This window comes from Schistocerca piceifrons, chromosome 10, assembly GCF_021461385.2.
Source record: "Schistocerca piceifrons isolate TAMUIC-IGC-003096 chromosome 10, iqSchPice1.1, whole genome shotgun sequence".
NCBI classification, from domain to species: domain Eukaryota; kingdom Metazoa; phylum Arthropoda; class Insecta; order Orthoptera; family Acrididae; genus Schistocerca; species Schistocerca piceifrons.
In genome coordinates, this window is record NC_060147.1 from 7176793 (window position 1) to 7248881 (window position 72089).

Below are 72089 nucleotides of genomic sequence, written 5' to 3' on the forward strand. Positions count from 1 at the left end.
CCTGTGGTGCAACAGATGTCCCTTTCTCCAAAAATGCACTCAATGGGATCGTAATGTTGCAACCAGACACAAGTTGACCTGCTGTGAGGAAAAAACGAGTTAGTACATTTCAAACATGAAAAAGGTCATTTAATGTCAACATGAAAAACCAAAATTCCAATAGTATAAAACAGAAAAAAATCCTTACCAATGAAAGAAGATGTATCGGGCTCCTCACACTCCTCCCACCCTGTGGTGCAACAGATGTCCCTTTATCCAAAAATGCACTCAATGGGATCGTAATGTTGCAACCAGACACAAGTTGACCTGCTGTGAGGAAAAAACGAGTTAGTACATTTCAAACATGACAAAGGTCATTTAATGTCAACATGAAAAACCAAAATTCCAATAGTATAAAACAGAAAAAAATCCTTACCAATGAAAGAAGATGTATCGGGCTCCTCACACTCCTCCCACCCGGTGGTGCAACAGATGTCCCTTTATCCAAAAATGCACTCAATGGGATCGTAATGTTGCAACCACACACAAGTTGACCTGCTGTGAGGAAAAAACGAGTTAGTACATTTCAAACATGACAAAGGTCATTTAATTTCAACATGAAAAACCAAAATTCCATAAGGATAAAACAGAAAAAAATGCTTACCAATGAAAGAAGATGTATCGGGCTCCTCACACTCCTCCCACCCGGTGGTGCAACAGATGTCCCTTTATCCAAAAATGCACTCAATGGGATCGTAATGTTGCAACCACACACAAGTTGACCTGCTGTGAGGAAAAAACGAGTTAGTACATTTCAAACATGACAAAGGTCATTTAATTTCAACATGAAAAACCAAAATTCCATAAGGATAAAACAGAAAAAAATGCTTACCAATGAAAGAAGATGTATCGGGCTCCTCACACTCCTCCCACCCGGTGGTGCAACAGATGTCCCTTTATCCAAAAATGCACTCAATGGGATCGTAATGTTGCAACCACACACAAGTTGACCTGCTGTGAGGAAAAAACGAGTTAGTACATTTCAAACATGACAAAGGTCATTTAATTTCAACATGAAAAACCAAAATTCCATAAGGATAAAACAGAAAAAAATGCTTACCAATGAAAGAAGATGTATCGGGCTCCTCACACTCCTCCCACCCGGTGGTGCAACAGATGTCCCTTTATCCAAAAATGCACTCAATGGGATCGTAATGTTGCAACCACACACAAGTTGACCTGCTGTGAGGAAAAAACGAGTTAGTACATTTCAAACATGACAAAGGTCATTTAATTTCAACATGAAAAACCAAAATTCCATAAGGATAAAACAGAAAAAAATGCTTACCAATGAAAGAAGATGTATCGGGCTCCTCACACTCCTCCCACCCGGTGGTGCAACAGATGTCCCTTTATCCAAAAATGCACTCAATGGGATCGTAATGTTGCAACCACACACAAGTTGACCTGCTGTGAGGAAAAAACGAGTTAGTACATTTCAAACATGACAAAGGTCATTTAATGTCAACATGAAAAACCAAAATTCCAATAGTATAAAACAGAAAAAAATCCTTACCAATGAAAGAAGATGTATCGGGCTCCTCACACTCCTCCCACCCGGTGGTGCAACAGATGTCCCTTTATCCAAAAATGCACTCAATGGGATCGTAATGTTGCAACCACACACAAGTTGACCTGCTGTGAGGAAAAAACGAGTTAGTACATTTCAAACATGAAAAAGGTCATTTAATGTCAACATGAAAAACCAAAATTCCAATAGTATAAAACAGAAAAAAATCCTTACCAATGAAAGAAGATGTATCGGGCTCCTCACACTCCTACCACCCTGTGGTGCAACAGATGTCCCTTTCTCCAAAAATGCACTCAATGGGATCGTAATGTTGCAACCAGACACAAGTTGACCTGCTGTGAGGAAAAAACGAGTTAGTACATTTCAAACATGAAAAAGGTCATTTAATGTCAACATGAAAAACCAAAATTCCAATAGTATAAAACAGAAAAAAATCCTTACCAATGAAAGAAGATGTATCGGGCTCCTCACACTCCTACCACCCTGTGGTGCAACAGATGTCCCTTTCTCCAAAAATGCACTCAATGGGATCGTAATGTTGCAACCAGACACAAGTTGACCTGCTGTGAGGAAAAAACGAGTTAGTACATTTCAAACATGAAAAAGGTCATTTAATGTCAACATGAAAAACCAAAATTCCAATAGTATAAAACAGAAAAAAATCCTTACCAATGAAAGAAGATGTATCGGGCTCCTCACACTCCTCCCACCCTGTGGTGCAACAGATGTCCCTTTATCCAAAAATGCACTCAATGGGATCGTAATGTTGCAACCAGACACAAGTTGACCTGCTGTGAGGAAAAAACGAGTTAGTACATTTCAAACATGACAAAGGTCATTTAATGTCAACATGAAAAACCAAAATTCCAATAGTATAAAACAGAAAAAAATCCTTACCAATGAAAGAAGATGTATCGGGCTCCTCACACTCCTCCCACCCGGTGGTGCAACAGATGTCCCTTTATCCAAAAATGCACTCAATGGGATCGTAATGTTGCAACCACACACAAGTTGACCTGCTGTGAGGAAAAAACGAGTTAGTACATTTCAAACATGACAAAGGTCATTTAATTTCAACATGAAAAACCAAAATTCCATAAGGATAAAACAGAAAAAAATGCTTACCAATGAAAGAAGATGTATCGGGCTCCTCACACTCCTCCCACCCGGTGGTGCAACAGATGTCCCTTTATCCAAAAATGCACTCAATGGGATCGTAATGTTGCAACCACACACAAGTTGACCTGCTGTGAGGAAAAAACGAGTTAGTACATTTCAAACATGACAAAGGTCATTTAATTTCAACATGAAAAACCAAAATTCCATAAGGATAAAACAGAAAAAAATGCTTACCAATGAAAGAAGATGTATCGGGCTCCTCACACTCCTCCCACCCGGTGGTGCAACAGATGTCCCTTTATCCAAAAATGCACTCAATGGGATCGTAATGTTGCAACCACACACAAGTTGACCTGCTGTGAGGAAAAAACGAGTTAGTACATTTCAAACATGACAAAGGTCATTTAATTTCAACATGAAAAACCAAAATTCCATAAGGATAAAACAGAAAAAAATGCTTACCAATGAAAGAAGATGTATCGGGCTCCTCACACTCCTCCCACCCGGTGGTGCAACAGATGTCCCTTTATCCAAAAATGCACTCAATGGGATCGTAATGTTGCAACCACACACAAGTTGACCTGCTGTGAGGAAAAAACGAGTTAGTACATTTCAAACATGACAAAGGTCATTTAATTTCAACATGAAAAACCAAATTTCCATAAGGATAAAACAGAAAAAAATGCTTACCAATGAAAGAAGATGTATCGGGCTCCTCACACTCCTCCCACCCGGTGGTGCAACAGATGTCCCTTTATCCAAAAATGCACTCAATGGGATCGTAATGTTGCAACCACACACAAGTTGACCTGCTGTGAGGAAAAAACGAGTTAGTACATTTCAAACATGACAAAGGTCATTTAATGTCAACATGAAAAACCAAAATTCCAATAGTATAAAACAGAAAAAAATCCTTACCAATGAAAGAAGATGTATCGGGCTCCTCACACTCCTCCCACCCGGTGGTGCAACAGATGTCCCTTTATCCAAAAATGCACTCAATGGGATCGTAATGTTGCAACCACACACAAGTTGACCTGCTGTGAGGAAAAAACGAGTTAGTACATTTCAAACATGACAAAGGTCATTTAATGTCAACATGAAAAACCAAAATTCCAATAGTATAAAACAGAAAAAAATCCTTACCAATGAAAGAAGATGTATCGGGCTCCTCACACTCCTCCCACCCGGTGGTGCAACAGATGTCCCTTTATCCAAAAATGCACTCAATGGGATCGTAATGTTGCAACCAGACACAAGTTGACCTGCTGTGAGGAAAAAACGAGTTAGTACATTTCAAACATGAAAAAGGTCATTTAATGTCAACATGAAAAACCAAAATTCCAATAGTATAAAACAGAAAAAAATCCTTACCAATGAAAGAAGATGTATCGGGCTCCTCACACTCCTACCACCCTGTGGTGCAACAGATGTCCCTTTCTCCAAAAATGCACTCAATGGGATCGTAATGTTGCAACCAGACACAAGTTGACCTGCTGTGAGGAAAAAACGAGTTAGTACATTTCAAACATGAAAAAGGTCATTTAATGTCAACATGAAAAACCAAAATTCCAATAGTATAAAACAGAAAAAAATCCTTACCAATGAAAGAAGATGTATCGGGCTCCTCACACTCCTACCACCCTGTGGTGCAACAGATGTCCCTTTCTCCAAAAATGCACTCAATGGGATCGTAATGTTGCAACCAGACACAAGTTGACCTGCTGTGAGGAAAAAACGAGTTAGTACATTTCAAACATGAAAAAGGTCATTTAATGTCAACATGAAAAACCAAAATTCCAATAGTATAAAACAGAAAAAAATCCTTACCAATGAAAGAAGATGTATCGGGCTCCTCACACTCCTACCACCCTGTGGTGCAACAGATGTCCCTTTCTCCAAAAATGCACTCAATGGGATCGTAATGTTGCAACCAGACACAAGTTGACCTGCTGTGAGGAAAAAACGAGTTAGTACATTTCAAACATGAAAAAGGTCATTTAATGTCAACATGAAAAACCAAAATTCCAATAGTATAAAACAGAAAAAAATCCTTACCAATGAAAGAAGATGTATCGGGCTCCTCACACTCCTACCACCCTGTGGTGCAACAGATGTCCCTTTCTCCAAAAATGCACTCAATGGGATCGTAATGTTGCAACCAGACACAAGTTGACCTGCTGTGAGGAAAAAACGAGTTAGTACATTTCAAACATGAAAAAGGTCATTTAATGTCAACATGAAAAACCAAAATTCCAATAGTATAAAACAGAAAAAAATCCTTACCAATGAAAGAAGATGTATCGGGCTCCTCACACTCCTACCACCCTGTGGTGCAACAGATGTCCCTTTCTCCAAAAATGCACTCAATGGGATCGTAATGTTGCAACCAGACACAAGTTGACCTGCTGTGAGGAAAAAACGAGTTAGTACATTTCAAACATGAAAAAGGTCATTTAATGTCAACATGAAAAACCAAAATTCCAATAGTATAAAAGGGAAAAAAATCCTTACCAATGAAAGAAGATGTATCGGGCTCCTCACACTCCTACCACCCTGTGGTGCAACAGATGTCCCTTTCTCCAAAAATGCACTCAATGGGATCGTAATGTTGCAACCAGACACAAGTTGACCTGCTGTGAGGAAAAAACGAGTTAGTACATTTCAAACATGAAAAAGGTCATTTAATGTCAACATGAAAAACCAAAATTCCAATAGTATAAAACAGAAAAAAATCCTTACCAATGAAAGAAGATGTATCGGGCTCCTCACACTCCTACCACCCTGTGGTGCAACAGATGTCCCTTTCTCCAAAAATGCACTCAATGGGATCGTAATGTTGCAACCAGACACAAGTTGACCTGCTGTGAGGAAAAAACGAGTTAGTACATTTCAAACATGAAAAAGGTCATTTAATGTCAACATGAAAAACCAAAATTCCAATAGTATAAAACAGAAAAAAATCCTTACCAATGAAAGAAGATGTATCGGGCTCCTCACACTCCTACCACCCTGTGGTGCAACAGATGTCCCTTTCTCCAAAAATGCACTCAATGGGATCGTAATGTTGCAACCAGACACAAGTTGACCTGCTGTGAGGAAAAAACGAGTTAGTACATTTCAAACATGAAAAAGGTCATTTAATGTCAACATGAAAAACCAAAATTCCAATAGTATAAAACAGAAAAAAATCCTTACCAATGAAAGAAGATGTATCGGGCTCCTCACACTCCTACCACCCTGTGGTGCAACAGATGTCCCTTTCTCCAAAAATGCACTCAATGGGATCGTAATGTTGCAACCAGACACAAGTTGACCTGCTGTGAGGAAAAAACGAGTTAGTACATTTCAAACATGAAAAAGGTCATTTAATGTCAACATGAAAAACCAAAATTCCAATAGTATAAAACAGAAAAAAATCCTTACCAATGAAAGAAGATGTATCGGGCTCCTCACACTCCTACCACCCTGTGGTGCAACAGATGTCCCTTTCTCCAAAAATGCACTCAATGGGATCGTAATGTTGCAACCAGACACAAGTTGACCTGCTGTGAGGAAAAAACGAGTTAGTACATTTCAAACATGAAAAAGGTCATTTAATGTCAACATGAAAAACCAAAATTCCAATAGTATAAAACAGAAAAAAATCCTTACCAATGAAAGAAGATGTATCGGGCTCCTCACACTCCTACCACCCTGTGGTGCAACAGATGTCCCTTTCTCCAAAAATGCACTCAATGGGATCGTAATGTTGCAACCAGACACAAGTTGACCTGCTGTGAGGAAAAAACGAGTTAGTACATTTCAAACATGAAAAAGGTCATTTAATGTCAACATGAAAAACCAAAATTCCAATAGTATAAAACAGAAAAAAATCCTTACCAATGAAAGAAGATGTATCGGGCTCCTCACACTCCTACCACCCTGTGGTGCAACAGATGTCCCTTTCTCCAAAAATGCACTCAATGGGATCGTAATGTTGCAACCAGACACAAGTTGACCTGCTGTGAGGAAAAAACGAGTTAGTACATTTCAAACATGAAAAAGGTCATTTAATGTCAACATGAAAAACCAAAATTCCAATAGTATAAAACAGAAAAAAATCCTTACCAATGAAAGAAGATGTATCGGGCTCCTCACACTCCTACCACCCTGTGGTGCAACAGATGTCCCTTTCTCCAAAAATGCACTCAATGGGATCGTAATGTTGCAACCAGACACAAGTTGACCTGCTGTGAGGAAAAAACGAGTTAGTACATTTCAAACATGAAAAAGGTCATTTAATGTCAACATGAAAAACCAAAATTCCAATAGTATAAAACAGAAAAAAATCCTTACCAATGAAAGAAGATGTATCGGGCTCCTCACACTCCTACCACCCTGTGGTGCAACAGATGTCCCTTTCTCCAAAAATGCACTCAATGGGATCGTAATGTTGCAACCAGACACAAGTTGACCTGCTGTGAGGAAAAAACGAGTTAGTACATTTCAAACATGAAAAAGGTCATTTAATGTCAACATGAAAAACCAAAATTCCAATAGTATAAAACAGAAAAAAATCCTTACCAATGAAAGAAGATGTATCGGGCTCCTCACACTCCTACCACCCTGTGGTGCAACAGATGTCCCTTTCTCCAAAAATGCACTCAATGGGATCGTAATGTTGCAACCAGACACAAGTTGACCTGCTGTGAGGAAAAAACGAGTTAGTACATTTCAAACATGAAAAAGGTCATTTAATGTCAACATGAAAAACCAAAATTCCAATAGTATAAAACAGAAAAAAATCCTTACCAATGAAAGAAGATGTATCGGGCTCCTCACACTCCTACCACCCTGTGGTGCAACAGATGTCCCTTTCTCCAAAAATGCACTCAATGGGATCGTAATGTTGCAACCAGACACAAGTTGACCTGCTGTGAGGAAAAAACGAGTTAGTACATTTCAAACATGAAAAAGGTCATTTAATGTCAACATGAAAAACCAAAATTCCAATAGTATAAAACAGAAAAAAATCCTTACCAATGAAAGAAGATGTATCGGGCTCCTCACACTCCTACCACCCTGTGGTGCAACAGATGTCCCTTTATCCAAAAATGCACTCAATGGGATCGTAATGTTGCAACCACACACAAGTTGACCTGCTGTGAGGAAAAAACGAGTTAGTACATTTCAAACATGACAAAGGTCATTTAATTTCAACATGAAAAACCAAAATTCCATAAGGATAAAACAGAAAAAAATGCTTACCAATGAAAGAAGATGTATCGGGCTCCTCACACTCCTCCCACCCGGTGGTGCAACAGATGTCCCTTTATCCAAAAATGCACTCAATGGGATCGTAATGTTGCAACCACACACAAGTTGACCTGCTGTGAGGAAAAAACGAGTTAGTACATTTCAAACATGACAAAGGTCATTTAATGTCAACATGAAAAACCAAAATTCCAATAGTATAAAACAGAAAAAAATCCTTACCAATGAAAGAAGATGTATCGGGCTCCTCACACTCCTACCACCCTGTGGTGCAACAGATGTCCCTTTCTCCAAAAATGCACTCAATGGGATCGTAATGTTGCAACCAGACACAAGTTGACCTGCTGTGAGGAAAAAACGAGTTAGTACATTTCAAACATGAAAAAGGTCATTTAATGTCAACATGAAAAACCAAAATTCCAATAGTATAAAACAGAAAAAAATCCTTACCAATGAAAGAAGATGTATCGGGCTCCTCACACTCCTACCACCCTGTGGTGCAACAGATGTCCCTTTCTCCAAAAATGCACTCAATGGGATCGTAATGTTGCAACCAGACACAAGTTGACCTGCTGTGAGGAAAAAACGAGTTAGTACATTTCAAACATGAAAAAGGTCATTTAATGTCAACATGAAAAACCAAAATTCCAATAGTATAAAACAGAAAAAAATCCTTACCAATGAAAGAAGATGTATCGGGCTCCTCACACTCCTACCACCCTGTGGTGCAACAGATGTCCCTTTCTCCAAAAATGCACTCAATGGGATCGTAATGTTGCAACCAGACACAAGTTGACCTGCTGTGAGGAAAAAACGAGTTAGTACATTTCAAACATGAAAAAGGTCATTTAATGTCAACATGAAAAACCAAAATTCCAATAGTATAAAACAGAAAAAAATCCTTACCAATGAAAGAAGATGTATCGGGCTCCTCACACTCCTACCACCCTGTGGTGCAACAGATGTCCCTTTCTCCAAAAATGCACTCAATGGGATCGTAATGTTGCAACCAGACACAAGTTGACCTGCTGTGAGGAAAAAACGAGTTAGTACATTTCAAACATGAAAAAGGTCATTTAATGTCAACATGAAAAACCAAAATTCCAATAGTATAAAAGAGAAAAAAATCCTTACCAATGAAAGAAGATGTATCGGGCTCCTCACACTCCTACCACCCTGTGGTGCAACAGATGTCCCTTTCTCCAAAAATGCACTCAATGGGATCGTAATGTTGCAACCAGACACAAGTTGACCTGCTGTGAGGAAAAAACGAGTTAGTACATTTCAAACATGAAAAAGGTCATTTAATGTCAACATGAAAAACCAAAATTCCAATAGTATAAAAGAGAAAAAAATCCTTACCAATGAAAGAAGATGTATCGGGCTCCTCACACTCCTACCACCCTGTGGTGCAACAGATGTCCCTTTCTCCAAAAATGCACTCAATGGGATCGTAATGTTGCAACCAGACACAAGTTGACCTGCTGTGAGGAAAAAACGAGTTAGTACATTTCAAACATGAAAAAGGTCATTTAATGTCAACATGAAAAACCAAAATTCCAATAGTATAAAACAGAAAAAAATCCTTACCAATGAAAGAAGATGTATCGGGCTCCTCACACTCCTACCACCCTGTGGTGCAACAGATGTCCCTTTATCCAAAAATGCACTCAATGGGATCGTAATGTTGCAACCACACACAAGTTGACCTGCTGTGAGGAAAAAACGAGTTAGTACATTTCAAACATGACAAAGGTCATTTAATTTCAACATGAAAAACCAAAATTCCATAAGGATAAAACAGAAAAAAATGCTTACCAATGAAAGAAGATGTATCGGGCTCCTCACACTCCTCCCACCCGGTGGTGCAACAGATGTCCCTTTATCCAAAAATGCACTCAATGGGATCGTAATGTTGCAACCACACACAAGTTGACCTGCTGTGAGGAAAAAACGAGTTAGTACATTTCAAACATGACAAAGGTCATTTAATGTCAACATGAAAAACCAAAATTCCAATAGTATAAAACAGAAAAAAATCCTTACCAATGAAAGAAGATGTATCGGGCTCCTCACACTCCTACCACCCTGTGGTGCAACAGATGTCCCTTTCTCCAAAAATGCACTCAATGGGATCGTAATGTTGCAACCAGACACAAGTTGACCTGCTGTGAGGAAAAAACGAGTTAGTACATTTCAAACATGAAAAAGGTCATTTAATGTCAACATGAAAAACCAAAATTCCAATAGTATAAAACAGAAAAAAATCCTTACCAATGAAAGAAGATGTATCGGGCTCCTCACACTCCTACCACCCTGTGGTGCAACAGATGTCCCTTTCTCCAAAAATGCACTCAATGGGATCGTAATGTTGCAACCAGACACAAGTTGACCTGCTGTGAGGAAAAAACGAGTTAGTACATTTCAAACATGAAAAAGGTCATTTAATGTCAACATGAAAAACCAAAATTCCAATAGTATAAAAGAGAAAAAAATCCTTACCAATGAAAGAAGATGTATCGGGCTCCTCACACTCCTACCACCCTGTGGTGCAACAGATGTCCCTTTCTCCAAAAATGCACTCAATGGGATCGTAATGTTGCAACCAGACACAAGTTGACCTGCTGTGAGGAAAAAACGAGTTAGTACATTTCAAACATGAAAAAGGTCATTTAATGTCAACATGAAAAACCAAAATTCCAATAGTATAAAACAGAAAAAAATCCTTACCAATGAAAGAAGATGTATCGGGCTCCTCACACTCCTACCACCCTGTGGTGCAACAGATGTCCCTTTCTCCAAAAATGCACTCAATGGGATCGTAATGTTGCAACCAGACACAAGTTGACCTGCTGTGAGGAAAAAACGAGTTAGTACATTTCAAACATGAAAAAGGTCATTTAATGTCAACATGAAAAACCAAAATTCCAATAGTATAAAACAGAAAAAAATCCTTACCAATGAAAGAAGATGTATCGGGCTCCTCACACTCCTACCACCCTGTGGTGCAACAGATGTCCCTTTCTCCAAAAATGCACTCAATGGGATCGTAATGTTGCAACCAGACACAAGTTGACCTGCTGTGAGGAAAAAACGAGTTAGTACATTTCAAACATGAAAAAGGTCATTTAATGTCAACATGAAAAACCAAAATTCCAATAGTATAAAACAGAAAAAAATCCTTACCAATGAAAGAAGATGTATCGGGCTCCTCACACTCCTACCACCCTGTGGTGCAACAGATGTCCCTTTCTCCAAAAATGCACTCAATGGGATCGTAATGTTGCAACCAGACACAAGTTGACCTGCTGTGAGGAAAAAACGAGTTAGTACATTTCAAACATGAAAAAGGTCATTTAATGTCAACATGAAAAACCAAAATTCCAATAGTATAAAACAGAAAAAAATCCTTACCAATGAAAGAAGATGTATCGGGCTCCTCACACTCCTACCACCCTGTGGTGCAACAGATGTCCCTTTCTCCAAAAATGCACTCAATGGGATCGTAATGTTGCAACCAGACACAAGTTGACCTGCTGTGAGGAAAAAACGAGTTAGTACATTTCAAACATGAAAAAGGTCATTTAATGTCAACATGAAAAACCAAAATTCCAATAGTATAAAACAGAAAAAAATCCTTACCAATGAAAGAAGATGTATCGGGCTCCTCACACTCCTACCACCCTGTGGTGCAACAGATGTCCCTTTCTCCAAAAATGCACTCAATGGGATCGTAATGTTGCAACCAGACACAAGTTGACCTGCTGTGAGGAAAAAACGAGTTAGTACATTTCAAACATGAAAAAGGTCATTTAATGTCAACATGAAAAACCAAAATTCCAATAGTATAAAAGAGAAAAAAATCCTTACCAATGAAAGAAGATGTATCGGGCTCCTCACACTCCTACCACCCTGTGGTGCAACAGATGTCCCTTTCTCCAAAAATGCACTCAATGGGATCGTAATGTTGCAACCAGACACAAGTTGACCTGCTGTGAGGAAAAAACGAGTTAGTACATTTCAAACATGAAAAAGGTCATTTAATGTCAACATGAAAAACCAAAATTCCAATAGTATAAAACAGAAAAAAATCCTTACCAATGAAAGAAGATGTATCGGGCTCCTCACACTCCTACCACCCTGTGGTGCAACAGATGTCCCTTTCTCCAAAAATGCACTCAATGGGATCGTAATGTTGCAACCAGACACAAGTTGACCTGCTGTGAGGAAAAAACGAGTTAGTACATTTCAAACATGAAAAAGGTCATTTAATGTCAACATGAAAAACCAAAATTCCAATAGTATAAAACAGAAAAAAATCCTTACCAATGAAAGAAGATGTATCGGGCTCCTCACACTCCTACCACCCTGTGGTGCAACAGATGTCCCTTTCTCCAAAAATGCACTCAATGGGATCGTAATGTTGCAACCAGACACAAGTTGACCTGCTGTGAGGAAAAAACGAGTTAGTACATTTCAAACATGAAAAAGGTCATTTAATGTCAACATGAAAAACCAAAATTCCAATAGTATAAAACAGAAAAAAATCCTTACCAATGAAAGAAGATGTATCGGGCTCCTCACACTCCTACCACCCTGTGGTGCAACAGATGTCCCTTTCTCCAAAAATGCACTCAATGGGATCGTAATGTTGCAACCAGACACAAGTTGACCTGCTGTGAGGAAAAAACGAGTTAGTACATTTCAAACATGAAAAAGGTCATTTAATGTCAACATGAAAAACCAAAATTCCAATAGTATAAAACAGAAAAAAATCCTTACCAATGAAAGAAGATGTATCGGGCTCCTCACACTCCTACCACCCTGTGGTGCAACAGATGTCCCTTTCTCCAAAAATGCACTCAATGGGATCGTAATGTTGCAACCAGACACAAGTTGACCTGCTGTGAGGAAAAAACGAGTTAGTACATTTCAAACATGAAAAAGGTCATTTAATGTCAACATGAAAAACCAAAATTCCAATAGTATAAAACAGAAAAAAATCCTTACCAATGAAAGAAGATGTATCGGGCTCCTCACACTCCTACCACCCTGTGGTGCAACAGATGTCCCTTTCTCCAAAAATGCACTCAATGGGATCGTAATGTTGCAACCAGACACAAGTTGACCTGCTGTGAGGAAAAAACGAGTTAGTACATTTCAAACATGAAAAAGGTCATTTAATGTCAACATGAAAAACCAAAATTCCAATAGTATAAAACAGAAAAAAATCCTTACCAATGAAAGAAGATGTATCGGGCTCCTCACACTCCTACCACCCTGTGGTGCAACAGATGTCCCTTTCTCCAAAAATGCACTCAATGGGATCGTAATGTTGCAACCAGACACAAGTTGACCTGCTGTGAGGAAAAAACGAGTTAGTACATTTCAAACATGACAAAGGTCATTTAATGTCAACATGAAAAACCAAAATTCCAATAGTATAAAACAGAAAAAAATCCTTACCAATGAAAGAAGATGTATCGGGCTCCTCACACTCCTCCCACCCGGTGGTGCAACAGATGTCCCTTTCTCCAAAAATGCACTCAATGGGATCGTAATGTTGCAACCACACACAAGTTGACCTGCTGTGAGGAAAAAACGAGTTAGTACATTTCAAACATGAAAAAGGTCATTTAATGTCAACATGAAAAACCAAAATTCCAATAGTATAAAACAGAAAAAAATCCTTACCAATGAAAGAAGATGTATCGGGCTCCTCACACTCCTACCACCCTGTGGTGCAACAGATGTCCCTTTCTCCAAAAATGCACTCAATGGGATCGTAATGTTGCAACCACACACAAGTTGACCTGCTGTGAGGAAAAAACGAGTTAGTACATTTCAAACATGAAAAAGGTCATTTAATGTCAACATGAAAAACCAAAATTCCAATAGTATAAAACAGAAAAAAATCCTTACCAATGAAAGAAGATGTATCGGGCTCCTCACACTCCTACCACCCTGTGGTGCAACAGATGTCCCTTTATCCAAAAATGCACTCAATGGGATCGTAATGTTGCAACCAGACACAAGTTGACCTGCTGTGAGGAAAAAACGAGTTAGTACATTTCAAACATGACAAAGGTCATTTAATGTCAACATGAAAAACCAAAATTCCAATAGTATAAAACAGAAAAAAATCCTTACCAATGAAAGAAGATGTATCGGGCTCCTCACACTCCTCCCACCCGGTGGTGCAACAGATGTCCCTTTATCCAAAAATGCACTCAATGGGATCGTAATGTTGCAACCACACACAAGTTGACCTGCTGTGAGGAAAAAACGAGTTAGTACATTTCAAACATGAAAAAGGTCATTTAATGTCAACATGAAAAACCAAAATTCCAATAGTATAAAACAGAAAAAAATCCTTACCAATGAAAGAAGATGTATCGGGCTCCTCACACTCCTACCACCCTGTGGTGCAACAGATGTCCCTTTATCCAAAAATGCACTCAATGGGATCGTAATGTTGCAACCAGACACAAGTTGACCTGCTGTGAGGAAAAAACGAGTTAGTACATTTCAAACATGACAAAGGTCATTTAATGTCAACATGAAAAACCAAAATTCCAATAGTATAAAACAGAAAAAAATCCTTACCAATGAAAGAAGATGTATCGGGCTCCTCACACTCCTCCCACCCGGTGGTGCAACAGATGTCCCTTTATCCAAAAATGCACTCAATGGGATCGTAATGTTGCAACCAGACACAAGTTGACCTGCTGTGAGGAAAAAACGAGTTAGTACATTTCAAACATGAAAAAGGTCATTTAATGTCAACATGAAAAACCAAAATTCCAATAGTATAAAACAGAAAAAAATCCTTACCAATGAAAGAAGATGTATCGGGCTCCTCACACTCCTACCACCCTGTGGTGCAACAGATGTCCCTTTATCCAAAAATGCACTCAATGGGATCGTAATGTTGCAACCACACACAAGTTGACCTGCTGTGAGGAAAAAACGAGTTAGTACATTTCAAACATGACAAAGGTCATTTAATTTCAACATGAGAAACCAAAATTCCATAAGGATAAAACAGAAAAAAATGCTTACCAATGAAAGAAGATGTATCGGGCTCCTCACACTCCTCCCACCCGGTGGTGCAACAGATGTCCCTTTATCCAAAAATGCACTCAATGGGATCGTAATGTTGCAACCACACACAAGTTGACCTGCTGTGAGGAAAAAACGAGTTAGTACATTTCAAACATGAAAAAGGTCATTTAATGTCAACATGAAAAACCAAAATTCCAATAGTATAAAACAGAAAAAAATCCTTACCAATGAAAGAAGATGTATCGGGCTCCTCACACTCCTACCACCCTGTGGTGCAACAGATGTCCCTTTATCCAAAAATGCACTCAATGGGATCGTAATGTTGCAACCAGACACAAGTTGACCTGCTGTGAGGAAAAAACGAGTTAGTACATTTCAAACATGACAAAGGTCATTTAATGTCAACATGAAAAACCAAAATTCCAATAGTATAAAACAGAAAAAAATCCTTACCAATGAAAGAAGATGTATCGGGCTCCTCACACTCCTACCACCCTGTGGTGCAACAGATGTCCCTTTCTCCAAAAATGCACTCAATGGGATCGTAATGTTGCAACCAGACACAAGTTGACCTGCTGTGAGGAAAAAACGAGTTAGTACATTTCAAACATGAAAAAGGTCATTTAATGTCAACATGAAAAACCAAAATTCCATAAGGATAAAACAGAAAAAAATGCTTACCAATGAAAGAAGATGTATCGGGCTCCTCACACTCCTCCCACCCGGTGGTGCAACAGATGTCCCTTTATCCAAAAATGCACTCAATGGGATCGTAATGTTGCAACCACACACAAGTTGACCTGCTGTGAGGAAAAAATGAGTTAGTACATTTCAAACATGAAAAAGGTCATTTAATGTCAACATGAAAAACCAAAATTCCAATAGTATAAAACAGAAAAAAATCCGTACCAATGAAAGAAGATGTATCGGGCTCCTCACACTCCTCCCACCCTGTGGTGCAACAGATGTCCCTTTCTCCAAAAATGCACTCAATGGGATCGTAATGTTGCAACCAGACACAAGTTGACCTGCTGTGAGGAAAAAACGAGTTAGTACATTTCAAACATGACAAAGGTCATTTAATGTCAACATGAAAAACCAAAATTCCAATAGTATAAAACAGAAAAAAATCCTTACCAATGAAAGAAGATGTATTGGGCTCCTCACACTCCTACCACCCTGTGGTGCAACAGATGTCCCTTTCTCCAAAAATGCACTCAATGGGATCGTAATGTTGCAACCAGACACAAGTTGACCTGCTGTGAGGAAAAAACGAGTTAGTACATTTCAAACATGAAAAAGGTCATTTAATGTCAACATGAAAAACCAAAATTCCATAAGGATAAAACAGAAAAAAATGCTTACCAATGAAAGAAGATGTATCGGGCTCCTCACACTCCTCCCACCCGGTGGTGCAACAGATGTCCCTTAATCCAAAAATGCACTCAATGGGATCGTAATGTTGCAATCACACACAAGTTGACCTGCTGTGAGGAAAAAATGAGTTAGTACATTTCAAACATGAAAAAGGTCATTTAATGTCAACATGAAAAACCAAAATTCCAATAGTATAAAACAGGAAAAAATCCGTACCAATGAAAGAAGATGTATCGGGCTCCTCACACTCCTCCCACCCTGTGGTGCAACAGATGTCCCTTTCTCCAAAAATGCACTCAATGGGATCGTAATGTTGCAACCACACACAAGTTGACCTGCTGTGAGGAAAAAACGAGTTAGTACATTTCAAACATGACAAAGGTCATTTAATTTCAACATGAAAAACCAAAATTCCATAAGGATAAAACAGAAAAAAATGCTTACCAATGAAAGAAGATGTATCGGGCTCCTCACACTCCTCCCACCCGTTGGTGCAACAGATGTCCCTTTATCCAAAAATGCACTCAATGGGATCGTAATGTTGCAACCACACACAAGTTGACCTGCTGTGAGGAAAAAATGAGTTAGTACATTTCAAACATGAAAAAGGTCATTTAATGTCAACATGAAAAACCAAAATTCCAATAGTATAAAACAGAAAAAAATCCTTACCAATGAAAGAAGATGTATCGGGCTCCTCACACTCCTACCACCCTGTGGTGCAACAGATGTCCCTTTCTCCAAAAATGCACTCAATGGGATCGTAATGTTGCAACCAGACACAAGTTGACCTGCTGTGAGGAAAAAACGAGTTAGTACATTTCAAACATGAAAAAGGTCATTTAATGTCAACATGAAAAACCAAAATTCCAATAGTATAAAACAGAAAAAAATCCTTACCAATGAAAGAAGATGTATCGGGCTCCTCACACTCCTACCACCCTGTGGTGCAACAGATGTCCCTTTCTCCAAAAATGAACTCAATGGGATCGTAATGTTGCAACCAGACACAAGTTGACCTGCTGTGAGGAAAAAACGAGTTAGTACATTTCAAACATGACAAAGGTCATTTAATGTCAACATGAAAAACCAAAATTCCAATAGTATAAAACAGAAAAAAATCCTTACCAATGAAAGAAGATGTATCGGGCTCCTCACACTCCTACCACCCTGTGGTGCAACAGATGTCCCTTTCTCCAAAAATGCACTCAATGGGATCGTAATGTTGCAACCAGACACAAGTTGACCTGCTGTGAGGAAAAAACGAGTTAGTACATTTCAAACATGACAAAGGTCATTTAATGTCAACATGAAAAACCAAAATTCCAATAGTATAAAACAGAAAAAAATCCTTACCAATGAAAGAAGATGTATCGGGCTCCTCACACTCCTACCACCCTGTGGTGCAACAGATGTCCCTTTCTCCAAAAATGCACTCAATGGGATCGTAATGTTGCAACCAGACACAAGTTGACCTGCTGTGAGGAAAAAACGAGTTAGTACATTTCAAACATGACAAAGGTCATTTAATGTCAACATGAAAAACCAAAATTCCAATAGTATAAAACAGAAAAAAATCCTTACCAATGAAAGAAGATGTATCGGGCTCCTCACACTCCTACCACCCTGTGGTGCAACAGATGTCCCTTTCTCCAAAAATGCACTCAATGGGATCGTAATGTTGCAACCAGACACAAGTTGACCTGCTGTGAGGAAAAAACGAGTTAGTACATTTCAAACATGACAAAGGTCATTTAATGTCAACATGAAAAACCAAAATTCCAATAGTATAAAAGAGAAAAAAATCCTTACCAATGAAAGAAGATGTATCGGGCTCCTCACACTCCTACCACCCTGTGGTGCAACAGATGTCCCTTTCTCCAAAAATGCACTCAATGGGATCGTAATGTTGCAACCAGACACAAGTTGACCTGCTGTGAGGAAAAAACGAGTTAGTACATTTCAAACATGACAAAGGTCATTTAATGTCAACATGAAAAACCAAAATTCCAATAGTATAAAACAGAAAAAAATCCTTACCAATGAAAGAAGATGTATCGGGCTCCTCACACTCCTACCACCCTGTGGTGCAACAGATGTCCCTTTCTCCAAAAATGCACTCAATGGGATCGTAATGTTGCAACCAGACACAAGTTGACCTGCTGTGAGGAAAAAACGAGTTAGTACATTTCAAACATGACAAAGGTCATTTAATGTCAACATGAAAAACCAAAATTCCAATAGTATAAAACAGAAAAAAATCCTTACCAATGAAAGAAGATGTATCGGGCTCCTCACACTCCTACCACCCTGTGGTGCAACAGATGTCCCTTTCTCCAAAAATGCACTCAATGGGATCGTAATGTTGCAACCAGACACAAGTTGACCTGCTGTGAGGAAAAAACGAGTTAGTACATTTCAAACATGACAAAGGTCATTTAATGTCAACATGAAAAACCAAAATTCCAATAGTATAAAACAGAAAAAAATCCTTACCAATGAAAGAAGATGTATCGGGCTCCTCACACTCCTACCACCCTGTGGTGCAACAGATGTCCCTTTCTCCAAAAATGCACTCAATGGGATCGTAATGTTGCAACCAGACACAAGTTGACCTGCTGTGAGGAAAAAACGAGTTAGTACATTTCAAACATGACAAAGGTCATTTAATGTCAACATGAAAAACCAAAATTCCAATAGTATAAAACAGAAAAAAATCCTTACCAATGAAAGAAGATGTATCGGGCTCCTCACACTCCTACCACCCTGTGGTGCAACAGATGTCCCTTTCTCCAAAAATGCACTCAATGGGATCGTAATGTTGCAACCAGACACAAGTTGACCTGCTGTGAGGAAAAAACGAGTTAGTACATTTCAAACATGACAAAGGTCATTTAATGTCAACATGAAAAACCAAAATTCCAATAGTATAAAACAGAAAAAAATCCTTACCAATGAAAGAAGATGTATCGGGCTCCTCACACTCCTACCACCCTGTGGTGCAACAGATGTCCCTTTCTCCAAAAATGCACTCAATGGGATCGTAATGTTGCAACCAGACACAAGTTGACCTGCTGTGAGGAAAAAACGAGTTAGTACATTTCAAACATGACAAAGGTCATTTAATGTCAACATGAAAAACCAAAATTCCAATAGTATAAAACAGAAAAAAATCCTTACCAATGAAAGAAGATGTATCGGGCTCCTCACACTCCTACCACCCTGTGGTGCAACAGATGTCCCTTTCTCCAAAAATGCACTCAATGGGATCGTAATGTTGCAACCAGACACAAGTTGACCTGCTGTGAGGAAAAAACGAGTTAGTACATTTCAAACATGACAAAGGTCATTTAATGTCAACATGAAAAACCAAAATTCCAATAGTATAAAACAGAAAAAATTCCTTACCAATGAAAGAAGATGTATCGGGCTCCTCACACTCCTACCACCCTGTGGTGCAACAGATGTCCCTTTCTCCAAAAATGCACTCAATGGGATCGTAATGTTGCAACCAGACACAAGTTGACCTGCTGTGAGGAAAAAACGAGTTAGTACATTTCAAACATGAAAAAGGTCATTTAATGTCAACATGAAAAACCAAAATTCCAATAGTATAAAACAGAAAAAAATCCTTACCAATGAAAGAAGATGTATCGGGCTCCTCACACTCCTACCACCCTGTGGTGCAACAGATGTCCCTTTCTCCAAAAATGAACTCAATGGGATCGTAATGTTGCAACCAGACACAAGTTGACCTGCTGTGAGGAAAAAACGAGTTAGTACATTTCAAACATGACAAAGGTCATTTAATGTCAACATGAAAAACCAAAATTCCAATAGTATAAAACAGAAAAAAATCCTTACCAATGAAAGAAGATGTATCGGGCTCCTCACACTCCTACCACCCTGTGGTGCAACAGATGTCCCTTTCTCCAAAAATGCACTCAATGGGATCGTAATGTTGCAACCAGACACAAGTTGACCTGCTGTGAGGAAAAAATGAGTTAGTACATTTCAAACATGACAAAGGTCATTTAATGTCAACATGAAAAACCAAAATTCCAATAGTATAAAACAGAAAAAAATCCTTACCAATGAAAGAAGATGTATCGGGCTCCTCACACTCCTACCACCCTGTGGTGCAACAGATGTCCCTTTCTCCAAAAATGCACTCAATGGGATCGTAATGTTGCAACCAGACACAAGTTGACCTGCTGTGAGGAAAAAACGAGTTAGTACATTTCAAACATGAAAAAGGTCATTTAATGTCAACATGAAAAACCAAAATTCCAATAGTATAAAACAGAAAAAAATCCTTACCAATGAAAGAAGATGTATCGGGCTCCTCACACTCCTACCACCCTGTGGTGCAACAGATGTCCCTTTCTCCAAAAATGCACTCAATGGGATCGTAATGTTGCAACCAGACACAAGTTGACCTGCTGTGAGGAAAAAACGAGTTAGTACATTTCAAACATGAAAAAGGTCATTTAATGTCAACATGAAAAACCAAAATTCCAATAGTATAAAACAGAAAAAAATCCTTACCAATGAAAGAAGATGTATCGGGCTCCTCACACTCCTACCACCCTGTGGTGCAACAGATGTCCCTTTCTCCAAAAATGCACTCAATGGGATCGTAATGTTGCAACCAGACACAAGTTGACCTGCTGTGAGGAAAAAACGAGTTAGTACATTTCAAACATGAAAAAGGTCATTTAATGTCAACATGAAAAACCAAAATTCCAATAGTATAAAACAGAAAAAAATCCTTACCAATGAAAGAAGATGTATCGGGCTCCTCACACTCCTACCACCCTGTGGTGCAACAGATGTCCCTTTCTCCAAAAATGCACTCAATGGGATCGTAATGTTGCAACCAGACACAAGTTGACCTGCTGTGAGGAAAAAACGAGTTAGTACATTTCAAACATGACAAAGGTCATTTAATGTCAACATGAAAAACCAAAATTCCAATAGTATAAAACAGAAAAAAATCCTTACCAATGAAAGAAGATGTATCGGGCTCCTCACACTCCTACCACCCTGTGGTGCAACAGATGTCCCTTTCTCCAAAAATGCACTCAATGGGATCGTAATGTTGCAACCAGACACAAGTTGACCTGCTGTGAGGAAAAAACGAGTTAGTACATTTCAAACATGACAAAGGTCATTTAATGTCAACATGAAAAACCAAAATTCCAATAGTATAAAACAGAAAAAAATCCTTACCAATGAAAGAAGATGTATCGGGCTCCTCACACTCCTACCACCCTGTGGTGCAACAGATGTCCCTTTCTCCAAAAATGCACTCAATGGGATCGTAATGTTGCAACCAGACACAAGTTGACCTGCTGTGAGGAAAAAATGAGTTAGTACATTTCAAACATGACAAAGGTCATTTAATGTCAACATGAAAAACCAAAATTCCAATAGTATAAAACAGAAAAAAATCCTTACCAATGAAAGAAGATGTATCGGGCTCCTCACACTCCCACCACCCTGTGGTGCAACAGATGTCCCTTTCTCCAAAAATGCACTCAATGGGATCGTAATGTTGCAACCACACACAAGTTGACCTGCTGTGAGGAAAAAATGAGTTAGTACATTTCAAACATGACAAAGGTCATTTAATGTCAACATGAAAAACCAAAATTCCAATAGTATAAAACAGAAAAAAATCCTTACCAATGAAAGAAGATGTATCGGGCTCCTCACACTCCTACCACCCTGTGGTGCAACAGATGTCCCTTTCTCCAAAAATGCACTCAATGGGATCGTAATGTTGCAACCAGACACAAGTTGACCTGCTGTGAGGAAAAAACGAGTTAGTACATTTCAAACATGACAAAGGTCATTTAATGTCAACATGAAAAACCAAAATTCCAATAGTATAAAACAGAAAAAAATCCTTACCAATGAAAGAAGATGTATCGGGCTCCTCACACTCCTACCACCCTGTGGTGCAACAGATGTCCCTTTCTCCAAAAATGCACTCAATGGGATCGTAATGTTGCAACCAGACACAAGTTGACCTGCTGTGAGGAAAAAACGAGTTAGTACATTTCAAACATGACAAAGGTCATTTAATGTCAACATGAAAAACCAAAATTCCAATAGTATAAAACAGAAAAAAATCCTTACCAATGAAAGAAGATGTATCGGGCTCCTCACACTCCTACCACCCTGTGGTGCAACAGATGTCCCTTTCTCCAAAAATGCACTCAATGGGATCGTAATGTTGCAACCAGACACAAGTTGACCTGCTGTGAGGAAAAAACGAGTTAGTACATTTCAAACATGAAAAAGGTCATTTAATGTCAACATGAAAAACCAAAATTCCAATAGTATAAAACAGAAAAAAATCCTTACCAATGAAAGAAGATGTATCGGGCTCCTCACACTCCTACCACCCTGTGGTGCAACAGATGTCCCTTTATCCAAAAATGCACTCAATGGGATCGTAATGTTGCAACCAGACACAAGTTGACCTGCTGTGAGGAAAAAATGAGTTAGTACATTTCAAACATGACAAAGGTCATTTAATGTCAAAATGAAAAACCAAAATTCCAATAGTATAAAACAGAAAAAAATCCTTACCAATGAAAGAAGATGTATCGGGCTCCTCACACTCCTACCACCCTGTGGTGCAACAGATGTCCCTTTATCCAAAAATGCACTCAATGGGATCGTAATGTTGCAACCAGACACAAGTTGACCTGCTGTGAGGAAAAAATGAGTTAGTACATTTCAAACATGACAAAGGTCATTTAATGTCAACATGAAAAACCAAAATTCCAATAGTATAAAACAGAAAAAAATCCTTACCAATGAAAGAAGATGTATCGGGCTCCTCACACTCCTACCACCCTGTGGTGCAACAGATGTCCCTTTCTCCAAAAATGCACTCAATGGGATCGTAATGTTGCAACCAGACACAAGTTGACCTGCTGTGAGGAAAAAACGAGTTAGTACATTTCAAACATGACAAAGGTCATTTAATGTCAACATGAAAAACCAAAATTCCAATAGTATAAAACAGAAAAAAATCCTTACCAATGAAAGAAGATGTATCGGGCTCCTCACACTCCTACCACCCTGTGGTGCAACAGATGTCCCTTTCTCCAAAAATGCACTCAATGGGATCGTAATGTTGCAACCAGACACAAGTTGACCTGCTGTGAGGAAAAAACGAGTTAGTACATTTCAAACATGACAAAGGTCATTTAATGTCAACATGAAAAACCAAAATTCCAATAGTATAAAACAGAAAAAAATCCTTACCAATGAAAGAAGATGTATCGGGCTCCTCACACTCCTACCACCCTGTGGTGCAACAGATGTCCCTTTCTCCAAAAATGCACTCAATGGGATCGTAATGTTGCAACCAGACACAAGTTGACCTGCTGTGAGGAAAAAATGAGTTAGTACATTTCAAACATGACAAAGGTCATTTAATGTCAACATGAAAAACCAAAATTCCAATAGTATAAAACAGAAAAAAATCCTTACCAATGAAAGAAGATGTATCGGGCTCCTCACACTCCTACCACCCTGTGGTGCAACAGATGTCCCTTTCTCCAAAAATGCACTCAATGGGATCGTAATGTTGCAACCACACACAAGTTGACCTGCTGTGAGGAAAAAATGAGTTAGTACATTTCAAACATGACAAAGGTCATTTAATGTCAACATGAAAAACCAAAATTCCAATAGTATAAAACAGAAAAAAATCCTTACCAATGAAAGAAGATGTATCGGGCTCCTCACACTCCTACCACCCTGTGGTGCAACAGATGTCCCTTTCTCCAAAAATGCACTCAATGGGATCGTAATGTTGCAACCAGACACAAGTTGACCTGCTGTGAGGAAAAAACGAGTTAGTACATTTCAAACATGACAAAGGTCATTTAATGTCAACATGAAAAACCAAAATTCCAATAGTATAAAACAGAAAAAAATCCTTACCAATGAAAGAAGATGTATCGGGCTCCTCACACTCCTACCACCCTGTGGTGCAACAGATGTCCCTTTCTCCAAAAATGCACTCAATGGGATCGTAATGTTGCAACCAGACACAAGTTGACCTGCTGTGAGGAAAAAACGAGTTAGTACATTTCAAACATGACAAAGGTCATTTAATGTCAACATGAAAAACCAAAATTCCAATAGTATAAAACAGAAAAAAATCCTTACCAATGAAAGAAGATGTATCGGGCTCCTCACACTCCTACCACCCTGTGGTGCAACAGATGTCCCTTTCTCCAAAAATGCACTCAATGGGATCGTAATGTTGCAACCAGACACAAGTTGACCTGCTGTGAGGAAAAAACGAGTTAGTACATTTCAAACATGACAAAGGTCATTTAATGTCAACATGAAAAACCAAAATTCCAATAGTATAAAACAGAAAAAAATCCTTACCAATGAAAGAAGATGTATCGGGCTCCTCACACTCCTACCACCCTGTGGTGCAACAGATGTCCCTTTCTCCAAAAATGCACTCAATGGGATCGTAATGTTGCAACCAGACACAAGTTGACCTGCTGTGAGGAAAAAACGAGTTAGTACATTTCAAACATGACAAAGGTCATTTAATGTCAACATGAAAAACCAAAATTCCAATAGTATAAAACAGAAAAAAATCCTTACCAATGAAAGAAGATGTATCGGGCTCCTCACACTCCTACCACCCTGTGGTGCAACAGATGTCCCTTTCTCCAAAAATGCACTCAATGGGATCGTAATGTTGCAACCAGACACAAGTTGACCTGCTGTGAGGAAAAAACGAGTTAGTACATTTCAAACATGAAAAAGGTCATTTAATGTCAACATGAAAAACCAAAATTCCAATAGTATAAAACAGAAAAAAATCCTTACCAATGAAAGAAGATGTATCGGGCTCCTCACACTCCTACCACCCTGTGGTGCAACAGATGTCCCTTTATCCAAAAATGCACTCAATGGGATCGTAATGTTGCAACCAGACACAAGTTGACCTGCTGTGAGGAAAAAACGAGTTAGTACATTTCAAACATGACAAAGGTCATTTAATGTCAAAATGAAAAACCAAAATTCCAATAGTATAAAACAGAAAAAAATCCTTACCAATGAAAGAAGATGTATCGGGCTCCTCACACTCCTACCACCCTGTGGTGCAACAGATGTCCCTTTATCCAAAAATGCACTCAATGGGATCGTAATGTTGCAACCAGACACAAGTTGACCTGCTGTGAGGAAAAAATGAGTTAGTACATTTCAAACATGACAAAGGTCATTTAATGTCAACATGAAAAACCAAAATTCCAATAGTATAAAACAGAAAAAAATCCTTACCAATGAAAGAAGATGTATCGGGCTCCTCACACTCCTACCACCCTGTGGTGCAACAGATGTCCCTTTATCCAAAAATGCACTCAATGGGATCGTAATGTTGCAACCAGACACAAGTTGACCTGCTGTGAGGAAAAAACGAGTTAGTACATTTCAAACATGACAAAGGTCATTTAATGTCAACATGAAAAACCAAAATTCCAATAGTATAAAACAGAAAAAAATCCTTACCAATGAAAGAAGATGTATCGGGCTCCTCACACTCCTACCACCCTGTGGTGCAACAGATGTCCCTTTCTCCAAAAATGCACTCAATGGGATCGTAATGTTGCAACCAGACACAAGTTGACCTGCTGTGAGGAAAAAACGAGTTAGTACATTTCAAACATGACAAAGGTCATTTAATGTCAACATGAAAAACCAAAATTCCAATAGTATAAAACAGAAAAAAATCCTTACCAATGAAAGAAGATGTATCGGGCTCCTCACACTCCTACCACCCTGTGGTGCAACAGATGTCCCTTTATCCAAAAATGCACTCAATGGGATCGTAATGTTGCAACCAGACACAAGTTGACCTGCTGTGAGGAAAAAACGAGTTAGTACATTTCAAACATGACAAAGGTCATTTAATGTCAACATGAAAAACCAAAATTCCAATAGTATAAAACAGAAAAAAATCCTTACCAATGAAAGAAGATGTATCGGGCTCCTCACACTCCTACCACCCTGTGGTGCAACAGATGTCCCTTTCTCCAAAAATGCACTCAATGGGATCGTAATGTTGCAACCAGACACAAGTTGACCTGCTGTGAGGAAAAAACGAGTTAGTACATTTCAAACATGACAAAGGTCATTTAATGTCAACATGAAAAACCAAAATTCCAATAGTATAAAACAGAAAAAAATCCTTACCAATGAAAGAAGATGTATCGGGCTCCTCACACTCCTACCACCCTGTGGTGCAACAGATGTCCCTTTCTCCAAAAATGCACTCAATGGGATCGTAATGTTGCAACCAGACACAAGTTGACCTGCTGTGAGGAAAAAATGAGTTAGTACATTTCAAACATGAAAAAGGTCATTTAATGTCAACATGAAAAACCAAAATTCCAATAGTATAAAACAGAAAAAAATCCTTACCAATGAAAGAAGATGTATCGGGCTCCTCACACTCCTCCCGCCCTGTGGTGCAACAGATGTCCCTTTATCCAAAAATGCACTCAATGGGATCGTAATGTTGCAACCAGACACAAGTTGACCTGCTGTGAGGAAAAAACGAGTTAGTACATTTCAAACATGAAAAAGGTCATTTAATGTCAACATGAAAAACCAAAATTCCAATAGTATAAAACAGAAAAAAATCCTTACCAATGAAAGAAGATGTATCGGGCTCCTCACACTCCTACCACCCTGTGGTGCAACAGATGTCCCTTTCTCCAAAAATGCACTCAATGGGATCGTAATGTTGCAACCAGACACAAGTTGACCTGCTGTGAGGAAAAAACGAGTTAGTACATTTCAAACATGACAAAGGTCATTTAATGTCAACATGAAAAACCAAAATTCCAATAGTATAAAACAGAAAAAAATCCTTACCAATGAAAGAAGATGTATCGGGCTCCTCACACTCCTACCACCCTGTGGTGCAACAGATGTCCCTTTATCCAAAAATGCACTCAATGGGATCGTAATGTTGCAACCAGACACAAGTTGACCTGCTGTGAGGAAAAAACGAGTTAGTACATTTCAAACATGACAAAGGTCATTTAATGTCAACATGAAAAACCAAAATTCCAATAGTATAAAACAGAAAAAAATCCTTACCAATGAAAGAAGATGTATCGGGCTCCTCACACTCCTCCCACCCTGTGGTGCAACAGATGTCCCTTTATCCAAAAATGCACTCAATGGGATCGTAATGTTGCAACCAGACACAAGTTGACCTGCTGTGAGGAAAAAATGAGTTAGTACATTTCAAACATGAAAAAGGTCATTTAATGTCAACATGAAAAACCAAAATTCCAATAGTATAAAACAGAAAAAAATCCTTACCAATGAAAGAAGATGTATCGGGCTCCTCACACTCCTACCACCCTGTGGTGCAACAGATGTCCCTTTATCCAAAAATGCACTCAATGGGATCGTAATGTTGCAACCACACACAAGTTGACCTGCTGTGAGGAAAAAATGAGTTAGTACATTTCAAACATGAAAAAGGTCATTTAATGTCAACATGAAAAACCAAAATTCCAATAGTATAAAACAGAAAAAAATCCTTACCAATGAAAGAAGATGTATCGGGCTCCTCACACTCCTACCACCCTGTGGTGCAACAGATGTCCCTTTATCCAAAAATGCACTCAATGGGATCGTAATGTTGCAACCACACACAAGTTGACCTGCTGTGAGGAAAAAATGAGTTAGTACATTTCAAACATGAAAAAGGTCATTTAATGTCAACATGAAAAACCAAAATTCCAATAGTATAAAACAGAAAAAAATCCTTACCAATGAAAGAAGATGTATCGGGCTCCTCACACTCCTACCACCCTGTGGTGCAACAGATGTCCCTTTATCCAAAAATGCACTCAATGGGATCGTAATGTTGCAACCACACACAAGTTGACCTGCTGTGAGGAAAAAATGAGTTAGTACATTTCAAACATGAAAAAGGTCATTTAATGTCAACATGAAAAACCAAAATTCCAATAGTATAAAACAGAAAAAAATCCTTACCAATGAAAGAAGATGTATCGGGCTCCTCACACTCCTACCACCCTGTGGTGCAACAGATGTCCCTTTCTCCAAAAATGCACTCAATGGGATCGTAATGTTGCAACCAGACACAAGTTGACCTGCTGTGAGGAAAAAACGAGTTAGTACATTTCAAACATGACAAAGGTCATTTAATTTCAACATGAAAAACCAAAATTCCATAAGGATAAAACAGAAAAAAATGCTTACCAATGAAAGAAGATGTATCGGGCTCCTCACACTCCTCCCACCCGGTGGTGCAACAGATGTCCCTTTATCCAAAAATGCACTCAATGGGATCGTAATGTTGCAACCACACACAAGTTGACCTGCTGTGAGGAAAAAATGAGTTAGTACATTTCAAACATGAAAAAGGTCATTTAATGTCAACATGAAAAACCAAAATTCCATAAGGATAAAACAGAAAAAAATCCTTACCAATGAAAGAAGATGTATCGGGCTCCTCACACTCCTCCCACCCGGTGGTGCAACAGATGTCCCTTTATCCAAAAATGCACTCAATGGGATCGTAATGTTGCAACCAGACACAAGTTGACCTGCTGTGAGGAAAAAACGAGTTAGTACATTTCAAACATGAAAAAGGTCATTTAATGTCAACATGAAAAACCAAAATTCCATAAGGATAAAACAGAAAAAAATCCTTACCAATGAAAGAAGATGTATCGGGCTCCTCACACTCCTCCCACCCGGTGGTGCAACAGATGTCCCTTTATCCAAAAATGCACTCAATGGGATCGTAATGTTGCAACCAGACACAAGTTGACCTGCTGTGAGGAAAAAACGAGTTAGTACATTTCAAACATGAAAAAGGTCATTTAATGTCAACATGAAAAACCAAAATTCCATAAGGATAAAACAGAAAAAAATCCTTACCAATGAAAGAAGATGTATCGGGCTCCTCACACTCCTCCCACCCTCTGATGCAACAGATGTCCCTTTCTCCAAAAATGCACTCAATGGGATCGTAATGTTGCAACCAGACACAAGTTGACCTGCTGTGAGGAAAAAACGAGTTAGTACATTTCAAACATGACAAAGGTCATTTAATTTCAACATGAAAAACCAAAATTCCATAAGGATAAAACAGAAAAAAATGCTTACCAATGAAAGAAGATGTATCGGGCTCCTCACACTCCTCCCACCCGGTGGTGCAACAGATGTCCCTTTATCCAAAAATGCACTCAATGGGATCGTAATGTTGCAACCACACACAAGTTGACCTGCTGTGAGGAAAAAATGAGTTAGTACATTTCAAACATGAAAAAGGTCATTTAATGTCAACATGAAAAACCAAAATTCCATAAGGATAAAACAGAAAAAAATCCTTACCAATGAAAGAAGATGTATCGGGCTCCTCACACTCCTACCACCCTGTGGTGCAACAGATGTCCCTTTCTCCAAAAATGCACTCAATGGGATCGTAATGTTGCAACCAGACACAAGTTGACCTGCTGTGAGGAAAAAACGAGTTAGTACATTTCAAACATGAAAAAGGTCATTTAATGTCAACATGAAAAACCAAAATTCCATAAGGATAAAACAGAAAAAAATCCTTACCAATGAAAGAAGATGTATCGGGCTCCTCACACTCCTCCCACCCGGTGGTGCAACAGATGTCCCTTTATCCAAAAATGCACTCAATGGGATCGTAATGTTGCAACCACACACAAGTTGACCTGCTGTGAGGAAAAAATGAGTTAGTACATTTCAAACATGAAAAAGGTCATTTAATGTCAACATGAAAAACCAAAATTCCAATAGTATAAAACAGAAAAAAATCCTTACCAATGAAAGAAGATGTATCGGGCTCCTCACACTCCTCCCACCCGGTGGTGCAACAGATGTCCCTTTATCCAAAAATGCACTCAATGGGATCGTAATGTTGCAACCACACACAAGTTGACCTGCTGTGAGGAAAAAATGAGTTAGTACATTTCAAACATGAAAAAGGTCATTTAATGTCAACATGAAAAACCAAAATTCCATAAGGATAAAACAGAAAAAAATCCTTACCAATGAAAGAAGATGTATCGGGCTCCTCACACTCCTACCACCCTGTGGTGCAACAGATGTCCCTTTCTCCAAAAATGCACTCAATGGGATCGTAATGTTGCAACCAGACACAAGTTGACCTGCTGTGAGGAAAAAACGAGTTAGTACATTTCAAACATGAAAAAGGTCATTTAATGTCAACATGAAAAACCAAAATTCCATAAGGATAAAACAGAAAAAAATCCTTACCAATGAAAGAAGATGTATCGGGCTCCTCACACTCCTCCCACCCGGTGGTGCAACAGATGTCCCTTTATCCAAAAATGCACTCAATGGGATCGTAATGTTGCAACCACACACAAGTTGACCTGCTGTGAGGAAAAAATGAGTTAGTACATTTCAAACATGAAAAAGGTCATTTAATGTCAACATGAAAAACCAAAATTCCATAAGGATAAAACAGAAAAAAATCCTTACCAATGAAAGAAGATGTATCGGGCTCCTCACACTCCTACCACCCTGTGGTGCAACAGATGTCCCTTTCTCCAAAAATGCACTCAATGGGATCGTAATGTTGCAACCAGACACAAGTTGACCTGCTGTGAGGAAAAAACGAGTTAGTACATTTCAAACATGACAAAGGTCATTTAATGTCAACATGAAAAACCAAAATTCCAATAGTATAAAACAGAAAAAAATCCTTACCAATGAAAGAAGATGTATCGGGCTCCTCACACTCCTACCACCCTGTGGTGCAACAGATGTCCCTTTCTCCAAAAATGCACTCAATGGGATCGTAATGTTGCAACCAGACACAAGTTGACCTGCTGTGAGGAAAAAACGAGTTAGTACATTTCAAACATGAAAAAGGTCATTTAATGTCAACATGAAAAACCAAAATTCCATAAGGATAAAACAGAAAAAAATCCTTACCAATGAAAGAAGATGTATCGGGCTCCTCACACTCCTCCCACCCGGTGGTGCAACAGATGTCCCTTTCTCCAAAAATGCACTCAATGGGATCGTAATGTTGCAACCAGACACAAGTAGACCTGCTGTGAGGAAAAAACGAGTTAGTACATTTCAAACATGACAAAGGTCATTTAATTTCAACATGAAAAACCAAAATTCCATAAGGATAAAACAGAAAAAAATCCTTACCAATGAAAGAAGATGTATCGGGCTCCTCACACTCCTACCACCCTGTGGTGCAACAGATGTCCCTTTCTCCAAAAATGCACTCAATGGGATCGTAATGTTGCAACCAGACACAAGTTGACCTGCTGTGAGGAAAAAACGAGTTAGTACATTTCAAACATGAAAAAGGTCATTTAATGTCAACATGAAAAACCAAAATTCCATAAGGATAAAACAGAAAAAAATGCTTACCAATGAAAAAAGATGTATCGGGCTCCTCACACTCCTCCCACCCGGTGGTGCAACAGATGTCCCTTTATCCAAAAATGCACTCAATGGGATCGTAATGTTGCAACCACACACAAGTTGACCTGCTGTGAGGAAAAAACGAGTTAGTACATTTCAAACATGAAAAAGGTCATTTAATGTCAACATGAAAAACCAAAATTCCATAAGGATAAAACAGAAAAAAATCCTTACCAATGAAAGAAGATGTATCGGGCTCCTCACACTCCTCCCACCCTCTGGTGCAACAGATGTCCCTTTCTCCAAAAATGCACTCAATGGGATCGTAATGTTGCAACCAGACACAAGTTGACCTGCTGTGAGGAAAAAACGAGTTAGTACATTTCAAACATGACAAAGGTCATTTAATTTCAACATGAAAAACCAAAATTCCATAAGGATAAAACAGAAAAAAATGCTTACCAATGAAAGAAGATGTATCGGGCTCCTCACACTCCTCCCACCCGGTGGTGCAACAGATGTCCCTTTATCCAAAAATGCACTCAATGGGATCGTAATGTTGCAACCACACACAAGTTGACCTGCTGTGAGGAAAAAACGAGTTAGTACATTTCAAACATGAAAAAGGTCATTTAATGTCAACATGAAAAACCAAAATTCCATAAGGATAAAACAGAAAAAAATCCTTACCAATGAAAGAAGATGTATCGGGCTCCTCACACTCCTCCCACCCTGTGGTGCAACAGATGTCCCTTTCTCCAAAAATGCACTCAATGGGATCGTAATGTTGCAACCAGACACAAGTTGACCTGCTGTGAGGAAAAAACGAGTTAGTACATTTCAAACATGACAAAGGTCATTTAATTTCAACATGAAAAACCAAAATTCCATAAGGATAAAACAGAAAAAAATCCTTACCAATGAAAGAAGATGTATCGGGCTCCTCACACTCCTACCACCCTGTGGTGCAACAGATGTCCCTTTCTCCAAAAATGCACTCAATGGGATCGTAATGTTGCAACCAGACACAAGTTGACCTGCTGTGAGGAAAAAACGAGTTAGTACATTTCAAACATGACAAAGGTCATTTAATTTCAACATGAAAAACCAAAATTCCATAAGGATAAAACAGAAAAAAATGCTTACCAATGAAAGAAGATGTATCGGGCTCCTCACACTCCTCCCACCCGGTGGTGCAACAGATGTCCCTTTATCCAAAAATGCACTCAATGGGATCGTAATGTTGCAACCACACACAAGTTGACCTGCTGTGAGGAAAAAACGAGTTAGTACATTTCAAACATGAAAAAGGTCATTTAATGTCAACATGAAAAACCAAAATTCCATAAGGATAAAACAGAAAAAAATCCTTACCAATGAAAGAAGATGTATCGGGCTCCTCACACTCCTACCACCCTGTGGTGCAACAGATGTCCCTTTCTCCAAAAATGCACTCAATGGGATCGTAATGTTGCAACCAGACACAAGTTGACCTGCTGTGAGGAAAAAACGAGTTAGTACATTTCAAACATGAAAAAGGTCATTTAATGTCAACATGAAAAACCAAAATTCCATAAGGATAAAACAGAAAAAAATCCTTACCAATGAAAGAAGATGTATCGGGCTCCTCACACTCCTACCACCCTGTGGTGCAACAGATGTCCCTTTCTCCAAAAATGCACTCAATGGGATCGTAATGTTGCAACCAGACACAAGTTGACCTGCTGTGAGGAAAAAACGAGTTAGTACATTTCAAACATGAAAAAGGTCATTTAATGTCAACATGAAAAACCAAAATTCCATAAGGATAAAACAGAAAAAAATGCTTACCAATGAAAGAAGATGTATCGGGCTCCTCACACTCCTCCCACCCGGTGGTGCAACAGATGTCCCTTTATCCAAAAATGCACTCAATGGGATCGTAATGTTGCAACCACACACAAGTTGACCTGCTGTGAGGAAAAAATGAGTTAGTACATTTCAAACATGAAAAAGGTCATTTAATGTCAACATGAAAAACCAAAATTCCATAAGGATAAAACAGAAAAAAATGCTTACCAATGAAAGAAGATGTATCGGGCTCCTCACACTCCTACCACCCTGTGGTGCAACAGATGTCCCTTTCTCCAAAAATGCACTCAATGGGATCGTAATGTTGCAACCAGACACAAGTTGACCTGCTGTGAGGAAAAAACGAGTTAGTACATTTCAAACATGACAAAGGTCATTTAATTTCAACATGAAAAACCAAAATTCCATAAGGATAAAACAGAAAAAAATGCTTACCAATGTAAGAAGATGTATCGGGCTCCTCACACTCCTCCCACCCGGTGGTGCAACAGATGTCCCTTTATCCAAAAATGCACTCAATGGGATCGTAATGTTGCAACCACACACAAGTTGACCTGCTGTGAGGAAAAAACGAGTTAGTACATTTCAAACATGAAAAAGGTCATTTAATGTCAACATGAAAAACCAAAATTCCATAAGGATAAAACAGAAAAAAATCCTTACCAATGAAAGAAGATGTATCGGGCTCCTCACACTCCTACCACCCTGTGGTGCAACAGATGTCCCTTTCTCCAAAAATGCACTCAATGGGATCGTAATGTTGCAACCAGACACAAGTTGACCTGCTGTGAGGAAAAAACGAGTTAGTACATTTCAAACATGACAAAGGTCATTTAATGTCAACATGAAAAACCAAAATTCCAATAGTATAAAACAGAAAAAAATCCTTACCAATGAAAGAAGATGTATCGGGCTCCTCACACTCCTACCACCCTGTGGTGCAACAGATGTCCCTTTCTCCAAAAATGCACTCAATGGGATCGTAATGTTGCAACCAGACACAAGTTGACCTGCTGTGAGGAAAAAACGAGTTAGTACATTTCAAACATGAAAAAGGTCATTTAATGTCAACATGAAAAACCAAAATTCCATAAGGATAAAACAGAAAAAAATCCTTACCAATGAAAGAAGATGTATCGGGCTCCTCACACTCCTCCCACCCGGTGGTGCAACAGATGTCCCTTTCTCCAAAAATGCACTCAATGGGATCGTAATGTTGCAACCAGACACAAGTAGACCTGCTGTGAGGAAAAAACGAGTTAGTACATTTCAAACATGACAAAGGTCATTTAATTTCAACATGAAAAACCAAAATTCCATAAGGATAAAACAGAAAAAAATCCTTACCAATGAAAGAAGATGTATCGGGCTCCTCACACTCCTACCACCCTGTGGTGCAACAGATGTCCCTTTCTCCAAAAATGCACTCAATGGGATCGTAATGTTGCAACCAGACACAAGTTGACCTGCTGTGAGGAAAAAACGAGTTAGTACATTTCAAACATGAAAAAGGTCATTTAATGTCAACATGAAAAACCAAAATTCCATAAGGATAAAACAGAAAAAAATGCTTACCAATGAAAAAAGATGTATCGGGCTCCTCACACTCCTCCCACCCGGTGGTGCAACAGATGTCCCTTTATCCAAAAATGCACTCAATGGGATCGTAATGTTGCAACCACACACAAGTTGACCTGCTGTGAGGAAAAAACGAGTTAGTACATTTCAAACATGAAAAAGGTCATTTAATGTCAACATGAAAAACCAAAATTCCATAAGGATAAAACAGAAAAAAATCCTTACCAATGAAAGAAGATGTATCGGGCTCCTCACACTCCTCCCACCCTCTGGTGCAACAGATGTCCCTTTCTCCAAAAATGCACTCAATGGGATCGTAATGTTGCAACCAGACACAAGTTGACCTGCTGTGAGGAAAAAACGAGTTAGTACATTTCAAACATGACAAAGGTCATTTAATTTCAACATGAAAAACCAAAATTCCATAAGGATAAAACAGAAAAAAATGCTTACCAATGAAAGAAGATGTATCGGGCTCCTCACACTCCTCCCACCCGGTGGTGCAACAGATGTCCCTTTATCCAAAAATGCACTCAATGGGATCGTAATGTTGCAACCACACACAAGTTGACCTGCTGTGAGGAAAAAACGAGTTAGTACATTTCAAACATGAAAAAGGTCATTTAATGTCAACATGAAAAACCAAAATTCCATAAGGATAAAACAGAAAAAAATCCTTACCAATGAAAGAAGATGTATCGGGCTCCTCACACTCCTCCCACCCTGTGGTGCAACAGATGTCCCTTTCTCCAAAAATGCACTCAATGGGATCGTAATGTTGCAACCAGACACAAGTTGACCTGCTGTGAGGAAAAAACGAGTTAGTACATTTCAAACATGACAAAGGTCATTTAATTTCAACATGAAAAACCAAAATTCCATAAGGATAAAACAGAAAAAAATCCTTACCAATGAAAGAAGATGTATCGGGCTCCTCACACTCCTACCACCCTGTGGTGCAACAGATGTCCCTTTCTCCAAAAATGCACTCAATGGGATCGTAATGTTGCAACCAGACACAAGTTGACCTGCTGTGAGGAAAAAACGAGTTAGTACATTTCAAACATGACAAAGGTCATTTAATTTCAACATGAAAAACCAAAATTCCATAAGGATAAAACAGAAAAAAATGCTTACCAATGAAAGAAGATGTATCGGGCTCCTCACACTCCTCCCACCCGGTGGTGCAACAGATGTCCCTTTATCCAAAAATGCACTCAATGGGATCGTAATGTTGCAACCACACACAAGTTGACCTGCTGTGAGGAAAAAACGAGTTAGTACATTTCAAACATGAAAAAGGTCATTTAATGTCAACATGAAAAACCAAAATTCCATAAGGATAAAACAGAAAAAAATCCTTACCAATGAAAGAAGATGTATCGGGCTCCTCACACTCCTACCACCCTGTGGTGCAACAGATGTCCCTTTCTCCAAAAATGCACTCAATGGGATCGTAATGTTGCAACCAGACACAAGTTGACCTGCTGTGAGGAAAAAACGAGTTAGTACATTTCAAACATGAAAAAGGTCATTTAATGTCAACATGAAAAACCAAAATTCCATAAGGATAAAACAGAAAAAAATCCTTACCAATGAAAGAAGATGTATCGGGCTCCTCACACTCCTACCACCCTGTGGTGCAACAGATGTCCCTTTCTCCAAAAATGCACTCAATGGGATCGTAATGTTGCAACCAGACACAAGTTGACCTGCTGTGAGGAAAAAACGAGTTAGTACATTTCAAACATGAAAAAGGTCATTTAATGTCAACATGAAAAACCAAAATTCCATAAGGATAAAACAGAAAAAAATGCTTACCAATGAAAGAAGATGTATCGGGCTCCTCACACTCCTCCCACCCGGTGGTGCAACAGATGTCCCTTTATCCAAAAATGCACTCAATGGGATCGTAATGTTGCAACCACACACAAGTTGACCTGCTGTGAGGAAAAAATGAGTTAGTACATTTCAAACATGAAAAAGGTCATTTAATGTCAACATGAAAAACCAAAATTCCATAAGGATAAAACAGAAAAAAATGCTTACCAATGAAAGAAGATGTATCGGGCTCCTCACACTCCTACCACCCTGTGGTGCAACAGATGTCCCTTTCTCCAAAAATGCACTCAATGGGATCGTAATGTTGCAACCAGACACAAGTTGACCTGCTGTGAGGAAAAAACGAGTTAGTACATTTCAAACATGACAAAGGTCATTTAATTTCAACATGAAAAACCAAAATTCCATAAGGATAAAACAGAAAAAAATGCTTACCAATGTAAGAAGATGTATCGGGCTCCTCACACTCCTCCCACCCGGTGGTGCAACAGATGTCCCTTTATCCAAAAATGCACTCAATGGGATCGTAATGTTGCAACCACACACAAGTTGACCTGCTGTGAGGAAAAAACGAGTTAGTACATTTCAAACATGAAAAAGGTCATTTAATGTCAACATGAAAAACCAAAATTCCATAAGGATAAAACAGAAAAAAATCCTTACCAATGAAAGAAGATGTATCGGGCTCCTCACACTCCTACCACCCTGTGGTGCAACAGATGTCCCTTTCTCCAAAAATGCACTCAATGGGATCGTAATGTTGCAACCAGACACAAGTTGACCTGCTGTGAGGAAAAAACGAGTTAGTACATTTCAAACATGAAAAAGGTCATTTAATGTCAACATGAAAAACCAAAATTCCATAAGGATAAAACAGAAAAAAATCCTTACCAATGAAAGAAGATGTATCGGGCTCCTCACACTCCTACCACCCTGTGGTGCAACAGATGTCCCTTTCTCCAAAAATGCACTCAATGGGATCGTAATGTTGCAACCAGACACAAGTTGACCTGCTGTGAGGAAAAAACGAGTTAGTACATTTCAAACATGAAAAAGGTCATTTAATGTCAACATGAAAAACCAAAATTCCATAAGGATAAAACAGAAAAAAATGCTTACCAATGAAAGAAGATGTATCGGGCTCCTCACACTCCTCCCACCCGGTGGTGCAACAGATGTCCCTTTATCCAAAAATGCACTCAATGGGATCGTAATGTTGCAACCACACACAAGTTGACCTGCTGTGAGGAAAAAATGAGTTAGTACATTTCAAACATGAAAAAGGTCATTTAATGTCAACATGAAAAACCAAAATTCCATAAGGATAAAACAGAAAAAAATGCTTACCAATGAAAGAAGATGTATCGGCCTCCTCACACTCCTCCCACCCGGTGGTGCAACAGATGTCCCTTTATCCAAAAATGCACTCAATGGGATCGTAATGTTGCAACCACACACAAGTTGACCTGCTGTGAGGAAAAAACGAGTTAGTACATTTCAAACATGACAAAGGTCATTTAATGTCAACATGAAAAACCAAAATTCCAATAGTATAAAACAGAAAAAAATCATTACCAATGAAAGAAGATGTATCGGGCTCCTCACACTCCTACCACCCTGTGGTGCAACAGATGTCCCTTTCTCCAAAAATGCACTCAATGGGATCGTAATGTTGCAACCAGACACAAGTTGACCTGCTGTGAGGAAAAAACGAGTTAGTACATTTCAAACATGACAAAGGTCATTTAATGTCAACATGAAAAACCAAAATTCCAATAGTATAAAACAGAAAAAAATCCTTACCAATGAAAGAAGATGTATCGGGCTCCTCACACTCCTCCCACCCTGTGGTGCAACAGATGTCCCTTTCTCCAAAAATGCACTCAATGGGATCGTAATGTTGCAACCAGACACAAGTTGACCTGCTGTGAGGAAAAAACGAGTTAGTACATTTCAAACATGACAAAGGTCATTTAATGTCAACATGAAAAACCAAAATTCCAATAGTATAAAACAGAAAAAAATCCTTACCAATGAAAGAAGATGTATCGGGCTCCTCACACTCCTACCACCCTGTGGTGCAACAGATGTCCCTTTCTCCAAAAATGCACTCAATGGGATCGTAATGTTGCAACCAGACACAAGTTGACCTGCTGTGAGGAAAAAACGAGTTAGTACATTTCAAACATGACAAAGGTCATTTAATGTCAACATGAAAAACCAAAATTCCAATAGTATAAAACAGAAAAAAATCCTTACCAATGAAAGAAGATGTATCGGGCTCCTCACACTCCTACCACCCTGTGGTGCAACAGATGTCCCTTTCTCCAAAAATGCACTCAATGGGATCGTAATGTTGCAACCAGACACAAGTTGACCTGCTGTGAGGAAAAAACGAGTTAGTACATTTCAAACATGACAAAGGTCATTTAATGTCAACATGAAAAACCAAAATTCCAATAGTATAAAACAGAAAAAAATCCTTACCAATGAAAGAAGATGTATCGGGCTCCTCACACTCCTACCACCCTGTGGTGCAACAGATGTCCCTTTCTCCAAAAATGCACTCAATGGGATCGTAATGTTGCAACCAGACACAAGTTGACCTGCTGTGAGGAAAAAACGAGTTAGTACATTTCAAACATGACAAAGGTCATTTAATGTCAACATGAAAAACCAAAATTCCAATAGTATAAAACAGAAAAAAATCCTTACCAATGAAAGAAGATGTATCGGGCTCCTCACACTCCTACCACCCTGTGGTGCAACAGATGTCCCTTTCTCCAAAAATGCACTCAATGGGATCGTAATGTTGCAACCAGACACAAGTTGACCTGCTGTGAGGAAAAAACGAGTTAGTACATTTCAAACATGACAAAGGTCATTTAATGTCAACATGAAAAACCAAAATTCCAATAGTATAAAACAGAAAAAAATCCTTACCAATGAAAGAAGATGTATCGGGCTCCTCACACTCCTACCACCCTGTGGTGCAACAGATGTCCCTTTCTCCAAAAATGCACTCAATGGGATCGTAATGTTGCAACCAGACACAAGTTGACCTGCTGTGAGGAAAAAACGAGTTAGTACATTTCAAACATGACAAAGGTCATTTAATGTCAACATGAAAAACCAAAATTCCAATAGTATAAAACAGAAAAAAATCCTTACCAATGAAAGAAGATGTATCGGGCTCCTCACACTCCTACCACCCTGTGGTGCAACAGATGTCCCTTTCTCCAAAAATGCACTCAATGGGATCGTAATGTTGCAACCAGACACAAGTTGACCTGCTGTGAGGAAAAAACGAGTTAGTACATTTCAAACATGACAAAGGTCATTTAATGTCAACATGAAAAACCAAAATTCCAATAGTATAAAACAGAAAAAAATCCTTACCAATGAAAGAAGATGTATCGGGCTCCTCACACTCCTACCACCCTGTGGTGCAACAGATGTCCCTTTCTCCAAAAATGCACTCAATGGGATCGTAATGTTGCAACCAGACACAAGTTGACCTGCTGTGAGGAAAAAACGAGTTAGTACATTTCAAACATGACAAAGGTCATTTAATGTCAACATGAAAAACCAAAATTCCAATAGTATAAAACAGAAAAAAATCCTTACCAATGAAAGAAGATGTATCGGGCTCCTCACACTCCTACCACCCTGTGGTGCAACAGATGTCCCTTTCTCCAAAAATGCACTCAATGGGATCGTAATGTTGCAACCAGACACAAGTTGACCTGCTGTGAGGAAAAAACGAGTTAGTACATTTCAAACATGACAAAGGTCATTTAATGTCAACATGAAAAACCAAAATTCCAATAGTATAAAACAGAAAAAAATCCTTACCAATGAAAGAAGATGTATCGGGCTCCTCACACTCCTACCACCCTGTGGTGCAACAGATGTCCCTTTCTCCAAAAATGCACTCAATGGGATCGTAATGTTGCAACCAGACACAAGTTGACCTGCTGTGAGGAAAAAACGAGTTAGTACATTTCAAACATGACAAAGGTCATTTAATGTCAACATGAAAAACCAAAATTCCAATAGTATAAAACAGAAAAAAATCCTTACCAATGAAAGAAGATGTATCGGGCTCCTCACACTCCTACCACCCTGTGGTGCAACAGATGTCCCTTTCTCCAAAAATGCACTCAATGGGATCGTAATGTTGCAACCAGACACAAGTTGACCTGCTGTGAGGAAAAAACGAGTTAGTACATTTCAAACATGACAAAGGTCATTTAATGTCAACATGAAAAACCAAAATTCCAATAGTATAAAACAGAAAAAAATCCTTACCAATGAAAGAAGATGTATCGGGCTCCTCACACTCCTACCACCCTGTGGTGCAACAGATGTCCCTTTCTCCAAAAATGCACTCAATGGGATCGTAATGTTGCAACCAGACACAAGTTGACCTGCTGTGAGGAAAAAACGAGTTAGTACATTTCAAACATGACAAAGGTCATTTAATGTCAACATGAAAAACCAAAATTCCAATAGTATAAAACAGAAAAAAATCCTTACCAATGAAAGAAGATGTATCGGGCTCCTCACACTCCTACCACCCTGTGGTGCAACAGATGTCCCTTTCTCCAAAAATGCACTCAATGGGATCGTAATGTTGCAACCACACACAAGTTGACCTGCTGTGAGGAAAAAATGAGTTAGTACATTTCAAACATGAAAAAGGTCATTTAATGTCAACATGAAAAACCAAAATTCCATAAGGATAAAACAGAAAAAAATGCTTACCAATGAAAGAAGATGTATCGGCCTCCTCACACTCCTCCCACCCGGTGGTGCAACAGATGTCCCTTTATCCAAAAATGCACTCAATGGGATCGTAATGTTGCAACCACACACAAGTTGACCTGCTGTGAGGAAAAAACGAGTTAGTACATTTCAAACATGACAAAGGTCATTTAATGTCAACATGAAAAACCAAAATTCCAATAGTATAAAACAGAAAAAAATCCTTACCAATGAAAGAAGATGTATCGGGCTCCTCACACTCCTACCACCCTGTGGTGCAACAGATGTCCCTTTCTCCAAAAATGCACTCAATGGGATCGTAATGTTGCAACCAGACACAAGTTGACCTGCTGTGAGGAAAAAACGAGTTAGTACATTTCAAACATGACAAAGGTCATTTAATGTCAACATGAAAAACCAAAATTCCAATAGTATAAAACAGAAAAAAATCCTTACCAATGAAAGAAGATGTATCGGGCTCCTCACACTCCTACCACCCTGTGGTGCAACAGATGTCCCTTTATCCAAAAATGCACTCAATGGGATCGTAATGTTGCAACCAGACACAAGTTGACCTGCTGTGAGGAAAAAACGAGTTAGTACATTTCAAACATGACAAAGGTCATTTAATGTCAACATGAAAAACCAAAATTCCAATAGTATAAAACAGAAAAAAATCCTTACCAATGAAAGAAGATGTATCGGGCTCCTCACACTCCTACCACCCTGTGGTGCAACAGATGTCCCTTTCTCCAAAAATGCACTCAATGGGATCGTAATGTTGCAACCAGACACAAGTTGACCTGCTGTGAGGAAAAAACGAGTTAGTACATTTCAAACATGACAAAGGTCATTTAATGTCAACATGAAAAACCAAAATTCCAATAGTATAAAACAGAAAAAAATCCTTACCAATGAAAGAAGATGTATCGGGCTCCTCACACTCCTACCACCCTGTGGTGCAACAGATGTCCCTTTCTCCAAAAATGCACTCAATGGGATCGTAATGTTGCAACCAGACACAAGTTGACCTGCTGTGAGGAAAAAACGAGTTAGTACATTTCAAACATGACAAAGGTCATTTAATGTCAACATGAAAAACCAAAATTCCAATAGTATAAAACAGAAAAAAATCCTTACCAATGAAAGAAGATGTATCGGGCTCCTCACACTCCTACCACCCTGTGGTGCAACAGATGTCCCTTTCTCCAAAAATGCACTCAATGGGATCGTAATGTTGCAACCAGACACAAGTTGACCTGCTGTGAGGAAAAAACGAGTTAGTACATTTCAAACATGACAAAGGTCATTTAATGTCAACATGAAAAACCAAAATTCCAATAGTATAAAACAGAAAAAAATCCTTACCAATGAAAGAAGATGTATCGGGCTCCTCACACTCCTACCACCCTGTGGTGCAACAGATGTCCCTTTCTCCAAAAATGCACTCAATGGGATCGTAATGTTGCAACCAGACACAAGTTGACCTGCTGTGAGGAAAAAACGAGTTAGTACATTTCAAACATGACAAAGGTCATTTAATGTCAACATGAAAAACCAAAATTCCAATAGTATAAAACAGAAAAAAATCCTTACCAATGAAAGAAGATGTATCGGGCTCCTCACACTCCTACCACCCTGTGGTGCAACAGATGTCCCTTTCTCCAAAAATGCACTCAATGGGATCGTAATGTTGCAACCAGACACAAGTTGACCTGCTGTGAGGAAAAAACGAGTTAGTACATTTCAAACATGACAAAGGTCATTTAATGTCAACATGAAAAACCAAAATTCCAATAGTATAAAACAGAAAAAAATCCTTACCAATGAAAGAAGATGTATCGGGCTCCTCACACTCCTACCACCCTGTGGTGCAACAGATGTCCCTTTCTCCAAAAATGCACTCAATGGGATCGTAATGTTGCAACCAGACACAAGTTGACCTGCTGTGAGGAAAAAACGAGTTAGTACATTTCAAACATGACAAAGGTCATTTAATGTCAACATGAAAAACCAAAATTCCAATAGTATAAAACAGAAAAAAATCCTTACCAATGAAAGAAGATGTATCGGGCTCCTCACACTCCTACCACCCTGTGGTGCAACAGATGTCCCTTTCTCCAAAAATGCACTCAATGGGATCGTAATGTTGCAACCAGACACAAGTTGACCTGCTGTGAGGAAAAAACGAGTTAGTACATTTCAAACATGACAAAGGTCATTTAATGTCAACATGAAAAACCAAAATTCCAATAGTATAAAACAGAAAAAAATCCTTACCAATGAAAGAAGATGTATCGGGCTCCTCACACTCCTACCACCCTGTGGTGCAACAGATGTCCCTTTCTCCAAAAATGCACTCAATGGGATCGTAATGTTGCAACCAGACACAAGTTGACCTGCTGTGAGGAAAAAACGAGTTAGTACATTTCAAACATGACAAAGGTCATTTAATGTCAACATGAAAAACCAAAATTCCAATAGTATAAAACAGAAAAAAATCCTTACCAATGAAAGAAGATGTATCGGGCTCCTCACACTCCTACCACCCTGTGGTGCAACAGATGTCCCTTTCTCCAAAAATGCACTCAATGGGATCGTAATGTTGCAACCAGACACAAGTTGACCTGCTGTGAGGAAAAAACGAGTTAGTACATTTCAAACATGACAAAGGTCATTTAATGTCAACATGAAAAACCAAAATTCCAATAGTATAAAACAGAAAAAAATCCTTACCAATGAAAGAAGATGTATCGGGCTCCTCACACTCCTACCACCCTGTGGTGCAACAGATGTCCCTTTCTCCAAAAATGCACTCAATGGGATCGTAATGTTGCAACCAGACACAAGTTGACCTGCTGTGAGGAAAAAACGAGTTAGTACATTTCAAACATGACAAAGGTCATTTAATGTCAACATGAAAAACCAAAATTCCATAAGGATAAAACAGAAAAAAATGCTTACCAATGAAAGAAGATGTATCGGGCTCCTCACACTCCTCCCACCCGGTGGTGCAACAGATGTCCCTTTATCCAAAAATGCACTCAATGGGATCGTAATGTTGCAACCACACACAAGTTGACCTGCTGTGAGGAAAAAATGAGTTAGTACATTTCAAACATGAAAAAGGTCATTTAATGTCAACATGAAAAACCAAAATTCCATAAGGATAAAACAGAAAAAAATGCTTACCAATGAAAGAAGATGTATCGGCCTCCTCACACTCCTCCCACCCGGTGGTGCAACAGATGTCCCTTTATCCAAAAATGCACTCAATGGGATCGTAATGTTGCAACCACACACAAGTTGACCTGCTGTGAGGAAAAAACGAGTTAGTACATTTCAAACATGACAAAGGTCATTTAATGTCAACATGAAAAACCAAAATTCCAATAGTATAAAACAGAAAAAAATCCTTACCAATGAAAGAAGATGTATCGGGCTCCTCACACTCCTACCACCCTGTGGTGCAACAGATGTCCCTTTCTCCAAAAATGCACTCAATGGGATCGTAATGTTGCAACCAGACACAAGTTGACCTGCTGTGAGGAAAAAACGAGTTAGTACATTTCAAACATGACAAAGGTCATTTAATGTCAACATGAAAAACCAAAATTCCAATAGTATAAAACAGAAAAAAATCCTTACCAATGAAAGAAGATGTATCGGGCTCCTCACACTCCTACCACCCTGTGGTGCAACAGATGTCCCTTTCTCCAAAAATGCACTCAATGGGATCGTAATGTTGCAACCAGACACAAGTTGACCTGCTGTGAGGAAAAAACGAGTTAGTACATTTCAAACATGACAAAGGTCATTTAATGTCAACATGAAAAACCAAAATTCCAATAGTATAAAACAGAAAAAAATCCTTACCAATGAAAGAAGATGTATCGGGCTCCTCACACTCCTACCACCCTGTGGTGCAACAGATGTCCCTTTCTCCAAAAATGCACTCAATGGGATCGTAATGTTGCAACCAGACACAAGTTGACCTGCTGTGAGGAAAAAACGAGTTAGTACATTTCAAACATGACAAAGGTCATTTAATGTCAACATGAAAAACCAAAATTCCAATAGTATAAAACAGAAAAAAATCCTTACCAATGAAAGAAGATGTATCGGGCTCCTCACACTCCTACCACCCTGTGGTGCAACAGATGTCCCTTTCTCCAAAAATGCACTCAATGGGATCGTAATGTTGCAACCAGACACAAGTTGACCTGCTGTGAGGAAAAAACGAGTTAGTACATTTCAAACATGACAAAGGTCATTTAATGTCAACATGAAAAACCAAAATTCCAATAGTATAAAACAGAAAAAAATCCTTACCAATGAAAGAAGATGTATCGGGCTCCTCACACTCCTACCACCCTGTGGTGCAACAGATGTCCCTTTCTCCAAAAATGCACTCAATGGGATCGTAATGTTGCAACCACACACAAGTTGACCTGCTGTGAGGAAAAAACGAGTTAGTACATTTCAAACATGACAAAGGTCATTTAATGTCAACATGAAAAACCAAAATTCCAATAGTATAAAACAGAAAAAAATCCTTACCAATGAAAGAAGATGTATCGGGCTCCTCACACTCCTACCACCCTGTGGTGCAACAGATGTCCCTTTCTCCAAAAATGCACTCAATGGGATCGTAATGTTGCAACCAGACACAAGTTGACCTGCTGTGAGGAAAAAACGAGTTAGTACATTTCAAACATGACAAAGGTCATTTAATGTCAACATGAAAAACCAAAATTCCAATAGTATAAAACAGAAAAAAATCCTTACCAATGAAAGAAGATGTATCGGGCTCCTCACACTCCTACCACCCTGTGGTGCAACAGATGTCCCTTTCTCCAAAAATGCACTCAATGGGATCGTAATGTTGCAACCAGACACAAGTTGACCTGCTGTGAGGAAAAAACGAGTTAGTACATTTCAAACATGACAAAGGTCATTTAATGTCAACATGAAAAACCAAAATTCCATAAGGATAAAACAGAAAAAAATGCTTACCAATGAAAGAAGATGTATCGGGCTCCTCACACTCCTACCACCCTGTGGTGCAACAGATGTCCCTTTCTCCAAAAATGCACTCAATGGGATCGTAATGTTGCAACCACACACAAGTTGACCTGCTGTGAGGAAAAAATGAGTTAGTACATTTCAAACATGAAAAAGGTCATTTAATGTCAACATGAAAAACCAAAATTCCATAAGGATAAAACAGAAAAAAATGCTTACCAATGAAAGAAGATGTATAGGGGTCCTCACACTCCTCCCACCCGGTGGTGCAACAGATGTCCCTTTATCCAAAAATGCACTCAATGGGATCGTAATGTTGCAACCACACACAAGTTGACCTGCTGTGAGGAAAAAATGAGTTAGTACATTTCAAACATGAAAAAGGTCATTTAATGTCAACATGAAAAACCAAAATTCCATAAGGATAAAACAGAAAAAAATGCTTACCAATGAAAGAAGATGTATCGGGCTCCTCACACTCCTCCCACCCGGTGGTGCAACAGATGTCCCTTTATCCAAAAATGCACTCAATGGGATCGTAATGTTGCAACCACACACAAGTTGACCTGCTGTGAGGAAAAAACGAGTTAGTACATTTCAAACATGACAAAGGTCATTTAATGTCAACATGAAAAACCAAAATTCCAATAGTATAAAACAGAAAAAAATCCTTACCAATGAAAGAAGATGTATCGGGCTCCTCACACTCCTACCACCCTGTGGTGCAACAGATGTCCCTTTCTCCAAAAATGCACTCAATGGGATCGTAATGTTGCAACCAGACACAAGTTGACCTGCTGTGAGGAAAAAACGAGTTAGTACATTTCAAACATGACAAAGGTCATTTAATGTCAACATGAAAAACCAAAATTCCAATAGTATAAAACAGAAAAAAATCCTTACCAATGAAAGAAGATGTATCGGGCTCCTCACACTCCTACCACCCTGTGGTGCAACAGATGTCCCTTTCTCCAAAAATGCACTCAATGGGATCGTAATGTTGCAACCAGACACAAGTTGACCTGCTGTGAGGAAAAAACGAGTTAGTACATTTCAAACATGACAAAGGTCATTTAATGTCAACATGAAAAACCAAAATTCCAATAGTATAAAACAGAAAAAAATCCTTACCAATGAAAGAAGATGTATCGGGCTCCTCACACTCCTACCACCCTGTGGTGCAACAGATGTCCCTTTCTCCAAAAATGCACTCAATGGGATCGTAATGTTGCAACCAGACACAAGTTGACCTGCTGTGAGGAAAAAACGAGTTAGTACATTTCAAACATGACAAAGGTCATTTAATGTCAACATGAAAAACCAAAATTCCAATAGTATAAAACAGAAAAAAATCCTTACCAATGAAAGAAGATGTATCGGGCTCCTCACACTCCTACCACCCTGTGGTGCAACAGATGTCCCTTTCTCCAAAAATGCACTCAATGGGATCGTAATGTTGCAACCAGACACAAGTTGACCTGCTGTGAGGAAAAAACGAGTTAGTACATTTCAAACATGACAAAGGTCATTTAATTTCAACATGAAAAACCAAAATTCCATAAGGATAAAACAGAAAAAAATGCTTACCAATGAAAGAAGATGTATCGGGCTCCTCACACTCCTCCCACCCGGTGGTGCAACAGATGTCCCTTTATCCAAAAATGCACTCAATGGGATCGTAATGTTGCAACCACACACAAGTTGACCTGCTGTGAGGAAAAAATGAGTTAGTACATTTCAAACATGAAAAAGGTCATTTAATGTCAACATGAAAAACCAAAATTCCAATAGTATAAAACAGGAAAAAATCCGTACCAATGAAAGAAGATGTATCGGGCTCCTCACACTCCTCCCACCCTGTGGTGCAACAGATGTCCCTTTCTCCAAAAATGCACTCAATGGGATCGTAATGTTGCAACCACACACAAGTTGACCTGCTGTGAGGAAAAAACGAGTTAGTACATTTCAAACATGACAAAGGTCATTTAATTTCAACATGAAAAACCAAAATTCCATAAGGATAAAACAGAAAAAAATGCTTACCAATGAAAGAAGATGTATCGGGCTCCTCACACTCCTCCCACCCGGTGGTGCAACAGATGTCCCTTTATCCAAAAATGCACTCAATGGGATCGTAATGTTGCAACCACACACAAGTTGACCTGCTGTGAGGAAAAAATGAGTTAGTACATTTCAAACATGAAAAAGGTCATTTAATGTCAACATGAAAAACCAAAATTCCAATAGTATAAAACAGAAAAAAATCCTTACCAATGAAAGAAGATGTATCGGGCTCCTCACACTCCTACCACCCTGTGGTGCAACAGATGTCCCTTTCTCCAAAAATGCACTCAATGGGATCGTAATGTTGCAACCACACACAAGTTGACCTGCTGTGAGGAAAAAACGAGTTAGTACATTTCAAACATGACAAAGGTCATTTAATTTCAACATGAAAAACCAAAATTCCATAAGGATAAAACAGAAAAAAATCCTTACCAATGAAAGAAGATGTATCGGGCTCCTCACACTCCTCCCACCCGGTGGTGCAACAGATGTCCCTTTATCCAAAAATGCACTCAATGGGATCGTAATGTTGCAACCAGACACAAGTTGACCTGCTGTGAGGAAAAAACGAGTTAGTACATTTCAAACATGACAAAGGTCATTTAATTTCAACATGAAAAACCAAAATTCCATAAGGATAAAACAGAAAAAAATGCTTACCAATGAAAGAAGATGTATCGGGCTCCTCACACTCCTCCCACCCGGTGGTGCAACAGATGTCCCTTTATCCAAAAATGCACTCAATGGGATCGTAATGTTGCAACCACACACAAGTTGACCTGCTGTGAGGAAAAAATGAGTTAGTACATTTCAAACATGAAAAAGGTCATTTAATTTCAACATGAAAAACCAAAATTCCAATAGTATAAAACAGAAAACAATCCTTACCAATGAAAGAAGATGTATCGGGCTCCTCACACTCCTACCACCCTGTGGTGCAACAGATGTCCCTTTATCCAAAAATGCACTCAATGGGATCGTAATGTTGCAACCACACACAAGTTGACCTGCTGTGAGGAAAAAACGAGTTAGTACATTTCAAACATGACAAAGGTCATTTAATTTCAACATGAAAAACCAAAATTCCATAAGGATAAAACAGAAAAAAATCCTTACCAATGAAAGAAGATGTATCGGGCTCCTCACACTCCTCCCACCCGGTGGTGCAACAGATGTCCCTTTATCCAAAAATGCACTCAATGGGATCGTAATGTTGCAACCACACACAAGTTGACCTGCTGTGAGGAAAAAATGAGTTAGTACATTTCAAACATGAAAAAGGTCATTTAATGTCAACATGAAAAACCAAAATTCCAATAGTATAAAACAGGAAAAAATCCGTACCAATGAAAGAAGATGTATCGGGCTCCTCACACTCCTCCCACCCTGTGGTGCAACAGATGTCCCTTTCTCCAAAAATGCACTCAATGGGATCGTAATGTTGCAACCACACACAAGTTGACCTGCTGTGAGGAAAAAACGAGTTAGTACATTTCAAACATGACAAAGGTCATTTAATTTCAACATGAAAAACCAAAATTCCATAAGGATAAAACAGAAAAAAATCCTTACCAATGAAAGAAGATGTATCGGGCTCCTCACACTCCTACCACCCTGTGGTGCAACAGATGTCCCTTTCTCCAAAAATGCACTCAATGGGATCGTAATGTTGCAACCACACACAAGTTGACCTGCTGTGAGGAAAAAACGAGTTAGTACATTTCAAACATGACAAAGGTCATTTAATTTCAACATGAAAAACCAAAATTCCATAAGGATAAAACAGAAAAAAATGCTTACCAATGAAAGAAGATGTATCGGGCTCCTCACACTCCTCCCACCCGGTGGTGCAACAGATGTCCCTTTATCCAAAAATGCACTCAATGGGATCGTAATGTTGCAACCAGACACAAGTTGACCTGCTGTGAGGAAAAAATGAGTTAGTACATTTCAAACATGAAAAAGGTCATTTAATGTCAACATGAAAAACCAAAATTCCAATAGTATAAAACAGAAAAAAATCCTTACCAATGAAAGAAGATGTATCGGGCTCCTCACACTCCTCCCACCCTGTGGTGCAACAGATGTCCCTTTCTCCAAAAATGCACTCAATGGGATCGTAATGTTGCAACCACACACAAGTTGACCTGCTGTGAGGAAAAAACGAGTTAGTACATTTCAAACATGACAAAGGTCATTTAATTTCAACATGAAAAACCAAAATTCCATAAGGATAAAACAGAAAAAAATGCTTACCAATGAAAGAAGATGTATCGGGCTCCTCACACTCCTCCCACCCGGTGGTGCAACAGATGTCCCTTTCTCCAAAAATGCACTCAATGGGATCGTAATGTTGCAACCACACACAAGTTGACCTGCTGTGAGGAAAAAATGAGTTAGTACATTTCAAACATGAAAAAGGTCATTTAATTTCAACATGAAAAACCAAAATTCCAATAGTATAAAACAGAAAAAAATCCTTACCAATGAAAGAAGATGTATCGGGCTCCTCACACTCCTCCCACCCGGTGGTGCAACAGATGTCCCTTTATCCAAAAATGCACTCAATGGGATCGTAATGTTGCAACCACACACAAGTTGACCTGCTGTGAGGAAAAAACGAGTTAGTACATTTCAAACATGACTAAGGTCATTTAATTTCAACATGAAAAACCAAAATTCCATAAGGATAAAACAGAAAAAAATGCTTACCAATGAAAGAAGATGTATCGGGCTCCTCACACTCCTCCCACCCGGTGGTGCAACAGATGTCCCTTTATCCAAAAATGCACTCAATGGGATCGTAATGTTGCAACCAGACACAAGTTGACCTGCTGTGAGGAAAAAATGAGTTAGTACATTTCAAACATGAAAAAGGTCATTTAATGTCAACATGAAAAACCAAAATTCCAATAGTATAAAACAGAAAAAAATCCTTACCAATGAAAGAAGATGTATCGGGCTCCTCACACTCCTACCACCCTGTGGTGCAACAGATGTCCCTTTATCCAAAAATGCACTCAATGGGATCGTAATGTTGCAACCAGACACAAGTTGACCTGCTGTGAGGAAAAAATGAGTTAGTACATTTCAAACATGAAAAAGGTCATTTAATGTCAACATGAAAAACCAAAATTCCAATAGTATAAAACAGAAAAAAATCCTTACCAATGAAAGAAGATGTATCGGGCTCCTCACACTCCTACCACCCTGTGGTGCAACAGATGTCCCTTTCTCCAAAAATGCACTCAATGGGATCGTAATGTTGCAACCAGACACAAGTTGACCTGCTGTGAGGAAAAAACGAGTTAGTACATTTCAAACATGACAAAGGTCATTTAATGTCAACATGAAAAACCAAAATTCCAATAGTATAAAACAGAAAAAAATCCTTACCAATGAAAGAAGATGTATCGGGCTCCTCACACTCCTACCACCCTGTGGTGCAACAGATGTCCCTTTCTCCAAAAATGCACTCAATGGGATCGTAATGTTGCAACCAGACACAAGTTGACCTGCTGTGAGGAAAAAACGAGTTAGTACATTTCAAACATGACAAAGGTCATTTAATGTCAACATGAAAAACCAAAATTCCAATAGTATAAAACAGAAAAAAATCCTTACCAATGAAAGAAGATGTATCGGGCTCCTCACACTCCTACCACCCTGTGGTGCAACAGATGTCCCTTTATCCAAAAATGCACTCAATGGGATCGTAATGTTGCAACCAGACACAAGTTGACCTGCTGTGAGGAAAAAATGAGTTAGTACATTTCAAACATGACAAAGGTCATTTAATGTCAACATGAAAAACCAAAATTCCAATAGTATAAAACAGAAAAAAATCCGTACCAATGAAAGAAGATGTATCGGGCTCCTCACACTCCTACCACCCTGTGGTGCAACAGATGTCCCTTTATCCAAAAATGCACTCAATGGGATCGTAATGTTGCAACCAGACACAAGTTGACCTGCTGTGAGGAAAAAATGAGTTAGTACATTTCAAACATGAAAAAGGTCATTTAATGTCAACATGAAAAACCAAAATTCCAATAGTATAAAACAGAAAAAAATCCTTACCAATGAAAGAAGATGTATCGGGCTCCTCACACTCCTACCACCCTGTGGTGCAACAGATGTCCCTTTATCCAAAAATGCACTCAATGGGATCGTAATGTTGCAACCAGACACAAGTTGACCTGCTGTGAGGAAAAAATGAGTTAGTACATTTCAAACATGAAAAAGGTCATTTAATGTCAACATGAAAAACCAAAATTCCAATAGTATAAAACAGAAAAAAATCCGTACCAATGAAAGAAGATGTATCGGGCTCCTCACACTCCTACCACCCTGTGGTGCAACAGATGTCCCTTTATCCAAAAATGCACTCAATGGGATCGTAATGTTGCAACCAGACACAAGTTGACCTGCTGTGAGGAAAAAATGAGTTAGTACATTTCAAACATGAAAAAGGTCATTTAATGTCAACATGAAAAACCAAAATTCCATAAGGATAAAACAGAAAAAAATGCTTACCAATGAAAGAAGATGTATCGGGCTCCTCACACTCCTCCCACCCGGTGGTGCAACAGATGTCCCTTTATCCAAAAATGCACTCAATGGGATCGTAATGTTGCAACCAGACACAAGTTGACCTGCTGTGAGGAAAAAACGAGTTAGTACATTTCAAACATGAAAAAGGTCATTTAATGTCAACATGAAAAACCAAAATTCCAATAGTATAAAACAGAAAAAAATCCTTACCAATGAAAGAAGATGTATCGGGCTCCTCACACTCCTCCCACCCTGTGGTGCAACAGATGTCCCTTTCTCCAAAAATGCACTCAATGGGATCGTAATGTTGCAACCAGACACAAGTTGACCTGCTGTGAGGAAAAAACGAGTTAGTACATTTCAAACATGAAAAAGGTCATTTAATGTCAACATGAAAAACCAAAATTCCAATAGTATAAAACAGAAAAAAATCCTTACCAATGAAAGAAGATGTATCGGGCTCCTCACACTCCTCCCACCCTGTGGTGCAACAGATGTCCCTTTCTCCAAAAATGCACTCAATGGGATCGTAATGTTGCAACCAGACACAAGTTGACCTGCTGTGAGGAAAAAACGAGTTAGTACATTTCAAACATGAAAAAGGTCATTTAATGTCAACATGAAAAACCAAAATTCCAATAGTATAAAACAGAAAAAAATCCTTACCAATGAAAGAAGATGTATCGGGCTCCTCACACTCCTCCCACCCTGTGGTGCAACAGATGTCCCTTTCTCCAAAAATGCACTCAATGGGATCGTAATGTTGCAACCAGACACAAGTTGACCTGCTGTGAGGAAAAAACGAGTTAGTACATTTTAAACATGAAAAAGGTCATTTAATGTCAACATGAAAAACCAAAATTCCAATAGTATAAAACAGAAAAAAATCCTTACCAATGAAAGAAGATGTATCGGGCTCCTCACACTCCTCCCGCCCTGTGGTGCAACAGATGTCCCTTTCTCCAAAAATGCACTCAATGGGATCGTAATGTTGCAACCAGACACAAGTTGACCTGCTGTGAGGAAAAAACGAGTTAGTACATTTTAAACATGAAAAAGGTCATTTAATGTCAACATGAAAAACCAAAATTCCAATAGTATAAAACAGAAAAAAATCCTTACCAATGAAAGAAGATGTATCGGGCTCCTCACACTCCTCCCGCCCTGTGGTGCAACAGATGTCCCTTTCTCCAAAAATGCACTCAATGGGATCGTAATGTTGCAACCAGACACAAGTTGACCTGCTGTGAGGAAAAAACGAGTTAGTACATTTTAAACATGAAAAAGGTCATTTAATGTCAACATGAAAAACCAAAATTCCAATAGTATAAAACAGAAAAAAATCCTTACCAATGAAAGAAGATGTATCGGGCTCCTCACACTCCTCCCGCCCTGTGGTGCAACAGATGTCCCTTTCTCCAAAAATGCACTCAATGGGATCGTAATGTTGCAACCAGACACAAGTTGACCTGCTGTGAGGAAAAAACGAGTTAGTACATTTTAAACATGAAAAAGGTCATTTAATGTCAACATGAAAAACCAAAATTCCAATAGTATAAAACAGAAAAAAATCCTTACCAATGAAAGAAGATGTATCGGGCTCCTCACACTCCTACCACCCTGTGGTGCAACAGATGTCCCTTTCTCCAAAAATGCACTCAATGGGATCGTAATGTTGCAACCACACACAAGTTGACCTGCTGTGAGGAAAAAATGAGTTAGTACATTTCAAACATGAAAAAGGTCATTTAATGTCAACATGAAAAACCAAAATTCCAATAGTATAAAACAGAAAAAAATCCTTACCAATGAAAGAAGATGTATCGGGCTCCTCACACTCCTCCCACCCTGTGGTGCAACAGATGTCCCTTTCTCCAAAAATGCACTCAATGGGATCGTAATGTTGCAACCACACACAAGTTGACCTGCTGTGAGGAAAAAACGAGTTAGTACATTTCAAACATGACAAAGGTCATTTAATTTCAACATGAAAAACCAAAATTCCATAAGGATAAAACAGAAAAAAATGCTTACCAATGAAAGAAGATGTATCGGGCTCCTCACACTCCTCCCACCCGGTGGTGCAACAGATGTCCCTTTATCCAAAAATGCACTCAATGGGATCGTAATGTTGCAACCACACACAAGTTGACCTGCTGTGAGGAAAAAATGAGTTAGTACATTTCAAACATGAAAAAGGTCATTTAATGTCAACATGAAAAACCAAAATTCCAATAGTATAAAACAGAAAAAAATCCTTACCAATGAAAGAAGATGTATCGGGCTCCTCACACTCCTACCACCCTGTGGTGCAACAGATGTCCCTTTCTCCAAAAATGCACTCAATGGGATCGTAATGTTGCAACCAGACACAAGTTGACCTGCTGTGAGGAAAAAACGAGTTAGTACATTTCAAACATGACAAAGGTCATTTAATGTCAACATGAAAAACCAAAATTCCAATAGTATAAAACAGAAAAAAATCCTTACCAATGAAAGAAGATGTATCGGGCTCCTCACACTCCTACCACCCTGTGGTGCAACAGATGTCCCTTTCTCCAAAAATGCACTCAATGGGATCGTAATGTTGCAACCAGACACAAGTTGACCTGCTGTGAGGAAAAAACGAGTTAGTACATTTCAAACATGACAAAGGTCATTTAATGTCAACATGAAAAACCATAATTCCAATAGTATAAAACAGAAAAAAATCCTTACCAATGAAAGAAGATGTATCGGGCTCCTCACACTCCTCCCGCCCTGTGGTGCAACAGATGTCCCTTTCTCCAAAAATGCACTCAATGGGATCGTAATGTTGCAACCAGACACAAGTTGACCTGCTGTGAGGAAAAAACGAGTTAGTACATTTCAAACATGACAAAGGTCATTTAATGTCAACATGAAAAACCAAAATTCCAATAGTATAAAACAGAAAAAAATTCCTTACCAATGAAAGAAGATGTATCGGGCTCCTCACACTCCTCCCGCTCTGTGGTGCAACAGATGTCCCTTTCTCCAAAAATGCACTCAATGGGATCGTAATGTTGCAACCAGACACAAGTTGACCTGCTGTGAGGAAAAAACGAGTTAGTACATTTCAAACATGACAAAGGTCATTTAATGTCAACATGAAAAACCATAATTCCAATAGTATAAAACAGAAAAAAATCCTTACCAATGAAAGAAGATGTATCGGGCTCCTCACACTCCTACCACCCGGTGGTGCAACAGATGTCCCTTTCTCCAAAAATGCACTAAATGGGATCGTAATGTTGCAACCAGACACAAGTTGACCTGCTGTGAGGAAAAAACGAGTTAGTACATTTCAAACATGACAAAGGTCATTTAATTTCAACATGAAAAACCAAAATTCCATAAGGATAAAACAGAAAAAAATCCTTACCAATGAAAGAAGATGTATCGGGCTCCTCACACTCCTACCACCCTGTGGTGCAACAGATGTCCCTTTCTCCAAAAATGCACTCAATGGGATCGTAATGTTGCAACCAGACACAAGTTGACCTGCTGTGAGGAAAAAACGAGTTAGTACATTTCAAACATGACAAAGGTCATTTAATGTCAACATGAAAAACCAAAATTCCAATAGTATAAAACAGAAAAAAATCCTTACCAATGAAAGAAGATGTATCGGGCTCCTCACACTCCTCCCGCCCTGTGGTGCAACAGATGTCCCTTTCTCCAAAAATGCACTCAATGGGATCGTAATGTTGCAACCAGACACAAGTTGACCTGCTGTGAGGAAAAAACGAGTTAGTACATTTCAAACATGAAAAAGGTCATTTAATGTCAACATGAAAAACCAAAATTCCAATAGTATAAAACAGAAAAAAATCCTTACCAATGAAAGAAGATGTATCGGGCTCCTCACACTCCTACCACCCTGTGGTGCAACAGATGTCCCTTTCTCCAAAAATGCACTCAATGGGATCGTAATGTTGCAACCAGACACAAGTTGACCTGCTGTGAGGAAAAAACGAGTTAGTACATTTCAAACATGACAAAGGTCATTTAATGTCAACATGAAAAACCAAAATTCCAATAGTATAAAACAGAAAAAAATCCTTACCAATGAAAGAAGATGTATCGGGCTCCTCACACTCCTCCCGCCCTGTGGTGCAACAGATGTCCCTTTCTCCAAAAATGCACTCAATGGGATCGTAATGTTGCAACCAGACACAAGTTGACCTGCTGTGAGGAAAAAACGAGTTAGTACATTTCAAACATGACAAAGGTCATTTAATGTCAACATGAAAAACCAAAATTCCAATAGTATAAAACAGAAAAAAATCCTTACCAATGAAAGAAGATGTATCGGGCTCCTCACACTCCTCCCGCCCTGTGGTGCAACAGATGTCCCTTTCTCCAAAAATGCACTCAATGGGATCGTAATGTTGCAACCAGACACAAGTTGACCTGCTGTGAGGAAAAAACGAGTTAGTACATTTTAAACATGAAAAAGGTCATTTAATGTCAACATGAAAAACCAAAATTCCAATAGTATAAAACAGAAAAAAATCCTTACCAATGAAAGAAGATGTATCGGGCTCCTCACACTCCTACCACCCTGTGGTGCAACAGATGTCCCTTTCTCCAAAAATGCACTCAATGGGATCGTAATGTTGCAACCAGACACAAGTTGACCTGCTGTGAGGAAAAAACGAGTTAGTACATTTCAAACATGACAAAGGTCATTTAATGTCAACATGAAAAACCAAAATTCCAATAGTATAAAACAGAAAAAAATCCTTACCAATGAAAGAAGATGTATCGGGCTCCTCACACTCCTACCACCCTGTGGTGCAACAGATGTCCCTTTCTCCAAAAATGCACTCAATGGGATCGTAATGTTGCAACCAGACACAAGTTGACCTGCTGTGAGGAAAAAACGAGTTAGTACATTTCAAACATGACAAAGGTCATTTAATGTCAACATGAAAAACCAAAATTCCAATAGTATAAAACAGAAAAAAATCCTTACCAATGAAAGAAGATGTATCGGGCTCCTCACACTCCTCCCGCCCTGTGGTGCAACAGATGTCCCTTTCTCCAAAAATGCACTCAATGGGATCGTAATGTTGCAACCAGACACAAGTTGACCTGCTGTGAGGAAAAAACGAGTTAGTACATTTCAAACATGACAAAGGTCATTTAATGTCAACATGAAAAACCAAAATTCCAATAGTATAAAACAGAAAAAAATCCTTACCAATGAAAGAAGATGTATCGGGCTCCTCACACTCCTACCACCCTGTGGTGCAACAGATGTCCCTTTCTCCAAAAATGCACTCAAAGGGATCGTAATGTTGCAACCACACACAAGTTGACCTGCTGTGAGGAAAAAATGAGTTAGTACATTTTAAACATGAAAAAGGTCATTTAATGTCAACATGAAAAACCAAAATTCCAATAGTATAAAACAGAAAAAAATCCTTACCAATGAAAGAAGATGTATCGGGCTCCTCACACTCCTCCCGCCCTGTGGTGCAACAGATGTCCCTTTCTCCAAAAATGCACTCAATGGGATCGTAATGTTGCAACCAGACACAAGTTGACCTGCTGTGAGGAAAAAACGAGTTAGTACATTTCAAACATGACAAAGGTCATTTAATGTCAACATGAAAAACCAAAATTCCAATAGTATAAAACAGAAAAAAATCCTTACCAATGAAAGAAGATGTATCGGGCTCCTCACACTCCTCCCACCCGGTGGTGCAACAGATGTCCCTTTCTCCAAAAATGCACTCAATGGGATCGTAATGTTGCAACCAGACACAAGTTGACCTGCTGTGAGGAAAAAACGAGTTAGTACATTTCAAACATGAAAAAGGTCATTTAATGTCAACATGAAAAACCAAAATTCCAATAGTATAAAACAGAAAAAAATCCTTACCAATGAAAGAAGATGTATCGGGCTCCTCACACTCCTCCCACCCGGTGGTGCAACAGATGTCCCTTTCTCCAAAAATGCACTCAATGGGATCGTAATGTTGCAACCAGACACAAGTTGACCTGCTGTGAGGAAAAAACGAGTTAGTACATTTTAAACATGAAAAAGGTCATTTAATGTCAACATGAAAAACCAAAATTCCAATAGTATAAAACAGAAAAAAATCCTTACCAATGAAAGAAGATGTATCGGGCTCCTCACACTCCTACCACCCGGTGGTGCAACAGATGTCCCTTTCTCCAAAAATGCACTCAATGGGATCGTAATGTTGCAACCAGACACAAGTTGACCTGCTGTGAGGAAAAAACGAGTTAGTACATTTTAAACATGAAAAAGGTCATTTAATGTCAACATGAAAAACCAAAATTCCAATAGTATAAAACAGAAAAAAATCCTTACCAATGAAAGAAGATGTATCGGGCTCCTCACACTCCTACCACCCGGTGGTGCAACAGATGTCCCTTTCTCCAAAAATGCACTCAATGGGATCGTAATGTTGCAACCAGACACAAGTTGACCTGCTGTGAGGAAAAAACGAGTTAGTACATTTTAAACATGAAAAAGGTCATTTAATGTCAACATGAAAAACCAAAATTCCAATAGTATAAAACAGAAAAAAATCCTTACCAATGAAAGAAGATGTATCGGGCTCCTCACACTCCCTTTCTCCAAAAATGCACTCAATGGGATCGTAATGTTGCAACCAGACACAAGTTGACCTGCTGTGAGGAAAAAACGAGTTAGTACATTTCAAACATGACAAAGGTCATTTAATGTCAACATGAAAAACCAAAATTCCAATAGTATAAAACAGAAAAAAATCCTTACCAATGAAAGAAGATGTATCGGGCTCCTCACACTCCTCCCGCCCTGTGGTGCAACAGATGTCCCTTTCTCCAAAAATGCACTCAATGGGATCGTAATGTTGCAACCAGACACAAGTTGACCTGCTGTGAGGAAAAAACGAGTTAGTACATTTCAAACATGACAAAGGTCATTTAATGTCAACATGAAAAACCAAAATTCCAATAGTATAAAACAGAAAAAAATCCTTACCAATGAAAGAAGATGTATCGGGCTCCTCACACTCCTCCCGCCCTGTGGTGCAACAGATGTCCCTTTCTCCAAAAATGCACTCAATGGGATCGTAATGTTGCAACCAGACACAAGTTGACCTGCTGTGAGGAAAAAACGAGTTAGTACATTTCAAACATGACAAAGGTCATTTAATGTCAACATGAAAAACCAAAATTCCAATAGTATAAAACAGAAAAAAATCCTTACCAATGAAAGAAGATGTATCGGGCTCCTCACACTCCTCCCACCCGGTGGTGCAACAGATGTCCCTTTCTCCAAAAATGCACTCAATGGGATCGTAATGTTGCAACCAGACACAAGTTGACCTGCTGTGAGGAAAAAACGAGTTAGTACATTTTAAACATGAAAAAGGTCATTTAATGTCAACATGAAAAACCAAAATTCCAATAGTATAAAACAGAAAAAAATCCTTACCAATGAAAGAAGATGTATCGGGCTCCTCACACTCCTCCCACCCGGTGGTGCAACAGATGTCCCTTTCTCCAAAAATGCACTCAATGGGATCGTAATGTTGCAACCAGACACAAGTTGACCTGCTGTGAGGAAAAAACGAGTTAGTACATTTCAAACATGAAAAAGGTCATTTAATGTCAACATGAAAAACCAAAATTCCAATAGTATAAAACAGAAAAAAATCCTTACCAATGAAAGAAGATGTATCGGGCTCCTCACACTCCTCCCGCCCTGTGGTGCAACAGATGTCCCTTTCTCCAAAAATGCACTCAATGGGATCGTAATGTTGCAACCAGACACAAGTTGACCTGCTGTGAGGAAAAAACGAGTTAGTACATTTTAAACATGAAAAAGGTCATTTAATGTCAACATGAAAAACCAAAATTCCAATAGTATAAAACAGAAAAAAATCCTTACCAATGAAACAAGATGTATCGGGCTCCTCACACTCCTCCCGCCCTGTGGTGCAACAGATGTCCCTTTCTCCAAAAATGCACTCAATGGGATCGTAATGTTGCAACCAGACACAAGTTGACCTGCTGTGAGGAAAAAACGAGTTAGTACATTTCAAACATGAAAAAGGTCATTTAATGTCAACATGAAAAACCAAAATTCCAATAGTATAAAACAGAAAAAAATCCTTACCAATGAAAGAAGATGTATCGGGCTCCTCACACTCCTCCCACCCTGTGGTGCAACAGATGTCCCTTTCTCCAAAAATGCACTCAATGGGATCGTAATGTTGCAACCAGACACAAGTTGACCTGCTGTGAGGAAAAAACGAGTTAGTACATTTCAAACATGACAAAGGTCATTTAATGTCAACATGAAAAACCAAAATTCCAATAGTATAAAACAGAAAAAAATCCTTACCAATGAAAGAAGATGTATCGGGCTCCTCACACTCCTCCCACCCTGTGGTGCAACAGATGTCCCTTTCTCCAAAAATGCACTAAATGGGATCGTAATGTTGCAACCAGACACAAGTTGACCTGCTGTGAGGAAAAAACGAGTTAGTACATTTCAAACATGAAAAATGTCATTTAATGTCAACATGAAAAACCAAAATTCCAATAGTATAAAACAGAAAAAAATCCTTACCAATGAAAGAAGATGTATCGGGCTTCTCACACTCCTCCCACCCTGTGGTGCAACAGATGTCACTTTCTCCAAAAATGCACTCAATGGGATCGTAATGTTGCAACCACACACAAGTTGACCTGCTGTGAGGAAAAAACGAGTTAGTACATTTCAAACATGAAAAAGGTCATTTAATGTCAACATGAAAAACCAAAATTCCAATAGTATAAAACAGAAAAAAATCCTTACCAATGAAAGAAGATGTATCGGGCTCCTCACACGCCTCCCACCCTGTGGTGCAACAGATGTCCCTTTCTCCAAAAATGCACTCAATGGGATCGTAATGTTGCAACCACACACAAGTTGAGCTGCTGTGAGGATAAAACGAGTTAGTACATTTCAAACATAAAGAAGGTCATTTAATGTCAACATGAAAAAACAAAAATTCCAATAGTATAAAACAGAAAAAAATCCTTACCAATGTAAGAAGATGTATCGGGCTCCTCACACTCCTCCCACCCTGTGGTGCAACAGATGTCCCTTTCTCCAAAAATGCACTCAATGGGATCGTAATGTTGCAACCACACACAAGTTGACCTGCTGTGAGGAAAAAACGAGTTAGTACATTTCAAACATGACAAAGCTCATTTAATGTCAACATGAAAAACCAAAATTCCAAAAGTATAAAACAGAAAAAAATGCTTACCAACGAAAGAAGATGTATCATGCTCTGCACCCTCCTCCCGCCCTGTGGTGCAACAGATGTCCCTTTCTCCAAAAATGCACTCAATGGGATCGTAATGTTGCAACCACACATAAGTTGACCTGCTGTGATGAAAAAACGAGTTAGTACATTTCAAACATGAAAAAGGTCATTTAATGTCAACATGAAAAACCAAAATTCCAAAAGTATAAAACAGAAAAAAATGCTTACCAAAGAAAGAAGATGAATCGTGCTCAGCACCCTCCTCCCGCCCTGTGGTGCAACAGATGTCCCTTTCTCCAAAAATGCACTCAATGGGATCATAATGTTGCAACCACACACAAGTTGACCTGCTGTGAGGAAAAAACGAGTTAGTACATTTCAAACATGACAAAGGTCATTTAATGTCAACATGAAAAACCAAAATTCCAATAGTATAAAACAGAAAAAAATCCTTACCAATGAAAGAAGATGTATCGGGCTCCTCACACTCCTCCCACCCTGTGGTGCAACAGATGTCCCTTTCTCCAAAAATGCACTCAATGGGATCGTAATGTTGCAACCAGACACAAGTTGAACTGCTGTGAGGAAAAAACGAGTTAGTACATTTCAAACATGAAAAAGGTCATTTAATGTCAACATGAAAAACCAAAATTCCAATAGTATAAAACAGAAAAAAATGCTTACGAATGAAAGAAGATGTATCGGGCTCCTCACACTCTTCCCACCCTGTGGTGCAACGGATGTCCCTTTCTCCAAAAATGCACTCAATGGGATCGTAATGTTGCAACCACACACAAGTTCACCTGCTGTGAGGAAAATACGAGTTAGTACATTTCAAACATGAAAAAAGTCATTTAATGTCAACATGAAAAACCAAAATTCCAATAGTATAAAACAGAAAAAAATCCTTAAAAATGAAAGAAGATGTATCCGGCTCCTCACACTCCTCCCACCCTGTGGTGCAACAGATGTCCCTTTCTCCAAAAATGCACTCAATGGGATCGTAATGTTGCAACCACACACAAGTTGACCTGCTGTGAGGAAAAAACGAGTTAGTACATTTCAAACATGACAAAGGTCATTTAATGTCAACATGAAAAACCAAAATTCCAAAAGTATAAAACAGAAAAAAATGCTTACCAATGAAAGAAGATGTATCGGGCTCCTCACACTCCTCCCACCCTGTGGTGCAACAGATGTCCCTTTCTCCAAAAATGCACTCAATGGGATCGTAATGTTGCAACCAGACACAAGTTGAACTGCTGTGAGGAAAAAACGAGTTAGTACATTTCAAACATGAAAAAGGTCATTTAATGTCAACATGAAAAACCAAAATTCCAATAGTATAAAACAGAAAAAAATGCTTACGAATGAAAGATGATGTATCGGGCTCCTCACACTCCTCCCACCCTGTGGTGCAACGGATGTCCCTTTCTCCAAAAATGCACTCAATGGGATCGTAATGTTGCAACCACACACAAGTTCACCTGCTGTGAGGAAAATACGAGTTAGTACATTTCAAACATGAAAAAAGTCATTTAATGTCAACATGAAAAACCAAAATTCCAATAGTATAAAACAGAAAAAAATCCTTAAAAATGAAAGAAGATGTATCGGGCTCCTCACACTCCTCCCACCCTGTGGTGCAACAGATGTCCCTTTCTCCAAAAATGCACTCAATGGGATCGTAATGTTGCAACCAGACACAAGTTGACCTGCTGTGAGGAAAAAACGAGTTAGTACATTTTAAACATGAAAAAGGTCATTTAATGACAACATGAAAAACCAAAATTCCAATAGTATAAAACAGAAAAAAATCCTTACCAATGAAAGAAGATGTATCGGTCTCCTCACACTCCTACCACCCTGTGGTGCAACAGATGTCCCTTTCTCCAAAAATGCACTCAATGGGATCGTAATGTTGCAACCAGACACAAGTTGACCTGCTGTGAGGAAAAAACGAGTTAGTACATTTCAAACATGAAAAAGGTCATTTAATGTCAACATGAAAAACCAAAATTCCAATAGTATAAAACAGAAAAAAATCCTTACCAATGAAAGAAGATGTATCGGGCTCCTCACACGCCTCCCACCCTGTGGTGCAACAGATGTCCCTTTCTCCAAAAATGCACTCAATGGGATCGTAATGTTGCAACCACACACAAGTTGAGCTGCTGTGAGGATAAAACGAGTTAGTACATTTCAAACATAAAGAAGGTGATTTAATGTCAACATGAAAAAACAAAAATTCCAATAGTATAAAACAGAAAAAAATCCTTACCAATGAAAGAAGATGTATCGGGCTCCTCACACTCCTCCCACCCTGTGGTGCAACAGATGTCCCTTTCTCCAAAAATGCACTCAATGGGATCGTAATGTTGCAACCACACACAAGTTGACCTGCTGTGAGGAAAAAACGAGTTAGTACATTTCAAACATGACAAAGGTCATTTAATGTCAACATGAAAAACCAAAATTCCAAAAGTATAAAACAGAAAAAAATGCTTACCAACGAAAGAAGATGTATCATGCTCTGCACCCTCCTCCCGCCCTGTGGTGCAACAGATGTCCCTTTCTCCAAAAATGCACTCAATGGGATCGTAATGTTGCAACCACACATAAGTTGACCTGCTGTGATGAAAAAACGAGTTAGTACATTTTAAACATGAAAAAGGTCATATAATGTCAACATGAAAAACCAAAATTCCAATAGTATAAAACAGAAAAAAATCCTTACCAATGAAAGAAGATGTATCGGGCTTCTCACACTCCTCCCACCCTGTGGTGCAACAGATGTCACTTTCTCCAAAAATGCACTCAATGGGATCGTAATGTTGCAACCACACACAAGTTGACCTGCTGTGAGGAAAAAACGAGTTAGTACATTTCAAACATGAAAAAGGTCATTTAATGTCAACATGAAAAACCAAAATTCCAATAGTATAAAACAGAAAAAAATCCTTACCAATGAAAGAAGATGTATCGGGCTCCTCACACGCCTCCCACCCTGTGGTGCAACAGATGTCCCTTTCTCCAAAAATGCACTCAATGGGATCGTAATGTTGCAACCACACACAAGTTGACCTGCTGTGAGGATAAAACGAGTTAGTACATTTCAAACATAAAGAAGGTCATTTAATGTCAACATGAAAAAACAAAAATTCCAATAGTATAAAACAGAAAAAAATCCTTACCAATGTAAGAAGATGTATCGGGCTCCTCACACTCCTCCCACCCTGTGGTGCAACAGATGTCCCTTTCTCCAAAAATGCACTCAATGGGATCGTAATGTTGCAACCACACACAAGTTGACCTGCTGTGAGGAAAAAACGAGTTAGTACATTTCAAACATGACAAAGCTCATTTAATGTCAACATGAAAAACCAAAATTCCAAAAGTATAAAACAGAAAAAAATGCTTACCAACGAAAGAAGATGTATCATGCTCTGCACCCTCCTCCCGCCCTGTGGTGCAACAGATGTCCCTTTCTCCAAAAATGCACTCAATGGGATCGTAATGTTGCAACCACACATAAGTTGACCTGCTGTGATGAAAAAACGAGTTAGTACATTTCAAACATGAAAAAGGTCATTTAATGTCAACATGAAAAACCAAAATTCCAAAAGTATAAAACAGAAAAAAATGCTTACCAAAGAAAGAAGATGAATCGTGCTCAGCACCCTCCTCCCGCCCTGTGGTGCAACAGATGTCCCTTTCTCCAAAAATGCACTCAATGGGATCATAATGTTGCAACCACACACAAGTTGACCTGCTGTGAGGAAAAAACGAGTTAGTACATTTCAAACATGACAAAGGTCATTTAATGTCAACATGAAAAACCAAAATTCCAAAAGTATAAAACAGAAAAAAATGCTTACCAATGAAAGAAGATGTATCGGGCTCCTCACACTCCTCCCACCCTGTGGTGCAACAGATGTCCCTTTCTCCAAAAATGCACTCAATGGGATCGTAATGTTGCAACCAGACACAAGTTGACCTGCTGTGAGGAAAAAACGAGTTAGTACATTTCAAACATGACAAAGGTCATTCAATGTCAACATGAAAAACCAAAATTCCAAAAGTATAAAACAGAAAAAAATGCTTACCAATGAAAGAAGATGTATCGGGCTCCTCACACTCCTCCCACCCTGTGGTGCAACAGATGTCCCTTTCTCCAAAAATGCACTCAATGGGATCGTAATGTTGCAACCAGACACAAGTTGAACTGCTGTGAGGAAAAAACGAGTTAGTACATTTCAAACATGAAAAAGGTCATTTAATGTCAACATGAAAAACCAAAATTCCAATAGTATAAAACAGAAAAAAATGCTTACGAATGAAAGAAGATGTATCGGGCTCCTCACACTCCTCCCACCCTGTGGTGCAACGGATGTCCCTTTCTCCAAAAATGCACTCAATGGGATCGTAATGTTGCAACCACACACAAGTTCACCTGCTGTGAGGAAAATACGAGTTAGTACATTTCAAACATGAAAAAAGTCATTTAATGTCAACATGAAAAACCAAAATTCCAATAGTATAAAACAGAAAAAAATCCTTAAAAATGAAAGAAGATGTATCGGGCTCCTCACACTCCTCCCACCCTGTGGTGCAACAGATGTCCCTTTCTCCAAAAATGCACTCAATGGGATCGTAATGTTGCAACCACACACAAGTTGACCTGCTGTGAGGAAAAAACGAGTTAGTACATTTCAAACATGACAAAGGTCATTTAATGTCAACATGAAAAACCAAAATTCCAAAAGTATAAAACAGAAAAAAATGCTTACCAATGAAAGAAGATGTATCGGGCTCCTCACACTCCTCCCACCCTGTGGTGCAACAGATGTCCCTTTCTCCAAAAATGCACTCAATGGGATCGTAATGTTGCAACCAGACACAAGTTGAACTGCTGTGAGGAAAAAACGAGTTAGTACATTTCAAACATGAAAAAGGTCATTTAATGTCAACATGAAAAACCAAAATTCCAATAGTATAAAACAGAAAAATATGCTTACGAATGAAAGAAGATGTATCGGGCTCCTCACACTCCTCCCACCCTGTGGTGCAACGGATGTCCCTTTCTCCAAAAATGCACTCAATGGGATCGTAATGTTGCAACCACACACAAGTTCACCTGCTGTGAGGAAAATACGAGTTAGTACATTTCAAACATGAAAAAAGTCATTTAATGTCAACATGAAAAACCAAATTCCAATAGTATAAAACAGAAAAAAATCCTTAAAAATGAAAGAAGATGTATCGGGCTCCTCACACTCCTCCCACCCTGTGGTGCAACAGATGTCCCTTTCTCCAAAAATGCACTCAATGGGATCGTAATGTTGCAACCAGACACAAGTTGACCTGCTGTGAGGAAAAAACGAGTTAGTACATTTTAAACATGAAAAAGGTCATTTAATGACAACATGAAAAACCAAAATTCCAATAGTATAAAACAGAAAAAAATCCTTACCAATGAAAGAAGATGTATCGGGCTCCTCACACGCCTCCCACCCTGTGGTGCAACAGATGTCCCTTTCTCCAAAAATGCACTCAATGGGATCGTAATGTTGCAACCACACACAAGTTGAGCTGCTGTGAGGATAAAACGAGTTAGTACATTTGAAACATAAAGAAGGTCATTTAATGTCAACATGAAAAAACAAAAATTCCAATAGTATAAAACAGAAAAAAATCCTTACCAATGTAAGAAGATGTATCGGGCTCCTCACACTCCTCCCACCCTGTGGTGCAACAGATGTCCCTTTCTCCAAAAATGCACTCAATGGGATCGTAATGTTGCAACGACACACAAGTTGACCTGCTGTGAGGAAAAAACGAGTTAGTACATTTCAAACATGACAAAGGTCATTTAATGTCAACATGAAAAACCAAAATTCCAAAAGTATAAAACAGAAAAAAATGCTTACCAACGAAAGAAGATGTATCATGCTCTGCACCTTCCTCCCGCCCTGTGGTGCAACAGATGTCCCTTTCTCCAAAAATGCACTCAATGGGATCGTAATGTTGCAACCACACATAAGTTGACCTGCTGTGATGAAAAAACGAGTTAGTACATTTTAAACATGAAAAAGGTCATATAATGTCAACATGAAAAACCAAAATTCCAATAGTATAAAACAGAAAAAAATCCTTACCAATGAAAGAAGATGTATCGGGCTTCTCACACTCCTCCCACCCTGTGGTGCAACAGATGTCACTTTCTCCAAAAATGCACTCAATGGGATCGTAATGTTGCAACCACACACAAGTTGACCTGCTGTGAGGAAAAAACGAGTTAGTACATTTCAAACATGAAAAAGGTCATTTAATGTCAACATGAAAAACCAAAATTCCAATAGTATAAAACAGAAAAAAATCCTTACCAATGAAAGAAGATGTATCGGGCTCCTCACACGCCTCCCACCCTGTGGTGCAACAGATGTCCCTTTCTCCAAAAATGCACTCAATGGGATCGTAATGTTGCAACCACACACAAGTTGAGCTGCTGTGAGGATAAAACGAGTTAGTACATTTCAAACATAAAGAAGGTCATTTAATGTCAACATGAAAAAACAAAAATTCCAATAGTATAAAACAGAAAAAAATCCTTACCAATGTAAGAAGATGTATCGGGCTCCTCACACTCCTCCCACCCTGTGGTGCAACAGATGTCCCTTTCTCCAAAAATGCACTCAATGGGATCGTAATGTTGCAACCACACACAAGTTGACCTGCTGTGAGGAAAAAACGAGTTAGTACATTTCAAACATGACAAAGCTCATTTAATGTCAACATGAAAAACCAAAATTCCAAAAGTATAAAACAGAAAAAAATGCTTACCAACGAAAGAAGATGTATCATGCTCTGCACCCTCCTCCCGCCCTGTGGTGCAACAGATGTCCCTTTCTCCAAAAATGCACTCAATGGGATCGTAATGTTGCAACCACACATAAGTTGACCTGCTGTGATGAAAAAACGAGTTAGTACATTTCAAACATGAAAAAGGTCATTTAATGTCAACATGAAAAACCAAAATTCCAAAAGTATAAAACAGAAAAAAATGCTTACCAAAGAAAGAAGATGAATCGTGCTCAGCACCCTCCTCCCGCCCTGTGGTGCAACAGATGTCCCTTTCTCCAAAAATGCACTCAATGGGATCATAATGTTGCAACCACACACAAGTTGACCTGCTGTGAGGAAAAAACGAGTTAGTACATTTCAAACATGACAAAGGTCATTTAATGTCAACATGAAAAACCAAAATTCCAAAAGTATAAAACAGAAAAAAATGCTTACCAATGAAAGAAGATGTATCGGGCTCCTCACACTCCTCCCACCCTGTGGTGCAACAGATGTCCCTTTCTCCAAAAATGCACTCAATGGGATCGTAATGTTGCAACCACACACAAGTTGACCTGCTGTGAGGAAAAAACGAGTTAGTACATTTCAAACATGACAAAGGTCATTTAATGTCAACATGAAAAACCAAAATTCCAAAAGTATAAAACAGAAAAAAATGCTTACCAATGAAAGAAGATGTATCGGGCTCCTCACACTCCTCCCACCCTGTGGTGCAACAGATGTCCCTTTCTCCAAAAATGCACTCAATGGGATCGTAATGTTGCAACCAGACACAAGTTGAACTGCTGTGAGGAAAAAACGAGTTAGTACATTTCAAACATGAAAAAGGTCATTTAATGTCAACATGAAAAACCAAAATTCCAATAGTATAAAACAGAAAAAAATGCTTACGAATGAAAGAAGATGTATCGGGCTCCTCACACTCCTCCCACCCTGTGGTGCAACGGATGTCCCTTTCTCCAAAAATGCACTCAATGGGATCGTAATGTTGCAACCACACACAAGTTCACCTGCTGTGAGGAAAATACGAGTTAGTACATTTCAAACATGAAAAAAGTCATTTAATGTCAACATGAAAAACAAAAATTCCAATAGTATAAAACAGAAAAAAATGCTTACCAATGAAAGAAGATGTATCAGGCTCCTCACACTCCTCCCACCCTGTGGTGCAACAGATGTCCCTTTCTCCAAAAATGCACTCAATGTGATCGTAATGTTGCAACCACACACAAGTTGACCTGCTGTGAGGAAAATACGAGTTAGTACATTTCAAACATGAAAAAGGTCATTTAATGTCAACATGAAAAACCAAAATTCCAATAGTATAAAACAGAAAAAAATCCTTACCAATGAAAGAAGATGTATCGGGCTCCTCACACTCCTCCCACCCTGTGGTGCGACAGATGTCCCTTTCTCCAAAAATGCACTCAATGGGATCGTAATGTTGCAACCACACACAAGTTGACATGCTGTGAGGAAAATACGAGTTAGTACATTTCAAACATGAAAAAGGTCATTTAATGTCAACATGAAAAACCAAAATTCCAAAAGTATAAAACAGAAAAAAATCCTTACCAATGAAAGAAGATGTATCGGGCTCCTCACACTCCTCCCACCCTGTGGTGCAACAGATGTCCCTTTCTCCAAAAATGCACTCAATGGGATCGTAATGTTGCAACCACACACAAGTTGACCTGCTGTGAGGAAAATACGAGTTAGTACATTTCAAACATGAAAAAGGTCATTTAATGTCAACATGAAAAACCAAAATTCCAATAGTATAAAACGGAAAAAAATCCTTACCAATGAAAGAAGATGTATCGGGCTCCTCACACTCCTCCCACCCTGTGCTGCAACAGATGTCCCTTTCTCCAAAAATGCACTCAATGGGATCGTAATGTTGCAACCACACACAAGTTGACCTGCTGTGAGGAAAATACGAGTTAGTACATTTCAAACATGAAAAAGGTCATTTAATGTCAACATGAAAAACCAAAATTCCAATAGTATAAAACAGTAAAAATCCTTACCAATGAAAGAAGATGTATCGGGCTCCTCACACTCCTCCCACCCTGTGGTGCAACAGATGTCCCTTTCTCCAAAAATGCACTCAATGGGATCGTAATGTTGCAACCACACACAAGTTGACCTGCTGTGAGGAAAAAACAAGTTAGTACATTTCAAACATGACAAAGGTCATTTAATGTCAACATGAAAAACCAAAATTCCAATAGTATAAAACAGAAAAAAATCCTTACCAATGAAAGAAGATGTATCGGGCTCCTCACACTCCTCCCACCCTGTGGTGCAACAGATGTCCCTTACTCCAAAAATGCACTCAATGGGATCGTAATGTTGCAACC